Source organism: Melozone crissalis, unplaced genomic scaffold (assembly GCF_028551555.1).
Source record: "Melozone crissalis strain CALT ecotype California unplaced genomic scaffold, PUWL_Pcris_2 ptg000013l_1, whole genome shotgun sequence".
NCBI classification, from domain to species: Eukaryota; Metazoa; Chordata; class Aves; order Passeriformes; family Passerellidae; genus Melozone; species Melozone crissalis.
Genome location: NW_026535791.1, coordinates 29,301,153 through 29,373,241, shown reverse-complemented (window position 1 = coordinate 29,373,241; position 72,089 = coordinate 29,301,153).

The window sequence follows — 72,089 nt, the reverse complement described above, 5'->3', positions numbered from 1 at the left end:
GTGTGTGCAACAGTTTCTTCTGTATTTTTATTGTTACTTTCTGTTCCTTAGATAATTTGGACTGGTAAAACATTAACTGGTCTAGTATTCAAAGTTTTAGCTTTCAACATATGGTGTGTTCCCTTTTGCCTGTAAAATGATTCTGTATATAACATTTTGATGCTGCTCCTGCAGTAATAGAACCATTGCCACAGAGCATTAGCAAGGTTTGGTGGCCAACATCCTTCTTTAAAGCAAGTTACTGTATGAAGAAAGCCAGATAGATGCATGGAGTTAACTCAAGCCCACATTCATGTCAACATGGAGTTATCTTGAACTAACATGACAACACAGATGAAGCCTCTCCCTTTCTTTTCAGGAGCATTTGTTTATCTGGTATCTGATAAGACAGAAGTAGCACATTGCCAGCCCTCCCTCTGACATTTCACTTAATGGGCTGTTTTATTTAAGAGTAAGGAACAATTAAATTTGTTTTCTGAAATAGTTTTCCCACTCTTTATCTTCTTCCTCAAAATTATTGCTTCTCACAGTGAAATATGTCCCTTGCCATGGCAGAAGGATTGGCCTAGGTTGTGTTTAAAGATGTCTTTGGACCCAAACCTTTCTGTGACTTTATGATTCCAGGAATTTTTCAGGAAACAGAGCAAAGACAGCTGACCCCAAGTGACCAAATGAATGATCTATATCATATGCTATCAGGCTCAGTAAAAAAAAGCTGGAGAAGGAAGGAGGAAAGGGTTGGGACAAGTTATATTTGTCTTTTCAAGTAACTTTTACACATGATGGAGTCCTGCTTTCCTGGAAGTGGCAAAGTTTTGAATCAATTATTTTTATTGCATTGCTTGCATATGCTGCTTTTGCTCTTAAACCATCTTTACCACAACTCACGTCTTTTTTACTTTTATCTTGGGATTACCTCCCAGGTTCCACTGCAGAGGAATGAGTGAGTAGCTGTGTGAGGCTTAGTTTCCTGCCAAGGCCAATCCACAGGAACTGGAAGCTGTGGAGTATTGCATTTTACCTCTTTTCTTATTAGGAGAGAGCATGCCTCTTCAGATTGTAATCATAACTTCTGTTTAACTGTAATATTGACTGGCGCTTGCTCATGAACACTGGGCAGTCTGCTTTTTATTATATAGTTAGACTAACATAAGCAGCATCTTCTCAGAGGAATTCCAAACTAAACCAATTAAGACCTGCTACAGGAAAGTAGGAAAGACTGCTTGTATCTTTTTTCACATACTGGGATGACTGCAGATAAGTTATCCAGAAAATAGACTCAACTAATTTATCAGATCTTCCCAAGTTTGTATGTTTCTTTTTTATTTTTTTTTTTAGAGAAGCTGTTAAAAAAAAAAAAAAAATTTGCCAGTTTAATCTTTTAAAAATAATGAATAAAAGAAACACATTTTCTAGAGTCAACCCCAGAGTAATTCCTTCCTAAAGAGCTAGACACATCTTGCCACATTTATTTCATTATTAAATAAGAATTTCAGTTCTGCTTCTTCATTTTTCCTGTGGGGAACACAATTACACAAAATCTCTCACAGACTAACTATAAAAATTGGTTTTTTTGGTGGTTAATTTGAGTCTGCTCAAAGGTTTTGTAGATCTTGCTGGCAATTTATGTTTGACAAAAGGGATTAAATGACCAGGTTAAAAATCTCATAGCAAGTACACTGTATTATACATAAAATACCAACATTTAAAATATGAGACAAAACATAACATTGAATATTTCTTATCTTTGTTACCTAGTTACCTACCTACATGTTACCTAGTTCATGGACTTCTATAAATGCTATGAAATATGTAAAAATATGTTTTTATTCATACTCTGTCCCTTTAATAAGAGTCTGGAAATCTTGATACTGATTAAAAACTTTGTCAGGCAGGATTTTTGATTCTGCTTCTAATCTGCCTTATTTCCTTTTGTCTTGTTTTAGGGAAGTCACTTTCATCTCCTACTATTGCACCTTCCAATTCTTTGACAATAGTTCTGCTTATTGTAGAGAGAAACATAATCCCAATGAGTTGGTTTGTCAGAAGGTGAAACACGTTATTGGCATGAAAATGACAAGAGTTCTAGAATCCAGCTTCAGGGTTATGTTCTCTAGTTATCCTTCATATTGAAGGATAATATTTGAAAACAGAGGTTTAAGTATGTTGGTATTATGAGTTACAGCATCATCGGGAAATAGAAATATATTGGTTTTGTATCTACGTACAAGATGTCATTGGTAATTCAGACACAAAACCAGTTCACAAAATCAGAACATGTTCATATGTAGCATCAAATTCAGCATACACTGGACTGTGTTTACCAAAAGTCTTGGCATATTCTCTGGCACAGATTTGATCCATTTCAAGTAGTGCTTGCCTTACTATTTCCTGGACATAGTTTAGCTCTGAAACTCTACTTGCCCAGTATACAGTGCTTGGAAGCCTAGGGCACTTCGCTAGCATAGAAATAGGCTGGGTCATGGGGATGCCTTCAGTGCCTGGGAACAGTTCAGAGCAATTTTAGTGCCCTCTTAGAACCACTAGGATAGATAAAGCTTTAGGATCTTGCTTGAATGTTTCTTATTTCTGAGGAACTTCAAACTGAGATCAAAGAATTGTACTTAAAAATCAATATGTACACAAGACTAAGAAAAATAATTTTAAGTCCTGATAGCCTCCCAGATAATATTTACATTTCATATGAAATAAAATGAATGTATTTACTCCTAAGCATAGCATTCTCTTATGTCAAATATGGAAGAAAGGAAAAGTCATTTGCTTACATATTTCAATGATCAAGAGTCAGTCAATCAACTTTGCTGTGTTCACAAATTTTTCTACTCAAGCATATGAATTTCAATGTGTGCCTGTCCATCTATTATTTAACTTTCATCCTCATTTTTCATCCCTTTTTTTTCTATTTTCAAGTAGAGAGAAATTTGAAATTCATTACTTTTCTCTAAAAGATAGTCCAGGGTGAATATAAAAAACAGATGAATACTATCTGCTGCCAAAAGCCTTGAACCTTTAGATCCCATATCTTAGAACTGTCTTTTTATGTCTACACACCTTCTATTTCTGTGTGCTCTTTATAAGTACAAACACTGACATTTTCCTTAATACAATCACCATACACCAACTTTGTGCAAAATATGAAGTACATTTTGGTGAGATGATTAAATACAGGTTAAAGAAATCAAACAAACACATTTGAGTGACTTGCTTGAAGTCACCAAAGTAGTCAGCAGGAAGACTGGGTCTTCTCATTTAACTGAAATAGTTTTTGTTCTCTCTGTAATGAGCAAAACAGAATACTAGGTCTCTCTGCAGATAAACAGAAAGCAAAGATCACTTTCAAAACTTCAAAATTTTTTTTTTCTCTGTAATATGCCTGGAATATCATTCTTCATTTTATATACCACTGAGCTCTTTCAAATTTTCTTATTCAGTGGAGCATAGCTTTCATCACTATCCCCCCTTTCATCACTATCATCAGCTTTTTCTCTGACTTTTAGATAACGCTTTTCAAAAAGAACTTCCAAAATGAATACTTATTTCATGATCTTTTGATGCTGAAGACTTAACTATTCTTGGAAGCTCACTTATCTAACATTGTGTATTGTCATTGCTTGAAGTACCACATAGACAGGTACCGAGAACTTGTGCCTATAAATTTACACCTATCTGAAATATTGTAAGAAAGCAGCCAAGTATCAGTCCAGCACCTGTCTTTCTACTGTCTTTTTAAAGATGAAGTTGAAATAGAGTCAGTTTGCTGTTCAGTTATTCATCATTTAATCAGTAATATGGTTCTTGCTTTGGGCTATGCAATAAACCACTAACAATAATAACTTGTGTACAGACTGTGTATGTGCTTATGCACATGTTTTGCATTTTGCAGTATGTGTTTGGGCATGTACATGAAATAGCATAGTATAAATAATAAATATTTAAAGGACTGTCAGTGAGAGCCTTGTTCTGAGGGTTTTGATACTGGAGGAAACAAAGAATCCCATACAGGATTTAAAGAGACAGGAGCTACAGGACAAAGCTGATAGTGCCTTGTAATTATGTGTTAGGTTTTATTAAAAGTGTATATTTAGTGTCATATAATTTTTCATGGTCAAGAAGGGAGGGGATTGTCCCATTTTGCCCTGCACTGGTGCAGCCTGTTGTCAAGTTTTGTGTGCAGTTTTGGTCAGCTCAATATAAGAAAGATATTAAACTGTTAGGGAGAGTCCCAAGGAGGGCAACAAAGATAGTGATGGGGCTTGAGGGGAAGATGTATGAGGAGCAGCTGAGGTCACTTGGTCTGTTCAGCCTGGGGGAGACTGAGGGGAGACCTCATTGCAGTAAAAGGTATCAGTTGTTACTTATGAAAAACTTCCAGTGCTTTTTTCTTATTCTGGGACCACATTTTTTCAGTTTTGTTTTTTCCCACTAGAATTGTGTTTCATGAATCTATCAGTTAAAATCTTGATGCACAATAAACAGATGGGTCCTGAAAGTATTATTTCATTCTTTCTTTCAATCCTTTGCAAATGTTTAAGGCCTATAATACAAGTGTCATCAGATAAGGGTATTAATAAATGTGAAATCTATAAATGCAATAACTACACATGCAGAATTTTAATAATCTTACTTGAATTTCCATATTTAGAATATATGCATAGAAATAACCAATAAATACAGAAAATATAGGTGCTAATGTAGGTTTCTATCTAAAAGTCATATTATCGCTTTAGTGTCAGTGGTAATTTGGTGTGGGATTCAGTTGTCTAAGCAGATGCACCTAATGTCATTTAAAATATTGTATGGAATCCAGGGGGCCTACTTCCAGGGGTTGGAAGACATGTCAAAAGGTCTATAGTAGTCACATACATTTCTGGACATAAGGCCTAATTTCATTTTTACCCGTATGTAGGAAGCTAATGTCATGTCATATTCCCCTGGGGATCTTGCCTGGTCTTCAGTTGCTGCTCAGAAAAGACGTAGATCCGCCATCGGTGTTCAAGCTATTTACAAAGGTAATAGGTCTACTAGAGGTCCAAAAGAAGATCTATACCCAGGTTGGTAGCTGGACATCAGGAGAAATCCCAAATGGTTCAAGCCATCTAGCTGATGGCAGCTGTAGTGACCCTGTTTGTTTAGAGACCTAAATCGATATGCCTGGAATCTGGAGCTGAATGACACTCCAGAAACTGTGGATACCACCAGTCAACTTTAGAGGGTCTGGCCTGAAAAACATGAATCAGTTGACACAAATCACTCTGATGCAACTGCCCAGGGAGTCAGTGGAAGTGCCACCTGATATTCTCCATCATTATGCAACAAGTCTACAGGATTAACTCAACTGTATAAATGTGATTCATAGTTGCTCACCTTTGACTAGATGAATACAATTCAGAACAGTTTATGTGGCACTATTCATTCCATTCAGATGACAGTCCTGAAACTTCTATTTATTCCTTCCAGCATGTAATTTCCCATGCAGCTTTGTAAGTTTAAACAATCTCTTGAAAGGTCAGATGTCGACTACTTTGATCCATTTCAACATTTATAAAAGGTGATGTTTAACATGGCTTGCTGATAAAACAAACCCCATCATTTTTATAAGAAATGCTTGCTGTATCAACTTCTGAAACACTAGGATTTCTGAATAGAAGTGACTTAAAAAGGCCAGTTTTAAACATCTATACATATATATATGTGTGTGTGTGTGTGTGTGTTTGTGTGTATGTATTCTTCCCTAAATTATATATATCTGATGGAATATATTCTGTACACATAACTCAGTACTAAAAGGAAACAAACATACTTCCTACAACTAAGTGCACTTCTCAAAATAACTTCCGACACCTCTGTTCTATAAGAAAAAAAATCATGACAAAAAAATGCAAAGAAAATAGAAGTTGCAGGGACATTTCTATCAAAGCGGAAAGAGTAATTTGGCAATGTACATTTCAGAACTGGAGAAATCATCATAAAACAAATTTAGAAAGTAACATTCTGTTTTAAACTGTTCATCTTTATTCTTCAAACACAACATGAAATTTGTGAAATGTTAGGTAACAAAATATAACAGATTTCTCCACATTAATAGCTGTATTTTTTAAGTTGCAATTCTTACCTCAAGTAACCATCTCAAATGACACCAAATAAAAAAAAAAAGTAGTATTTTATCAGAATGTATTTTTGTTCCTTATATTGTGTCTTTCTATTGCCAGTTACCTTGTCTACATAATATTCAAAATGGTTTTTATCGTTCAAGTTTAATTGCACATATTTCTGATTTCTGAAAAATGCCAAAGACATTAAAGTATCAGTAATTGCATGAAACCCGTTTCTGCCTCCTTACTGACATGGTTCTTCAGTCATGGCAGGTTTGTTCACCAGGATGACTGTGTCTGTCTTGTGTGGTAACTCTGGGTGTAGGTGCCCAGGCGTTGGTAGCAGAGAGCCTTCGGCAGAGCCTCTGTGAGGAATGGCTGAGGCTGCCCTGTGCCAGACACAGAGTTTCCAGCTGGCTCCAACCAACCCACCTCAGGCCATGGCTGTGCCAAGTGATGATGGTGGCACCACCAGGAAAACATAATTAGGAATGGGCAAAATGCTGCACAGGCAGTGAGGACTGAGTGAGCAGAAAAGTGAAAACATAAGGAACAAGCCTGCAGAAACCAAAGTGAAGGTATGGGAGGAGGAGCTGTAGATGCTGAGCCATAGGTTCTTCTTCAGCTCCTGGAGAAGACAACACTGGAGCCAATACCTACGCTCCAGCCTGTGTCCGACTCCACGATACAAGAGTTGGAAACCTTTCTGGGATAAAGGCAGCCCGTGGAAGGAGCCACACTGGTATGGGGGAAATGTTTGAGGAGAAAGAAACATCAGTGAGAAGTTGTTATGGACTGAAAATAACCCCCACGGTTGATCTGTTTCTGGGTACATAGTAACAATCATAATGAACACCTAACTTTAAGTTAAAAATATTGTGTTTGTGAAGGACAGTGATACAAAGTTATTAAATGCACCTATGAATTGCATTAATTCTACGAAAATCAGAGTAGATAAGAGAATATAGAGCTTGGATAAATTTTTTTATATCTGCTTGTATGTGTAACTCTGGTTCTAGTTCTAGAAAACATGACAAAAAACACAGAAAATAATATGGTTCAGAATAAATTATGATGAGCTTTTATCATCCAAATAAATGTGATATTCTGGATATTCTCTTGAAGACAAATATTTGTTTTATTAATGTACCTGATAAAAGAAAATAAAGATTCAACATGTCTTCCTAACATCATGGCAGAGGTTCAAAATGTCACTTTCCACAGAAGATTTTTACTAAAAGTGTTTTCATTTAAATGGTGGTATGAGTAAACATTGGAGCACATCTTTGTATCTTTTTTCAGTCTTTTGTTGAATCTGAAGCTATATGATTCGTCTCGTGTTCCTTGTGTGCTACTTCCAGAAGCTGAGTAACCCTTACAGCTGAGGTTGGCTCATACTTTCTGTAAGACTTCTACAATCAAGCAGAATTCACTTTTACATATCACATTTTTGTTTGAGGTTTTTAACTGGGAGAAGTGATGACCAGGAAAAAGTGAATGCTAGAAGGGTTTTAGAAAGTGCTATTTTTCCCCATATTAATAAGTACTTGGAACAGTTGTTTCTGGTTTGTTTTTTTTTTTTTTTTTTTTTTTAATAGACAAAAAGAAGTAAATACTACCATTAGGTTTTGGACAAAAAGCTTTTAGTAAGCATCATGTTACTCTGGGATCAGAAATAAGCCTCAAAATATGCTCAAAAACCCCCCATTTCTACTAATGTTTTATATCTTTAAAACGATTCTTCATGAATTATCATTATAAAATTGCCGTGCATCATCAGATAAAAACCCTAGCAATTACTTCTGTGATTTGGTTGTGGGGGGATGAGTAGGATTTCTACTCTCACTTTCTCCAAATTTTTCAATGTCTGAGAGGGCACACAACAACATAATGAGGGTTGCTCTGAATGATTAAATTTTGGTCTGCTTCTGAATGAGAAGCATGAGGGGAAAAAAGGAAGGCTGTTTCATTCAGATTTGAAGTGGAAGTTTAAAATGCAATGATAAATATAATCCTGCAATCATTAAAAACAATAATTAAAAACAATGGAGAGTTTGCCTTTTGGCAATTTCCGGAGAAGTTCCTGCACAATTTGGTATGAGAACAATGAAGACCATTCTTTGGATATGAGTTTAACTAAAGGACTTCCCCAGAACCCATAGGGTCAAGTCTGGATGGCTATTACTCATTGTATCAAATTTCAGTGAGTGAGTTGGTATCTATAAAAACCAACCAAACCAAACAAAAAATACTGCTACAGAAGGAACAGAATCCCTCCCTCCAGCATTCGTTCACCATACTAACAAAGTGTTAACACAAAGCCACCTCTTGCTGCCTACAATTGCCTTACTTACTACAGCTGGTGTTTGTAGTGATTGCAAAGATCCAACCCTGAAAGCAATCATTGTAGAGGAGCTAAATGATTTCAAATAATGGTATGTTTATTCTTTGGTAGGAATAGTTTTAAACCTCTAGGAAGAAAAAAAAAATGAAGTTATATTGTTAATCTTGCCAAAGAAACATTAGAAACTGTGACAACACAAATGAAAATCCATTTTAGACTGTTGAAGCAGCATAGCTCAAAGTGCTATCAGTACCCAGTCTCTTTTCTTGTTGAAATTGCAAAGTGAATGAATACAACTCAGAAAGAAATGGCTGAGGCACTTGAATGTCAGCACTGAATGTTCAATTATTTCCTCAATTCCTCTGTAGATTTTTAATGTGATGCTGAACAAATTATTTCAATATAACTCTTCACAGGTGATCATTAACTGCGCATTTCTCATTCCCTGGTGCTTAAACTGAAAATCAAGGTTCCCACAAGCAAAACCACTAAGCATTTGAAATGCATTTTGAATGAGAAGTGTAATTGGAAAATATTGCAGCGTTAGAATGCTGAGGCTCAGAAACAAACAGAAAACCTCAAACAAAAAACTCCATAGTAAAACAGGGGCTAGGCTAACAAGTATTTTCTTAATCACTCTATTTCAATGTTTTCTCAGTAGCATGAAAATTTTTCTAGGTATAATTGTGGTGGGTTGACTATGAGGTGCCCACAAAGGCTTTTTATCATTTCTCTTCCTCAACTGGATAGGAGGCAGAAAGTATGTCAAAAAGCTTGTGGGTCAAGATAAGGACTGAGAGATTGCTTTCAAGTCACTGTCATGGGCAACACAGACTCAACTAGGGAAAATAATTTAATATTTCACCTTCAAATTGAAGTAGGAAAATAAGAAATAAGAACAAACATAAAAAGCTCCACATCATCCTCTCCCTGTCTTCCTGAGTTCAACTTTCGTGGCAAATTGGTGGCAAATTGTCAGACTTTCTATCGAGGGACATTAGGTTGATGAATGATTTGAAGAATTGGTAAAGGCTGGTTGAAAAGAGCATGAGTTGGTCCCCTGACTTGAGAAAGGTCCTAACAATTGAAGAGTGACTGGTGGGAAGTGGAAGCTCAAAGAAAAGCACCCACATATCTCTACTATCTTTTGGCCTTATTACTCTTTGACTGTCTGACAAAGGTCAGACAGTTTGTATTGCCATCTCAGTGGAGGTAGGAGGACCAAAAAATTTATTCCACCTCTTCAATCAACTGTAAATTCTGACTGAAAGTAACTGAGACCCGCTTTAAGTCCTATTTGCATATTGACTTTCACGTCCCTCAGAATGCAAATGAAGAGAAAAGACAACATACCTTATATATAAGACCACAATCCCCAAAATTCCATCTATAACATGGAATTATTTCACCCCTTTGGGAAGGGACAAAAATCATAGTACAGAAGGGGAGCAAAAAGAGAGAGAGGGAAACTCTTCTGATTGCTTAGGATCAGCCAACAGGCTTTTTCTCTCCTCCTCCCCTGAAGGGTCACTTTTAGGTGAGCTTTGTGCTATCTATCTATCTATCTATCTATCTATCTATCTATCTATATCTGTCCTTGTTATCAGATCTCTATTACTATACATTCTGTCATGACACATATTAATACTCTAGTTAGTGCATTTATCACCAGCAATGCTGAACCTGCCTTCCTGTCTCTTCCATAAACTCTGCTATTTGTGAATATGGACTGTGTAATTCTTATTGAACACTGCCAGACCAGTGGTATAGAGCTGGCAAACTTCACTATTTCTGATCTGTGATTGTGCAATTTCTTATTGAACTAAACCAGGCTGACAGTGCTAAATTGTCTTTAATCAGAAATTAAGGCACCCAGCTCCTCTGATCTCTGAGGACCAGCTGTAATGCTGAGGGCTTTATTTTCTCACAAATTTCTATACTGTTAATGCAACAACTTGACTCTCAAATTCTCTACACATCAGCAAATGGGCACAGGGAATGGGTGTTGCAAGCACTTTGCCAAAGTCTCTCTCTTCCAGTCTTCTCTCCTCATGTGCTTTCTCTTCTCCAGCATGGGATCCCACCCATGGCAGATAGTCTTTCATTAAAGACATTCATTCTCCAAAATGGGTCCTTCCAGCAGGCTGTATTTCTTCACAAATGGCTCCAGTTTGTGTCTTCTCCTATCCTTCACAGACTGCTCCATCATGGGTCACCCGTGGATACACAGCTCCGACCAACCTCCTCCAGCACTGGCTTCCTTCATGGGCCACAGTTTCTGTCATGAACCTTATCCAGCGGAGGGTCTCCAGGAGGTCACATCTTCTTTAAGGACACATCCAGAAAGAGAGCATCTCCATGATCTGCAGGTGGATCTCTGCTCCCCTATGGGTGTCCATGGACTGCAGGGGCAGAGCTGCCTCATGATCTTCATCACTGACTGCAGCTCCAGCACTTGGAGCACCTCCTCTCCCTCCTTCTTCACTGACCTTGGGTCTGCAGAGTTGTTGCTCTCACATATTCTGACTCTTCTGTCCCAGCTGCTGCTGTGTAGTAGTATTTCCACCTTCTTAAAACATCATCAGAAAGGTACTATTAATGAGTTTAATTCTGTGTAATACATATATTCTAAAGACAAATTCCTTAATATTTGTGAAGAACTTACCTCTAAGACCACATAAAAGCTGATGCCCTCTCTTAAATACATATTTTGAAGTAATCTTCATATATTAAAAAAAATATTTGTTGTATGTAGAAATGGTGAAGGAGGAGTGTGGAATTATTTTTATATGAGGTGATGCAATTAAATACTTTCCCACTTATATATACACAAACAAAATTAACTATTTATGGCTTAATTTTCCTTTGTTTTCTTTGTATTAGAGGCATATTTAAACGCATACTGTAATTCTTTCTAGGAAAGCTCAGCCTTACTCCTTTCAACTGATGAAATTTTAGAGCAATAATTGTTATCTGCAAGAAAATATTCTAGGTTTAGAAGTCCTATTAATTTTTTTTCATTTCACTTACAAGATCACTATATTGTACTACATCTCAAATGGAATATCAAATCGTGTACTTTGCTTGCTTCTTTTGTTCTTCTAATTAAAGCCTCAGTTAAGGAAGGGCAGCAGTCAGTTTGGCATGAGTTACAGTTCAGTAATTTGTGCTTAAGAGTACAATTCTTGGTCTCTTACTCTTGTTGCTTGCTGCCTTTCTTCTGTGGTACCTTTCAAACAATAAGTTTCTTTATGGATTAAAATTACATACAACATGAAAAAAAAAAAAAAAGAATGATTCAGTGAATTACTCACACTCTATACCACAAAGCAAGTGGCAACACTAAATTATGCTTTTATGTCCAAAGTTGGAAACAGAAAATTGTTATATTGCTCCAGCAGCAAAACTGAAAAGAGCAGAATTACAGATTCAGGGAACTGTAGAATATTTTGGGAAGGAATCATTAAAGATTGTCTAGTTCAAACATCCTGCTAAGACAAGGCACATTTTTAACTAGATCATGTTGTCAGAATCCCATTCAGCCTAACTTCGACTGCCCCATCTATCACCACTCCAGGCAAACTGTTCCAGTAAGAATTTTATCCCTATATCTTAATCTAACCTTTTTCAAATTAAAAGCATGCCCTCTTGTCTTGTCACTAGATACCCTTGCAACAAGTCCCTCTCAGCTCTTGTAGGTCCCTTTTAAGTGCTGGAAGGGCACAATGAAATCTCCCAGAAGTTTTTTCTTTGGGCAAAGTATCCTCAACTCACAACTTATCTTCGCAGGAAAGGTGTTTCAGCACTTGGGGGTGTTCATGACCCTCATCTGGACTTGCTCCAACATGTCTGTGTCTTTTTCATGCTGGAGAGCCCAGATCTGGACACATCACCCTAGGTGGGGTCTCACCAGAGACTCCACCTAGGGTGATGGGTAGAGTAGAGGGGCAGAATCACCTTCCTTGGTGTGCTGGCTGTGCTGCTCTAAATGTGAGTGCACATTGTTGGCTCATGTCCAGCCTCTCATCCACCAAAATCCCTAAGTCCTTCTCAGCAGGGCTGCTTTCAACCTGTTCATCCTCCAGCCATTATTAATACCAAGGGACATAACTTTTCCCTTGGATATATGAATCTCAAACCACAGCTGCAGTGATTTGCCACTCATTTCTACTTCATGGCATGAAATATGTATCAGTAGCCTTTAAAAGTCCATTCCATCTATTGTTTCTTTACACTCAGCAGTCCATCAACACGTTGGAGGGCTTGTGTGTGCCCAGTTCTACAATCGGAATTCCACACAATGAAAATTCCACACTACATCTAGCTTGTGACTTTAGATTACCCCACCTGGATAATTTAAAATCCACCAACATGTCACTGGACTGCTGAAGCTTTTTGACTACACATGGCAGGTAAATATGAAAATAATTGCTGTCCATAGTACTTGTTCATTGCCAACCAATTTCTAAGCTTTCTTACCACTTTGTTGTGATAGTGGGAAAGAAAGCATGGCTCAGCTACAGAACTCAGTTTTTAGTGTTTTCTTGCTAGCTGGTTCAGCCCTGACCAATACATTTTTGTGCAGTATTTTTAGAGTATCTAGATCTATCTTTTAGAAGCTCTTCCTACTTATATGGATACAAAGTAAAAGGGGATGGGAAGTTTTTAGTGAGATTTATTTTTTCCTTTTTCCCTAGGAAGGTGTTAATAAATGCATTTTGGAACAGAAAAAAACAGCCAAGAAAAAATAGAACATGGCAACAGAAAAAAAAAATAACCTGAAGTCCAAGTACTGACTGAAGTCAATATTGACATTAGAGCAAAGATATTCAATTTAACAGGATTTGGCTGCAATTGCCTCACTGAATTTGCTTGCTAAAATTATGGAAAAACTATATAGATTTAAAATACTTCCTGAAATGTCAGCATAAAAGCAAAATTTGATTCATACGTAATAATGCTCCATGCTATTGTGGCAAATTTTCATACAGTATTTTTGTTCTAGTATTCATGACACATATACCACTTTTTTTTTTTTTTTTTTTTTAATTCTTCCCCTTTTAAATATACTGGGGAACTGAATGGATAATAGGAGGTACATTTTAAATAAAAAATCCTCCCAAAAATGAAATTAGAGTGAAAAATATTGGTTTATCCCTTAAAGAAAACCTCCAGAATATAAAAACTGTCATACTTAATTGAGAAAGTGATCCATCTAGTCTAGTATCCAGTCACTGACTTTAGTAGTAATAGTTGCAATATGAATTTATATATTAATTTTCAACAGGAAAGTTTTCTTATAACTCCATTAGGTAGTTTTATATAATGGCCATATTTAAAGTAAAATAATAACACTCATAATTTTTGTTAAATGCTCAGAAATCTAGTTGTACCCCACCAACAATGCTGAGTGCCAGCTGATGGGGTGGAGGAATTCTGCCCCAATGCAACTGAAGAGAGAAAGGGCCCATGCTAAAGGGGCTGTAACTACAGGCACACCACTCCACTCCCAGCCCACGATTCAAGGTCCTGGGAAGGTGTGATCACATCCCCAAATCCTGCAACCTTGTAGATGACTGACACTGTCAACCTCCAGCCTAAAAGTCAGAGTAGAAGGATGATTTCAGCACTGGAGCAAAGATATACATATTCAGAGTTGCTGATGGGGGATTCTGTATAATTTTTATGTGTATTACCACAAAATATTTTCTATATTCATTACATAATTTGGATGGGTAACATCCAAATTAATTGGAATAAAATTTGAGTGATATAGTTTGTTCATTTTGCTGGTAATTAGATTTTGAGAGTATCATCAGCCATTTATTTTTGTGACATTCAGACTTTTAATCCCACTATCTGGACATCCTTCTCATGGAGAGGACAGAAACAATTTTTTTTTAAATACTTTTTCTTTTACACCTACATGTTTTTATAGAAGCAGTCTTTATATATTTGCAACTAATTTATTTACTGCCTGAACTTCCTATTCAATAGGGTTTTTTTGTGGTTTTTATTTTTTTGTGTGTGTTTTTTCGTTGGTTGGTTGGTTGGTTGGTTTTTTCAGTTGCATTAAACTGAGAAGAATAGCCCATATAGTACTGGACTGCATCATGGACAGATTAGAAGGAAATCTCAGAGGACATTTCATACTTTTCATCTCTGCTATGTTAAATAATATGAAAAACTGTAAAATTATGCAATTTTTCTTTGCTCTTGAATCATAGCTCTTATCATCTAGGGATTTTTGTCCTGAACAAACTGTACCACCAGACTGAGGGAATGTTTTCAGTTCACTCGCCATTGGTTCCTCCAGAATACAGGCAAGGGACCCAGTGCAATAAGGAAACAGCTTTTCTAGTATATGTATCTCACATTTAAAGCATTGACTCAGCAAGATGCACAGAGGGACACATCTCATCACCTCAGTTTAACTCAATGTGTATTAAAATTGAGCTATGTTATGCTTAGTCATAACATAAAGAAGTTGTGGATTGTATTTTCCACGTTCCCACAGGGTGTCTGAGATGTAATGTTCTTTCTCGGGTTGTGGCGCTGCTCCTGGTTGCAGATGGGCTAGGGCCACTTAGCCTATTGCCTCCTGCTACCACAGCACTTGCTCTTTGCAAGCCCTTTGTAAGCTCTGCCAGGGGCTGTACACAATTTAGGACTTCTTTCTGACCACAGACCTCGTGGCATCCACCACAGACCATCAGTGACAGATCATTCCCAAGCTCATGCCTTCAGCTGCATACAAGCTAAAGTAAAAGAAAAAAGTGGAATGGATGCAGGGGTCCAGGCAGTGCTAATAAGTTGCCATGTGAGTTATGAGGACACTATCCCACATATCTACATGTAGTAAGGCCAGATAAAAGATAAGAATTCTAAATCTCCTGTGACTTGGTTATTTATCATTCCCACATGTAGTTAATTCTGCTTCATTTTCTCACTACCTGAAACATACTGAAAACCAGCTGAGCTTGAATGTTACACTCAATTATTCTGAACACTTCATAAAAAATACAGTGCCTGTTTTCCTGGAGTTTTTGGGGTGATAAATGTACTTTGCTGGCCCTTTGAAACTGCGTTAGAAAATTCTGTTTAAGCACAGCCTTTCACATTTATCTTTGTCTAGAAATCTTCCCCTTGCTTCTGGTCAGTGCTGCAGACCATATTACTCAGTTTTCCTGCTCTTCTCATTTGGGGGAGAAATAAATTATGCTCTTCCCCTGAATAAAGGGAATCACCAACCAAGGTTACATTGCTACATTTTTGTTCCTGAAATATGAACAGAGAGAAAAACAGATTTCAAGATACATAAGCAGCAGATTATTAGAAGAATCTAATCAGTTATTTCTCATATAAAAAATGTTCATATACATACAATTTGCAAAATCCCACAGTACACATCTGTGTCATACTAGCTCTGCTTCTGCTTGGTAGAGGTTTGTTATGTTTTGGTTTTTTTCTTGTTTTTTCTTTTTTGTTTGTTTGTTTGTTTTTTAATACAATCTAATTATTATAGGATTTCACAGAATCACAGAACTGTTGGAACAGGAAGATACCTCTGGAGCTCATATTTCCTGATGCCCCTGCAGAAAACAGGGCCTAAGACCAGTAGGCTGATCAGCATCTTCTCCAAACAGGTTTTGAATATCTCCAAGGATGGAAAATATGCAGCCTTCTTGGGCAACCTGTGTTGGTGTTGGATCATCATCATAGCAAAAGTAATTTAAAAGTAATTTATGCTATTTCAGATTATGCCCATTGCATCTTTTCGTTTCACAGTCCAGCACTGAGAAAATAGCAGCTGACCTCACTCTGGGTAGGTAACAGATATCATTCAAATTTAGTTTGGACAAACAGCTGCTGAAATATTTGGAAAATCCAGTAACTGTTTTCCCACTGGGACTATTAACTGAGTAATAATTAATATGAAAAGTTAGAGAGGAAAATTGTGTGTTTTCAAAGATTTTAATTGAATTTCACTCCCCACTTCTTGCTTTTGAATTGAATTTCACAACACTTTTTGCTTTTTCTCCAGTGAACCAAGAACAGGTAAATAGATAGCAAATAATGCTATAGATAGCATATAGATATAGATAACTGCTTATATTTGCTAAAAGGTCAATCTTACAGTGTTATGATATCTTGCAAAATAAAAAATAAAATATATGATCTGTGCAGTGACATACGATCACAGTGAAATTCATTAGTCTCTGATGTACCCCAGTATTTAAAAAGGGATCTGTTTAAATGGGGATGGAGAGTTATATAATAAAAATTTCATGCTGAATAGCATACAGAATTATTCCATTGATTTTATTTCCTGTGTTTCTTGTAACCAATTTTTTCTTTTTTAAATATATCTACTGCTATATTAGCTGTTAGGGTTGTAATTGGTTTTTATTGAATACATATTGTTTCTTCATGAAAAAAAAAAAAAAAGGAAGGTGATACTAGGTGTGATAGTCTAAATATTTTCTGCCCAAACATAAAAACTGTATTTGCACTTACATCAGACTTGGGTTTGACTTTGTCGTAGTGACACAATGTCAACCTTACAATTCCATATCCTCTTCACCAACAGGGCTGTATGGCCTTCTGTTAAGATTCTCTAGTACCTGGTATGTATTTGTGAGCACTTAAAAACAAAACAACCCAAAAAATCCCCCCGTGCATTTATGAATGTGCTTGTGGGTTTGGAGAGAAGTGTATTGAGAGTGATGATCTGTACAGAAATTGCTCAGTTAGTCCATTATACAGTATTTACCCCTCATTTTCTAGAGCTATGAACACCAGCACGCTGTAGCCTCCTTCATCCTGACATCAAAGAAATTTTGGATTTTTGTGTTCATTACATGGTTGCCCCCAGCTGGTGAAAATCACTGGGGAGGAAAGATACTCTATGCAAGTACAGGTCTTTTGAGAAAACTGGGCTGCCAAATGCTTCAAAGAAAGGCAGTCTGGTCCAGAGAAGATACTGGCAATTTTGACAGTTCCGTTTTTCTCTTAAGATCCTAGTACTGAAGAGAGGCTTTGGAAGTCGTGCTCACAGTTTAATTAATTTGAAAAAAAAATAGTGGTCAACAAAAAAATTTTTAAATGGTCAATTGAAAATTAAAAAAAAGCCAGTTCCCAGCTTTCTTTAGTTGTATGAAGATATACATACAAGAAAGTACTATTGCAGACATGCAATGGAGTCAGGATCCATGAAATGATAGCCACAATTTATCTGTGACAGCAGTGATCCTTCCAGTAGCCTTAATACACAGGGCAACAAATTAATCGCACCCAAGTGTCTAATGTATTTACACAGAGGCAAAAGTCTAAATGAAAAGAAATGTTTAATCATTCTGATATAAAGTTGGGATTTATCTTCCTTTAACACAAACAGCTCATATCTGAAGTGAATGGAAAATATCCAGTTATTAAAAATATCCTCTTTGCTGCTTCTCTCCATGGTCTAATAATTCCAACACTGTAATAGGAGAATGAACTGAAAGACAATAATTTTCACTGATATTTTTCACCTTTAACTTTATGGTTAAAAGACTTCATGGACAAGTAGCAATTCCTCATTAAGTATATCTGATAAGGCAGGGTCCTTCAGTATCCCCACTTTTAGGATATTGTTTAAAATGCACCACAAGCAGAAACAAAGCATTCAACTTAGCACAATTGGATGATTTTCTACTGCTTCTCTCCACACTTCCTGCTGTTAAACACAGGCGCAAAGCTTTTGTCATAATTTTAGATGTGGTGAGACGCATATCTGAGCACCCTAGGATGTTAGTGGATCATTATTGTTCTTGATATTGGCATTGAAGAGTGACCTTGGTACCCTCAATTTTTTATGGGTGTATTATTCCTGTTGGCTTAAATCCATAAATTGTTCTCTAAGGTGTGCTGCAATTTACCTCTATGAAAAGCGAACAAACAAACAAAATAAAAACAACATGGGAAACAAGTCTGGAAAACATAATTTTACCTTAAAGTTGTTTAGAAATGAGGATAACTGGAGAATATGCATGGGCTTATTCATAATACACCCTTGAAAAAATTGGCTTCTGGCTCTGCTAGGCTTTCATTGCTTAAGGATGCAGTCACATTTTACCTGAGATTATCCTATAGAGATCACAAAGCATTTTAAAGATCTGTGTTTTGGACTACCCTTTGACACCCAGTAAGATTCATAAGTCTATAGTATAAAGAACTTTGAAGTGGTTCTTTCTGTACTTTTCCCTTGTTACTGCATTACTTTTTTCCACATCTTCCATCTTTGAAACTCCTTTTTGAACAGGATGGAGCTTATTATAATTACTGAATTATACCTGGGGAGCAGAAAGAGTATGACATTATAAAAAATGAGTCCTAAACTTCAGTAAACTGGATATGTATACTTTCTTACTTAGCGCCCTTTTTATAAGAGCTTGGCTGCAGAATTACTTTTTCTTTAATGCACCTGAATCTTTCCATTGCTTACTCTACTTTAAACTTCATGGAAAGAAATCACTTTAAATACATGCCTCAGTTCAGCGCAATTTCTTCCACTTTACTGAGCCTTTATTGGAATAGTTGATAATATTTTTTTAATTTTTAAATGGATTGAGCTTAAATATTGTCCCAGGCCCCATGGGTGTAGTTGAAGGCCCTGGGAGAACCCGGGCAAGATCATCAAGAGCCCATAATACAGAGACTTGTCAACATCTATGTTTATTTCAACGGGTATGTATATTTCCATCAATAGAATAATTTCATCATCTCCCAGCAGAAAAGGTCTTGGGGGTCCAAGTTGGCAGTCCCAGGGACATGATCCAGCAGTGACCCCAAGAGGCTAAGAGAACTGGTGGCATCCTGGCCTGGATATCAGCAACAGTGTGGCCAGCAAGGACCAGGACAACAACTGTTCCCCTGAACTGGACACTGGTGAGGCCACACCTCAGGTTTTGTGTTCGGTTTTGGGACCCTCACCACAGGAAAGACACTGAGGTGCTGGACCATGTCCAGATAAGGGCAACTAAACTGGTGAACCTTGTAAGTTGCAAATTGGATAATGGGAGTATGGGGGATCACACTCTTTCAGAGAGGGAGTTAGGTAGCAATTCCTGGAACAATGAAATACCCCAATTGGGTCTAGCATGTAGTTAAATGAAAGATTACACAGGAATTCAGTAACTGGAAGTTTAGAAATACTGCCCTAGCATCTTTTGCATGTAATAGATAGATAGATAGATAGATAGACAGACAGACAGATGGATAGATAGATGCATTCATACATACATACATAGGATTTGATACCTAATTAATACATGATCTGTTCCATCCTCTGAAAAACTGTATTTAACAGTAACCATAGCAGCAAAACTGATTAGGCATACTTGAAAGACCAAACGACATAATAGAATTTTTATTTAGGGTTTTAGTAAAGGAAACTTAATACTGCATACAAGTATATTCAGTTCTATTCTAAAATGTTTTGGTGGATGAAATGGCTGAAATAGTCACATTTTTAACAGAAGCAAAATTTTAAGTTTTTCATACAGTCTCAAGAAATTAGAGTCAGCATTGTGTGGCTGAACTCATGAAAGTAACCTTCAGTAGCGGTTGTATTTTTTTTTTTTTTAGATTTGTCTTATGGCCTACATCTTTGACATCTTTTCAAGCACTTTCTGCTTCTGCTGAGTCGTTTCTCAGATCAAGTGTTATTTCAAGACAGATGCGGAGCAGTTATTATGTTTCTATTGTTACTTGATGTACTGCTGTAAACCACTCAAAAGGAAGGAATAGCACACCCTGGGAATCTACAGATGAAGAATTTCTGGAATCCCTCTTTTCTTACCAGAAAAAAAGTTTTACCTTTACAATGGTAGGACTTCTCATACTGATCTCCATAAGGAAGATATTTAGTGGCTATTGAAGTGCAGAAGACATCATTAAAGTGAATTAAATACATGGAAATTTATATCGCACTTTTGCCCTCTAAGGAGTTATAAAGCAGATAGGATAATTTCTTTCTCAATATGACTTTTACAGTACTGCATATACGTTCCTGGAAGCAGGAACTGAAACATACTACTATTCACATCTTAAATTGGCCTTGCTACATTTAGAATATAATTTTCACCTGCTTCTTCCTGGGTCTTTATGTGAGTTACCATCATATTTAATCAAATAATCATTGTATGTTTGTGTTCCAGCTTGGTTTCAACTTTACTTCTTCAACTTTACCACTTCTATTAGGTATGAGCCCAAAGCTGAGAAGTAAGCATTAATATCTCAGTTCCTGGACTATTTCATTCACCTAACATGACAGGTTCTGGGAGTGTTTAAAATAGCAAAGAAAGGCAGTCATCCATATCCAAATATATGAGTTAGATAGGTTGAGTTGTAAGAATGGATTTCCTGAGACTCCTCATCTGACATAAGCTGTGCTTATTTAAAGAAGCACAAGGAAAATTCCTACTCTCTATTTCAGCTAACCAGACACAAGCCAGCAGAGATAAAACCAAGACACTATTTCATTTTACTTAAAGCAATAAGTTAGTCTTAGTGGGAGGACATACTGAAATTATGCTACTGACATGGGTGAACCTCACTCTCTCTGACTGAATTTCAGCCAAACTCTGGTCTACGATCTTGCTTGTAAATATATCCTTGGGTATCTAGGGCAATCTCCCTCTTCCTAATTTTGTCTGATTTAAGTAACCTGTTGTAGTGTGTTTTTAAGTTTCTTGTTTTGTTCCCCCATTTTATGTATTATTCCCTCCCTGTTCGTTGTAAGATGGTTCTTCCCCCTCCAGTTTTCCCGCCACAGAGTCTTTGGCAGTTATGTTACCACGGTTACCCCTGCCCCCGTTATTTGTCAATCTCCCAAGTTACATAACTGCTCCTCCCTTATCCCACCATATAAGTAAAATTTTCCTCCTCCCTGAGCCCAGTCAATCACCCCCCACTCCTCCCTGCTTTCTAGAACATTCTTCTCTCTGGGGATGGTGGTTGGCTGGCGTTCCGGGGCCCCTCCTTTATTCTATGTTTATTGGATAAGTTCTTGTGTCAGTTTTCTTATGTACCTCCCCACATGTTCCCCTATTGGTTAGCTGGGCTTCCCCTCCCGTCTCCACCCCTTCCCTGTAAAACTCTGTCTCCCCCCGTGTTCGGGGCCATTTTGCTGTGGGTTTTTCCACCTGTTGGTTTGCCCTGTGCTGCATGTGGGCTCTTCAATAAACCGACGTTTTACCCCCAGCAAGTGGTCGCCTCCTCTCTCGTCTCGTCCAGCGCGAATCCAAGTCCGCAATCCAGCCCAGCCCGAGGCCAGGACGCCAAGGGGGGCTGGCCTCAGATGCGCAGGGGCGTCGGCCACTTTACCCCTTCAGCTAGCCGGACTTAGGGCCGTTTACGCCCTCGCGCAGTAACCTAAGACAATTTGTCTCAGTTTTATTGCCCACACAAAGGCATGACAAAGCATTGGATGTTAAATTATTCTTCACTGCATTCACCTATTGCTTTAGAAAAAAAAAAAAAATCAGGTTTCTAAACCACAAAGTATTGTCTGCTTGTTTAGGAAGCTTCTAATCCATGGTTTCTGGAACGCAAAAGTCTTTGAGTTTCATGGTATGCTTTGACATCTGTTCTTTTTTATAGGTGAGGGTCTTAACATCATATAAAACTTCCCTGGGCACTTCAGGAATTTCTGTGCTTGCAAATTTTGCATGCTTAGCAGGTGTGATATATCAGCCTTACGGACAAAAAAGAAAAAGCATCTCAGAAATGCAACAATATCAGAAAAATGTATTAGGAAATCCTGTTCTAGGAAATCCTATCTACTAATAAATTAAACAGAACTCCAAAAGGGTTTTTGCAGTAATTTCACAGTTTTCATAGTTATTAATGAAACAAAGATTTGTCACATATATTTGTAAAATATGTATTAAATACAATGAATACTCTGGACTCATTTTAGATCAAGTGAAGCTGAAACTGAAACTGTAGACTGAAACAGTCTAAAATAAGAAATACTTTATGCTTTCTCTTTTTAAATTAGTCTATTATTAGAAAATAGCCTTTGTGAATATTTTTTTGAGAAGAGCTTTGAAATACATGGCAAAAAAAAAGGAGAAAGAATTTAATTCATAAATGGCTGCATAATCAGTCTACTTTCACATGTATAATCCACTACTTGATTAATGCATCCTATTTTAAAAGAAAAAATATTTTAAAATACATTCTCATATAATGAACACCCTCAAGTGACTCAAGCAAAATCAGAGGTAGTAACAGAAGTGGATCAAAAGCAGAGACGTCAGTAGTAGAAATAAAATTGTTTAAGAAAATGCATTGATACTTATTTATATGCATCTCAGGTGTGTGTGAGTTTAACTGTTGCTGAATTATGAAGATGAGGAATTATTAGAGTTTATATTCATTCAATTATACCAAAAAATTACTGTTTTGAACAATTGCACCTGTTTAATCTTAGAATGTGGAATTATAAGCTTTGGAGATGGTAATAAAAATATCTAAAATCAGAAACTAAATTGTAAATGAATTACGCCATGCTTTAACACATTTATAGAGTGACACCAACATTTCACCTAGCACAGATTAATCCTCCTTCCACAGGTGGCTTGAAGAGGTGCTTGTAGAAATGGAACTCTTCAAACCAGTATGCAGAGTCATCTCTTCACTGTTCAAGTAAAATTGATCATTCAGGGCTTTCTCCACTTGTGGAAATTAAAAGTCTTATTATTTTAGAGAGGTGCAAGCCACTCTTTAACCCTCTGCAGAGACAGAAGCCTTCCCACCCTAAAGAGCAGATGTTTCACTACCAGAAACAAAAGAAATTTAACGAACTTAAAAAATAAAATGTTATTAAAATGGGTTTTGATTCATGATAAAATAAGTCTAAAATTTTTCACAGGAAACATGCTCAAACCACACACTTTTAATGCATCTGTACATCAATGTTCCCAGAAAAAATTCCTTAAGAAGTATTTGAATGTGCAATAAAAATAGTTAGAAGAAATACAGCAAATATTTTATTAAAAAAAAAAAAAAAACAACTAGTTTTAAGAATCTCAAAAAATGACTGCAAAAAACTAGTTAGAAAACAACTTATAATTGACTATTGTGGTTTAACTCTGTTAGGCAGTTAAAACCAAAGCAGGTACTCTTTCAATGTCTTCCAGTACAATTGGGGAAGGAATTGGAAGACCAAAAGTAGGAAAACTCATGTACTGAGGCATAGACAGTTTAATAGGCAAAGCAAAACCTGAACTTTGAAGTAAATGAAAATAAGGAATTCATTCACTATTTCCCAACCACAGGCAGGTGTCCGGGCTTCTCCAAAAATAGGATTCCATCCCATGGTCAGTTGTGAAGACAAATGACGTTGTGACCTTCTTCTTCTCCTAGATTTTATTACTGAGCATGATTCCATATGGTGTGGAATACTCTTTTTGTCAGTTGGGGTCAACTGCCCTGGCTGTCTTCCCTCCCAGATTCCTGTGCACTCCCAGTCTCCTCACTGGTGCTGGGGTGTGAGGACTGGAAAATGCCCTGGCTCTGTCTGAGCACTGCTCAGCAACAGCTAAAACATCTCTCTGTCATCAAAAATATTTTCAGCAACTATTGTTTGTAATTGCTACAAATCACTATATTTTTATTATATATCTTCAAGAAATTATCTATATATTTATAATAATCATATGATATGTTTATGTTAACCTCTGATAATGAAGCCCTATAAATATTCCCTAAAATGTGTTAGTAAACTTTACCTATATCAAATTTTTTAACTGGTCTCTGGAAAAAAAGATGAGGTGATGTATATCTTGGTCTCTATCATGAATTTCATGTGAACTTGTGCCACTAGGATCTCAGGAGAAAATAATACAGTCTGCTATGTGAACATTTAATTTTTCATAAGCAGAAAAAAAAGAGTTAAATTCATTGTTCTCAAATGACTATAAAATAAAGAGGTATCAAATGTAATTTCTCTCCTTGAAAGAATTTGTAGAATAGTTCTTATTAGCAGTTTTTAAATATATGGTACTATTTGATGCTTTAATTAAAACAGAATTTTGAAAAATCTTTGCAATTGAGAATATGTTTGTCCAACTTGTTCTCTGGGATAAAATTTCTCTAAGAGGATAGAAATTAATAATATCTTAACATTCTTAAAATGCTATCTTTTTAAAATACAAAAATATTATCTGTGCATAAAACTGTCAAACTGGAATTATTAACTATTACAGTCAAGATGAGAAAGTTCTTTGACCTCGATTTAAGCCTCAATTTTCTATCTTTATTTTTCATAAGGAAATGGAAACAAAATCAGGCATTTATCAGTTTAGGTAAAGGACTATTTCAGAATTGACAAAGTGTCAATCTATTGGTGAAGAGTGAAAAACCTACTTTCCCTTAAGTGTTGTTTTTAACAAATCCATGTGTACTATTAAAGTCAAAATCCATATAATAAAGAGATAAGAAAGCCAAATACATTTTGGCATGTATGGCAGATTTGCGAATGCTTTAATATATTTTCTCATGGTTTTGAGAGTTATGAATTACTCTAATAGCTTAAGAATAAGAGAAAGATACATAAATATGCATAAGGGATGCAGAAAATAGTTATTCAACGTATTTTTTCCTCATGGAGCCCACCAGTTCCACAAAACAATAAACAAAAACCCACCTATATCTACAGCAAAGTAAATGTACAGAAAATTTCAACTCTTTATCCTATTCAACTTTTATTTTTCTGCACTGCCCTGGGGAAAATTCTTGCAAACAATCACAAGATACTAATTTTTGCATTAGAATATCTTCTTGCTTCTGCTCTTTCCCTTTTGTAGCAAATCTGGTCATTCTGGGTTGTGACGCTGGTAACCATGTGTATGAATTAAATATTTCCTATCTCTGGTTCAAGATTAGAAGAACATAAAGCAGGCTGAAAGCTGACAGCACAGACGTGAGTAGCAGTTCTTTTTCCTCAGAGAATCTTTCAGGAATGATGGAAAGCAACTGCTTCCCGCAAATCCCAGCAAAAGGGTTGGATCAATTCCAAAGTTATCTTTGGAAACTTGAAACTCTGGTTCCTCTTCTTTCATGTTGAGGAAGAGCTCAGGATATCACAGATAAACTGTTTGAGGGTGGTTTTAGGGTTTTGTCGCAGAGTGGGGTTTTTATTGGGGGGTGTACATCTAGGCTAGAATGGGTCTCATAACCATATAGTTAAAATCAAGATGTAATTTTTTCATCCTGTCCCATGATTTTTTCATAAGTATTAAACTATAAAGAAATCTTGAATACCTGAATATAGCAAAAAAACTGATGTCTGCCACTTTCCACGCACATTATAAGTGTGGCAATGGATACAAGACCCTCTTAAGCAAGAGATTGCACTGGGGCTTTTAAGGTCAGAAATTAGCTGACCTTAGAGTTACAGGAACATCCTCTCACCTCAGGTAAAGTTCTTTTCTAAATAAAATTCTAACACTACATCCTCTTTGAGCTTTAGTGCATGCTATATACTATAGAATATAAAACAAAATTGGAGGAATCTCATCTTTTTCATCCTCACATCTTTAACAGAAATATGTAAATAAGTTTGATATACTAACAGTGAACAAACTAACAGTCCTTAAACTGAAACAAAATTTTAGTGAAAGGACTCGTTTCACCAATTCTTGATTAAAAATATATATAACAATTAAAGTAAACTTGGACATTCTGAAAATATATTGTATTTGGGGGAAAATAGAAATTCTTATGTAAAAATTCCAGAATTTTTACATGTAATTTAGGTACTCACAACAGCCCACATAAGAAGATTTTTTATTAATTTATATAGATTTATAATTTTTAACTACCAAACAAATTAGATAATAAATTATCTCAAAAGGCAAAGTAAAACTATATCAGAAAGTGATGGCAAATAGTTTTCTCTGCTGAGGTTTTTTTATGATGGCACATAGTTTGCAATGATTTATGTCCTGAGTAAGTCTCTAGACATCTACCCTTCATTCTCTGGCTCACCAATGAGTAGCAGCTCCATCTCTTTGGCCTGCCCTCAGGCCATTAAAAACTCTGCAGCTCACTGGCCAAACTTGGGAATTAGGCATCTGTGTGCAACCCTCTACCATGACAGATATCCCTTGCTCTGAGACAGCCCAGAGACAGCTTCTGCTATGGCATCAGCTTCCGGATCCTCATGCTCACCCATCCCCATGTTACAGACACCTGATTAGTATAATGGCATTCCACTTCTGATATCGACATTTGTTCTTGTGGTTTCATACCAAATTGACTGTGCAGGGAGTCAGTGGACTTGAACACCAATGCAAACTCCCTTACAGATATGTTTAATGTTGGCAAGTGATATATGACCTCTTTTTCCATAGAGAAAAAAAAAATGTGGTCTCAGAGAAAGCTCATGCTGGCCAGTGCACAAGTCCTGCCTGTGCTGTGTGTGATACAGGTTTCTCTCTGAGTTACTCTAGATCCTGTCAAATAAAGGGTTGGGCAGACAATATCTATATCTGATCAGCCCATTCAGATTTTTGAAACACCTGAACAGGTTGTCACCATTTCAGGTCTTCTCAGTCAGCCCTTAAAGATTCTTTGTATCTCTCACAGGGACTGATGTGTCTCTTGACTTTAATTTAAAATCTCACTCCAGTCTCAACCCTTATGATTGAATTTCAGCCACTCCCACCCTATGTCATTTGCCACAGAGCCCCATTAAATATGGGTAGAAGCTGAGACGATTGGGTTTGTTCATTCTGAGGAAGAAAATTCTCCAGGGGACCTAATTGCTGTCCACACTGCCAAATGAGAGAGCATGGAGAAAATGGAGCCAGAACTCCTCCCTGGTGTGGAGAAAAGAATGAGAGATGGATTTTCTAGGTAAGAAACAGGGAAAAAGAAAGGACAACACATAGGAAAGGTAAAGAGAAAAAATGAAGACAACAAAATTTAGTAGCAATCAAAAAATCATAATATTTTTTGCATCTCGTGTTTGCAAATCCAGACTCTAAGGGCAGTTTGCATTTCCTTTAGAGGAGTGAAGTTACATGTTTACATTTAGTGGCCTGCAGTGGGGTGCAGTGTTTTCACTTTTAAGATGATTTGTCTCTGTTGTTATCTTCAACTTATGCATTAACTAAAACTTACGCTTTTGAAAAAAATGACTAAATTCTCCCCAGGTGCCAAACATTGATGTGGTTATCTGAGAATTAGTTTATAAGCATGAAGACTTAAGGGCCTGGCTCCATTTTTCTGTGATCATCATCTCAAGCAACAAGTGCAATGGGTTGGGTCATTTTAAGTAAACATAAGTGGCTACTTAATGCTTTTTAAAATTATAACGCATTAAATATGCTAACAAATCAATTTAGGAAATTAAATGAGTATAAAAGCCTATTGATATAGAAACTAAACTCTGAGTTCTGCATTGAAAAACATGAAAAGAGATAGAAATATGACTTACTTTCTTACCACCTCTAATAAATTAATAAATTGCTGGATTAAAGTTTTGATTAAACCTAATTACAAGGAGTAAAAAGCAATGGTATAAAATTATACTTTAATTTAAACTAATTAAAATAAATTTAATTTGAGTGAAGGTTCAGGATGCAACTGTATCTACAAAGTCATATGAATCAGACTTCTACTAGGTGTTATATTTTTCTCACCAGGAAAATACAGAAGTGGTGTATTGGAAATAATAACGTACTCTGGAAAGGCTCAAAGAATTCATCGAAAAAAATAAAAATAAGAAAAGTTCTTGGAAATACTACAGCCCTTAAGGGAGTTATTCTGTGTTTCTTTTTTTTATTTATTGGAATTCAGCTTATGTTAATCAGTGGTTTTGAGCGTGGAATGTTCAGGTACAGTAGGGTTCTACTTCGAATTGATATTCGTAACTTACTTTGAGTTTCATGAAGACTAATGGTGTCTTTCTCAGGTGGCATGTAAGATTTGTCCCAGAGAAATGTGTTTGGATCTGTGGGACTAAACATGAACTTCAGTTGTCCCATAAATGAAGTCACCACGAGCTCTCGATACAACTGTCATGTATGTGTGCATATCAGTAGTATAAGACCTAAATAGGTGTTAATATATGGCAAAACCAATATTCCTAAATAATCTGGAGACTAGGAGGATCCTGTGCACTTAGTTAAATTACATGGTCACTTCTGAGCAGGAATTTCAGCATCAGTTTAGCTGTTTGCAGACTGCATGCCAATATTGTATTTTCTTTGTTCTTGTCTGATTATTTTCAGGTTTTGAAAGATTTATGTTACATTTCTTTGTAGCAAATCACAGGGGTAGCTTTATTAGCAGTTCTTGGTGGGTGCTTTATCTCCTGACTTTTACGGATCTTCTGCAGACTGAGAACAAACAGCAAAAGAATACAGACTATCTCATCCTTTTCCAGTGAGATGCATGCTCTGGGGAAGCTATTGATAGAGAAAAAAGTAATTATTACATGATTTGTGATGACTTATTGTAAGAAATAATGTTATAAATTAAGCATCTATTATCTGCATAATACTTCCCAATTTTGTGAGATACCTGGTTTATCCAGACTTCTGAATGGCCCATTAAATTGTGGAAATATTTGCCAAAAATGTGTTGCAAATATAAAAAATATAATCGGTTTTAAGAATTTTCAGATGAACTAATGGCTTCCATAGTCGTTAATTAGTTTTTGTAGTAGGAAGTGCCTAAATAACTGGCCAGGGGAAAAAAAAGAAAACGAATAGGCAGTGAAGGATGGTTTTTAAACCTTCAGTTAACTTCTGGCAGAAATTTTCAATGAAGCCAGATTTGATTTTGGTCCATGCTTAACATTATTGGCCATGTGCTCTCTTTCGTCATAGGCAACTACGTGAAGAAGGTTTCTGTGCAAGTCAACTGCTGAGAGCAATGATTTTTACTGCTCCAACTGCTATTAGTAATTTGTTAAGGGTCTCACACCTATCACTTCTCTCCATATGGGTCTCATAGGCAAGATTTACTATGAAAAGTCTGGAAATAACTTCTGATCTTTAGAGGAAATTTTTAGAGTAACATTAATCTCCGCTGTAGCCTTTACACTTTTGTTAGTTTAGCTTACTAGGTAAAAGGACTAAAATATTGTCAAAAAAATAGAGATTTATTTTTCTATTGCTCTTTTTCTTTTTTCTTTGCGTTAGGAACTCCCTAACTCTATGAGCAGGGTCACCAATTTGTTGGACATTCTTAGATGATGCCACACCTCCCAGGTATAAACTAGATTCTTCAGTTGCCCTGAAATATCCATCTTCATTTTTTTTTATTATCATGATCCATTAAAAAAGGATTATGGAAAATATTCAAAGGTAAATTGCAATTCTTGTGTGAAATTTATTTTTATCATTACTGGGAAAGTAAATAATAACCATAGTATATTTCCATAAATAAATTCAAGGAAAATCAGCATTTGCCTTCAAGCATGTGAGAATATTTTCCTGTCAATACATTCATCAGAAGTTTTTTAATATAACTTCATGTAAATTAGGCATATTTAATTGTGGTTTGTATATATCCCAGTGTGACTCTATCTGTTTAAAATACAATTTTCATTTCAAAGCCTGTATAGCAAATTATTATATGTAGGGGGATAGAATATAAGAAAATAAAGATAGTGTAGAAAGTAATCTTACCCCTAAAGAGTTGCAGCTAGGCCAATTATCAAAGATTAGGAGCAGGCCTGACTTTAACAAACCACAGCTGTAGTCAATGAGAAGCAGAGTGCTATAAAAGAGTGGGGTGGCTGGGTGAGAAGGGAGCTGGAGTCAGTTGGCTGCTGTGAGAAGAAGAAAGAGGCAGTGCTCTGAGGAGCTGCCCAGGTGACCGGCAAGAAGGTATGAAACTTTTGTGATAAGGAGACAACAGTATGGAACCCCTGCAATATGATGACAACAATTATAAAGGTAGGAGGAAGAGGTAACTTTTATCTTCTATATGGCTATTTATTAGCTATAATTGAATGTGCAAGCTAATTAAATAAGTATTTTCCCATTTGTTTTAGATTCTGCTATAATTTCAGATCTATATTTTGTTCAAAGGTGTCTGAATGTGTATGTTTGAAAGCCTGTATGTGGTTTCCTAAAAATTAGTAAATATGGCAGTTCTTACTGCTCCCCATTTTTGGAACAATATGTTGCCAGAGGTCTGAGATTACAATACCAACTGTAAGAGAAGATCAGACAACCATCAGGTGGGGTTAATTTGCATAAATGAATTGCACTCTATGGAGCTGTGCTGATTGATGTTGACTAAGGATATGGTTTCACATTTGCAATTCTCTGTCTAATATTAATTTCTACTTAACAAAAATTAGGCTTTTCTGAACACAAAATTATGCATTCTGATTTTACTGTGTATTGGGTTTTCATGACCAGGTTTTGCTAGTGGGGCAAGTTGTGGGAGTTTGGCAGAGTGGCTTCTGTAAAAGAAGCTTTCACCATATCTGACAGCCAATGCAAGGTGCTTTAAGACCATCCCAAAGCAGGGCCAAGCCCACCAAAGATGGTAGTAATGCTGCTGTGATCACATATTTAAGAAGGAGAGAAAAAGGATTATGGCACTGAGATGATAGAAGTCAGAGAAGAGTGAGAATATGTGTGAGCACACAGACAACAAGGCCAGGGAGAAAGGAAGGGAAATAGGGGCTCCAGGCTCTGAGATTGTGCTGCAGTCTGTGAAGAAGGTCATGATGAGGCAGCTGTCCCCATGCAGCCCATGAAGGACTATGGTGAATGACTGAAAGTAGGCTGCGACCCTGTGGGGATGCCCACATTTTAGCAGGGTCCTGTCAAGACCCAGAGACCTATGAGAAGAGAATCCAACACTGGAGGAGGTGTCCTGGTAGGACTTGTGACCCCATGGGGGACCAATGCTGGAGCAGTTCATGAAGTACTGCAGTCTGTGGAAAGGACTCACGCTGGATAAGTACTTGGAGGACTGGATCCCGCACTGGAATAGGAACCCCTCCCCTTGAGAAGGAAGCAGCAAAAGAAACATGATCTGATTATAATGCCCATTCCCCATCTCCTGTGCCTCTCAGGAGGGTGCCTGGTAGAGCTTGTCAATGAGGGAGAAGCGGATGGATGATATTTTTAAGATCTGTTTTATTTCTCATTAGTCTACTCTGATTTGTTTGATTATTAATGAAACTAATTTCCAAAAGCTGAATTTGTTTTACCCATGACAGTAACGAGTGAGTGATCTCTCCCTGTCGTTACCTGAACTGTCAAGATTTCATTATATTTTTTCTCCCCTGTTCAGCTGTGGAGGGGAGTGATTGTGCACATTTGATGGGCATGTGGCACCCAGCCAGGGTCAACCCACCATACTCTTATTGATCTAAAACTAGAATAATGTGAATTACTTCAGTCCTTATGTAACTGAACAAAATCTACCCATATGCATTGAGCAGAATAACAAGACACATGAAATCATCCTCAGGAAATGATTATCAGTGTAATTTCTTTTTGTTTGTTTAAATAAAAGCTACTGACAGGATTGTATGTTCTGCAGCGTGGGTTTATTCAGCTTTTAGCAAGCCAGCTGCTTGGAGTCAAGAGCTCCTTCAGAGAGCCCAAAGGGAAGAAAAAAGCAGCAACCTCTCAGTGAACATGAGCGCCCTACGGCTAAAGTGTATATAAATTCTATTATCTGATATCTTTCTTTTTTAAAAATTTTAATTAAAACATGGACATAAAACAAATGTGACTTTTTACATCTGGTATCTGGGAAATTTTTCTGAAATTCTAAGTTTCTATATTTATCTCATGATCGAAGAAACATGCACTGTCCTTTTTGATGATAATGCCACGGGAAACAAAACCAAGCTGAGAACCAATATAAATGCACTGTTGGAGTCTTGTTCAACATTATGTGTTATTTTCTTAACTCTGAGAGTTGGAGAGCATGGAAATAAAAGCTTTCAGCAGAACAGCCCATATGGTGAATTCATAATGTGTGATCAGGACAAAACAATTACTATGACTAGTCCATGAGTGTACATTTCAGTGATTTTAATTAGAGATAAGAATATTTTCATACCCTCAGATGCATGTCATTATTTTTGTCTTGCTTTACCAAAATCTGCCCTACTATTTCTATCTAAGGGCAGCTACAGAATCACTCAATCACAGTAATGAAGAAGAATGGACTAGTAATAAGTAAAAAGCTGCATGCTTTGCATATTCTTTCATTAACGCTACCAGAGCTATTGCTCTTTTGATGTGAAACTCATGAAGTGACGTAATTACAGTCACAGACTTCTATTATATGAAATAATTCCTGCAAAAGTCAGAAAAAATTCCTTCAAGGTCTTTATATGTGGTTTTCAAATACCTTTGAACCTATTATCTGCAGAAACGCTGCAAAACAACCCAGAGGTCTTGACCATTAATTGAGAAGGTTAGATGCTTGTTGGAGCCTGAGTTTTTCTTTTTAAGGAAATGAGGTAAGATACATGGTAGTTGCATTCAGTCCTAACCATGCTGTGGAGGTTATAAATGGATAAGGCAAGATTAATTTTGAAAATGGATAAGGCTGGATTCAGAAGTGGCAAAAACACCTGCATTTTGGAAATGAGGTTTAGACAGAAAACAGAATCTGTGTTATAGAAAATGTTGTTGAAGGAGAGTTGTTCAGTCCAGCCCATCAGGAATAGTAATGAGAGATAGACTGCTGAGACAGACAGTTGCTACTTATTGCCAGCGATATATAGAGAGGTTATGTATCAAGTGAAATCCTGCAAGCCGTGTGTGTTGCTGTATAAGTTCCGAGTCTGTAGAGTATGCAAAGTCAAGGGTTTCTGACACTGCAAAATCCATCAAGCAGTCTGTGCAGAACTGTAGCCACAGAGATGCTCCAGAAGATCATCATTACCAGGAAAAGCAACCTTGTAGGGAGTAAAAACCAAAAAGACCTCAAACTCCAACAACCAAAAAAAACTCAACTTGTAGTAGGACATAAACACTGTTTTCCTTGACATGCTGCTTTACTGACCAGATTTTAAGTAATGTCTGTCCTGTGACTTGTAATAAAGTCGTAGTCAGTTATAAATGTGCAGCAATTTTTCAATGAGCTCTTGATCATTTGTCTCAGATAATGCATTTTTAAAGGTACTTAGTGTGGGCAGAAAGGATTGTAAATGAACACTTCACAATATAAATCTTGACTTACTATACAACAGCAATAAGAACTCAAGATGTCTGTACAAGATGGATACTAATAGCATGTTCCCAGTGCATATATTTAGCCCTGAAATAAAACCACATGAATTCACGTGTCTACTGATTGCTAAAACTTTGTCTTCTATTTTCATATTTCTTATTTTGTTTCTTTTTTTTAATGTTTCTCCTCTGATGACTCTCGCCATCACAAATTCCATATGCATGTGATCTCAACCTTTTTCTGATTTTGAGAAAACTACAGTCCCTATCTCACACAAGGAATGAGTTTGCAAAGAAAGCAAAAAAAAATTAGGCAATACCTTTGTTCCTACTGATTACTTTTTTATACATGGGTCCCCGTACTATTTGTTCTGCAGTGAGTGTGTTTCTGAAGGCCTGTAGAAAAACAGGGAAAAATTCTTTGCAGGGAAGCCAGCGAGTTTTTCCAGCTTAACATCTTGCTTGTTATGTGTGTAACTTCAGAGCTAGATGAGGTTGCTCTGGGTCTTGTACAGCTGTGCTTTGAGCAGCCTGAGGAATGAAGATTCCATAAAAATTTAGTTCCACAATCATTTTGTGAGATGATATCCCATCTGGGCTAACATGCTTATAATTTCTGTGGGAATTACATGTTGAAATTGTTTCTTAACAATCTATATGCTGTCGGGGCCTGCACCTGAAGGCACGGGATTACTGAAATTCTTGTTAATAGATCACTTGGGGAAAAATAGAGTGAAACAACACTGACAGACCTGTACTCTTATATATTTATATATATAATTTTTTTTTTTTATTTCAGAACAATTTGATTGAAATAGAAAGCAGGTATGTAACTTTTATTTATTATATAGCAACATAGAAGTATAAAAATATTGCTTAAGAAAATACGTAGGGGGAAAAAAGAAAGAGAAAGAAAGGGTAAAAGAATGTGGAAAGGAAGATGTCACCACCCATGGAAGCAGTGATGAGACTCGAATGTGACAGTTTTGATGCCCATTGATTGAATTGACGGGTGCAATCTTTATCTGTTGGGGATGGGGGAAGCCTATGAAACACAAAGCTCAATGCTTTGACCTACTTTCAGGTTTGGATGGGAATGCTCATGTACCTCCCCTGAGCAGATAAACTCTTACACTGCCTTTTACAACACCATGGATTGTGCAAAGTTCTGCAGTGGAAGGCCTCAGAAATAATCCTGGGGTGTTTCAGTGGTCTCTGGAGGTTTATAGCACTTTTCAATGGCATGACTGCTGTTTTGCTCTGCTTCTCTCACTTTAGTTGAATCAGCAGTGCGTATCAGAGGGGAAATGGCATGAGAGAAGCATCACACCATCTCTGAAGGATCTGCATCTTATTGATTATTTTTCTTATCTGGCCAGAAAACAGCTTGTTTAAGACATTAGTTGCAGACTATCAAGTATGCAATAATTCTGGGGCTCAATAGTTTTGTACATAAAAAATGAGTTCACCATGCTCATACTCTGACAGTGGGTGCTGACCCCCTTTGTTCCATGTGGATCAGAAATTTTTGCCAACCCACAGCCAAGCCTCTCCTCTTCCCTTCAGTTTGGGGGTACAAACCTGGCCTCAGCAAAGCAGCTGCTGCATTTGCAAATAGCCAGTTGTTTGAGTCATTAGCCTTTGGCATTTCAGCCTCTCATATAAGGTATGTAGCTGTGACTTTTAATCTGACATAACTATAGCTCACAGTTAAAAATTTTCACTCACCTGAATTGTATAAATTAGTTTCAATTTTAATTGCTTCATACTAGAAACAGCTTCTGAACACTGCAGAGATTTAACCTTTGCAATTTTGAAGATTTACTTCATTTGCCTCTATTCATGCCTGTTTATTCTTTGCTCAGTAATAATCATGAAAGCAAAGAGGGTAAAGATAGGACTATTTTTTTGTATTTCATGACAAATGATATAGAGTATACTCTAATTATTCTTTCAGCGTGCCACCTATGAGGGGTTCAACACTCTGGAAAAGGCATGAGGCCCTCCCATTGCTCTTCCTCCAAGGACCTTCTTTTTATAATTTCTGCTAGAGCATAGGAGATCTGGAATGTTCTCCTGCTGATACTGCAGGAGGAATGCTGTTACTTACAGAATCAATAGTCTGGGAAAATATTTTGGGTGCACTCTCTAGTTATTTTCTTCAGAAAATGGTCAAAGGAATCCCACGGTAGCAACAAATAGGTGCTCTGACTCACCATAACACACATGCAAATTGCAGATATAGTAGTACAACCTGTCACCTGCGGGCTAGCTTTATAAAATACAGCGTGTCAATTTAGCTCTACAGCTATTACAAAGATATCACTTTATCCTCATTTGAGAAACTGTTGATTACATCTTCCCCAATCCCCAGAAAGAAATCCGAGGTCCAATGCATTTTCCTGGGTCTTGGTAATCTTCTTAGATGATGTTAGGCCAGGATTGAGCAGTTTGTTAATTTCTTCTTCTTCTTTCATCATCCTTCCACAGCAGTATTCTTGTTGTAACCTGTGAGGGGATGTGCAAAACTGATTACATTTTCCAATCACAGATATCTGGTTGTCCACTACAGATTGAAGTAATTTCTTGCTTCACATTCCTTTTCACTTGTGATAACTTTCATGATATCCTAAATCTAGTTTAAGTTATTGTTAAACTGGGTTGGAGATAAACAGTGCGTTTGTGGGTGAGGGATCAACTATTCATCATTTCCTCCCTTTCAATTTTAACTGGCCAGATGGCTTTACAAGACCCTCAACACTACTTGAGTTACAATACCTCCCACTGCTTCTGTAAAGTGTTTGTAATTCAACATGTGTTGCAAAATAACTTTGGGTCTCTTCCTGTACAATCAATGCCCTAGATACCAAGGAAGCAGGCTCAAAAGTAACTCAAGAAATCTAAAAAAAATTTTTATGTGGGCTTTCAAACTAAATACAGATTCAGAATTAACCAAATTTCAGACAGCCCTAACTTCATATTTTAAAATAATTGTTTGATATTCATTTTTCCATTTCCCCTACAAATTATCAGCTGACGGTTTTTGTGGATTTTTCTCTTCATTCTTGAATCTGGTCTAGCTGATGCAGTGTCTGTTTTCAAAAATCTGCCAAACTTCAAAAAATGCTGATGTTATTAAAAAACCCTGCCCAGAAAATATTCCTCGTGCAAATATAAACCATAAAAGAAATACTAGGATCATTCTTACCAGTTTTTCTCCATTCTGGAACTAATGCTGCCTTTTATATTACAGCTTCCATTCTGTACAATAAAGCATAACATGTTAGCTCTTTGTTCTTTGGTTAGGGCTTTATTGTTTTTGTTTGCTTTTGGGTTTAATTTCTTAAAATCTGATCATAAATTAAACTCCATGCATCATTCTTTTTGAGTTTCTGTTATTTAGAATAGGAAATTCCTCTTTCCTGCACTATTTTCATTTGAAGTTGATACTACAATACATGATCACAAAAATTATCCAAATAATGAAGAGCAGTTTTTTTAAAATTAAATCTGAAGCTACATATTATGGCCTTAAATGCTTCTTTTAATGAATTCTTTTAAGTAATTAATTTGCATTAATCATTTAATATCTCAAAATAAAATTTATTAATAATTGAAATACCAAAAATATATCTCTCAAATTTCTTGCTATAATTTCCTCTATTTATGTAACATATAAATTGATGTATTGTAGTTGTAAAAGACTGTAAAAAGCTGCTCAACCTCTTAATATTTGGAGCAGGATTTGCTACAAGATAAAATTTCAGCAGTGGAGCAGTTTCATCCTTTAACATTTTCAGGAAGATGAAGCATATTTGCAGAAAGAGATTAGAGACAGCACAAGTACATTCAGGCAACCAGAAATGACTGAGGAGTGTCAAGATGCCACAAGCAGAAGATACCGAAGGTAGTACGACAGAGGTAAATTGTAGATGAACAGAAAATGAGAATGGGAGCATTTATCAAATCTCTAACCTCCTCAAGACTGCAGTTAAGAAATTAATATAAGGAAAAGTAGACATGGGGCAAATAGCAGAATAACAGCAAACAAGCAAACATAGGTTATACTGCTCTTCTTTCCTTGCAGCACTGGACCACAGAAATACATAAAAATACAGTAATACTTGTTATTGTTAAAGACAGTAAAAGCCCTTCTGCAATATAGCAGCTATATTTGGTGTTGATGAGATGGGTTCATGGAACTTAGAATTACATAACTCTTTTCCTCTCATCCATTCCCCTGCATGAGAATATGTGGTACTTTGAAGGAAAATAGAGAAACACTAAAAAACACAGCTTATCCTAGTAAATTTCCTTCTGATATTTCCATTGGTAATATAATCTTGTTCTAGTATTGTCTTTTGTTCACACAGTAGTAAATATAATTGTAATGAGGAATAGTAGGGAAAAGACTGTAGTTTTAAGAAACTACAAACACAGATAACAGCCTTCCTTCCATCTTATTTTGTGAATAATACTAATATCTGGTATAAATTTTTGTTTTCCAATACATTCTGTAGTACTGAAGTTTTGAACACCATGAGAACAGATTGGATTCAATTCCTTTCTCTTTAGGATTGCACACAACTTTTTTTTTTAAAGCATCAGCAAAAAAGATCTACATTATACTTGATAAATCTGGGCATCCAGTAGGTAGATGTGTGCATACTAAATAGGTGATTTAGGTGTGGACTTATTTCTCCATACTTATTAAAATTTGTCTTTACCATTGCTACTTCATATACATAATTTTTGACAAATACAATTTGAAATTTCAAGGAGTTTACAAGAATGAACAGTATATGAAGGCATAAATAAAAGAATCCACTATGAAAGAACTTAAAAAATTAATAACTGTGCGCTGCATATTTCAGGATACAAAAGAACTGAAATAAGAAAAGCAACAGCTGAACACAACACTATTTTCTCTCAATAACTTTTATTCTCGGTTTGTAAATGCTACAATGAAATATATAATATGCAAATATACCTTACATAAAATAAGATACAGGTCTCTCAAGATGGGCTTTATCCTGAGATTCTGATACTAGAATTAATTGTGTCTACAATATAGCTGTTAGTAACATTTTGTGAACTCTGCACTTTTGTTTTTAGATTACAAATTGAACTTCTATTTAATCTTACTTTTAAATGGGATTGGTCATGACCTTCAAAATGTCAATTGATGTTTGCACTGCAGTTTTAACAAAGGCCATTTGAGGACCAAGCTGAAGACATTTATCATTACTCTAGGAGGTGATGAAAGTGAATTGCCCTGAGTAGAAACACACTTAAATCACTTAAAAATGGAAAAATGGAAAAGAAAAAGAAGTCTCTGACCAAGGAAATATTTTGATGTAGGAGTTGTCTGTATATGATCATGCAGCCATGATCCTACAGATCATGGTCTTACATACAGATTCTGAGTCAGCATGCCTTTTCAGACATATATTTATACTACCCTGCTACCTCACATCTACCCAGATTATTCTTATTTTAAGGACCATAGTTCAAGATAAAATATGCATAATTTTTATGTATTTTACATATACACACATAAATACATTATGAGCTTGAAGCAATATTCTTTGGAGCCACATTACATATCAGGATGATTTTCACAGAAAAACTGCAACAATTTATCAGATATGGAGTATCCTGGTATATATCAAGAAAATGCTGAAACACTTTGTTTCAGCTGAGATCCTCATTTGTGTTTGACAATTTTGCACAGGTCTAAGGCTGCATTAGTTAGCATAAATTAGCCTAAACTAGCATAAGAACTTAAGTTAGATTAAGTAGTAATGCTATAAGGAAAACACATAAAATGGAAATAATGATAGGATAAGAACACTTAAGAGGTGCTGAATGTTCCACAGCTGACATTTAGATGTATTTAAACACAGAATGATCAAATTGGACTAGTTAGCACTAGTTTGACTTCAGATTATCAGAATGAAGAGCATTTTCTTGAAATATTTCTATTCAGGTAACTTCACATTAGTTAGTTTATGATAACAATATGTCTGACATAGAACAGTGAGATTTGGTATTTGTGTTCAGAACACGAGGCTGATCAAATTGGTTTTGCAAATATTGTTTAAATGTAATTTCACCAAGTTTTTTTAGTGAATGTGCATATTAAACAAACTTGTAATAGTTTATTTTTTTTTAATGCTATGCATCTCACAAACTGATTTATTTTAGCATTCCAGTTCCTTGAAATAAATCCAGCTGTTATTGTTCAAAATTCTGACTTTTTGTCACCTCTGCATGACCAAATTCCTTCCTTTTCCTTTTACCAGTTTATTCTCTCCTAGCACTCAATTTTCTGTTGTCAGATTTGCTGTTGTTATTACTCTCTGAGATTTAACAGGGAATTTGATGTCCCCAGTAGTGCATCTGATGCATCTTTTTCCCTAATAAAATCATCAGAATTGATATATTCCAATTCTTTTGCGCATGACTGATGAATTGAACCTTTGGTAGAATAACACTGTGTTTAACACTGCTGAGCAGACACCAAAAGGTAACATGGCCCACAAATTCAGCAACAGAAGGGCTTGAGTGGGAAGATGTAAGTAGAAATATTGTGAGTATTGTGTCTGAAATGAGCTGTAGACAAGATGTCTAATCAAGAGAGAAACTGGCTAAACTGTGAAAAAAGAGAAAGCAGACAACTAACCCAAATTCAGAGTTCTTACTACAAAAATGGTCTTTACACCCATACTTGCTTAAAACCCTTTACAGGTGTCATCTGACTACAGTCTTGTTCCTGTTCTGGAAAATTTAACTTATTTATGTGAGTTCTCATTAGTATCTCCATCAAATATCCTTTAAGTCACAGCTGACAATGGGGAAAAATGAGACTCAATTAGATATTTTTGTCTTGGCAGTGGGAGAGAAAGAGTAAAAATACAAATTGCACCTGAACCTCTTTTAAGTTTAGAGCTGCTGCATTTTTTAAAATATTTTTCCTCAACAATTTAGAGAAAGTAGTGAATAACAAAAGGACCCAGTGAAGTTTTCATGACAATTTTGCTTTTGGAAGAGCCAGAGCAAGAAGATCTGAGGTTGACTTCTGGGAGCTGGTAAACTTGGTGAATTTTGAATTTGTATCATGCAACCTTGAGAGAGAATGTAATAAATGGATTATTTGAGTTGGGAGTGGAAATCTCTAAGAGTATATAATTCACCTCCACTCTCTATACTTTTAGGTATGTCTGAATCAGAGGTATAAGTAGCCTTCAACACCAGTATTTTATTAACTTATGCAAGAGATATTGCAAAGGAACACAGCATCTTCAGGGGTGGCAGAACGTGTCTGTAGCAGTAATTTTGGTAACTATTCAAGTTGACTGCTGATTTTGTGGCACTGAAAATTACCAAATAAATCTATTTGATGTTGAAAGGCAGAACTATTAGTCCTAACCCATGCTGGCAATAATAGAGTAGGGAAGCATAGGTGGGGAATTTAGGGGTGAAATTCAGGTTGCTAGGGTTCTGACCAGCAGGGAGCCCAAATCTCATGTCTGCAAGGCATCTCTTGTGTAATACTGCTGGCTGCATATGCAAAACCTAAAGAAACTGCGTGGGACAGTTGTATTTCCCATTAACTAGAAGACAAACTAACCTGAATAAAAATAACATGTGGGATTATTTTCAATAAAAACAGAGGGAAAACCAACAGGCCTGAAGGAGTACTGACGTGATGTAGACAAAATCTCTTTACGTGAAGACGGGAAGCATATATATAGAAAAGCAGCTCTTTTACTCCAGGTACAAACCCCTGCTTTTGTCCCTGGGGCCTTTGGGCCAAAAACACAAGACCCCCTCAGTGCAAACTGTGGATGCTGTCCCTGAGCTTACAGTGGGGTGACAGCCTTAATAGAGGAATTGATTAAGGAATTGAAAAAAAAAAAAAAAAAACGTGATTTTTCATAACAGAGAAAGATCAACAGAAGATCTCTCAGGATGCCTGGTGTAATATTTTTTTTTTTTTCAGTATGTTCATTTTTAGCCTGGAAAAAGCTAAGAGCTGCATCTGTGAGTTTGTTTCTGTGTGATGGGAGAACATTGAATGCAATTTTTTTTTTTTTATTAAGGCTTGTCATAACGCAATATTAAAGTTATCTGATGAAGTACAGATTTGATAAGTAGAGAGTGAGGGGGATTCAAAATTTATGTGACTCATCTTGGGTTAGGTGGGTTGGACTATATAGTCCCCAGAGGACTCCTGACTTCCACAATCCTGTTGAATAATGACTAAGATTCTGTCAAGATATGGTAAATTCTGTTTACATAAAGACTAAGATTATGAAGATATTATGGTTTTTTCTGTTGACACAAGGCAATATAGAGTGATGTAACCTCAAGAAGAGATCTAGGCTGCTCTATGACATAAAAACAGAGGCGTGAGTGAGATGGCAATAGCAGGTTGTTAATTTCTCTATCTCCCCCATATACACATGGTCTGTAAATAAGACACTCATGACAGTAGAAGTGTTAGCAATAGGTCTTGGAAAATCAGATTATTCACTCCGGCTTGTTGATTTCTCCAAATACTGAGAGATGTGCAACAGTTTCAATGTCATTTTGGCCCTTTGGCATGATGGCAGTTGTGCATGGAGGTGTGTGGGCTGTGTGAATGCATGGAGATTTTAATTATTCATTACTTCTCAAGTTTAATAGCTGGTGTGAGCTGCCAATGATGACTTTAAAAAAGTTAGATTTTGCTTAGATTTTCTATTTTTTTTTTTTTTTTAGTTTCTACTCAGGTGATGTCTAAATATGATCAAAGACTGGGACAAGGTTCACATGAGCTGCTACCTTAGGGAAGTATCTTCCTTTATTTCATTTCCAATGAGCTTGACAAGCACTTGTCTAATGGTCATGTCCTCATGTGTAATTCACACATTGCAAAAATACATCTGAGACAGTAACTTCAATAGAATTGCTTTGAATATGTTTGAAGTTCAGTGTGATTAGGCTGGAAAATTACAGCATCATCAGTCTTGGGACTGCAGAATTACTGCTGTTAATATACTGATTCAAACTAGGACTGAAAAAGGTCATTTCCAGCTTTGTGGAGCAGCATACACAGAACTAACACATTAGCAGAAATTGGAAAAAATGAAACAAAAAAACCAAACAAAACCCTTCAGTCAAAGGATTATTTATTTATTTATTTATTTATTTTTATCTATTTCTTTGACCCATCTAGGAATCTGGGAATGGATTATAGCCCTCCATTGTGGCACAATTAGGCACATATTATACAGGACTTCTAGTTATTTGGGTTATTTGGTTTGTTGCATGATGGCAGAAATAGTGCAACATTTTCAATAATACATTTTTTCCCCCAAACAACCAAAACACTGTCTTTGACCATTTATGCTGAGCTTTTGTAACAGACACGTACTCAGAGGGACAACCTGACTCTTCTAAAACTTCTAGAAAAATTAAAGAACAAAGCAAGAGGGTTCTTATCTTAGTGCCACTGTCTCCGACATGAAAATGAGTATTCAGGTGATGATTGTAAGCTTATGATCATGGTCAAAGGAAAAAGAAAATACTAGCTATAATAAATCACAGACAGAATTACTTGATAATAAAAATAAACATTTTTGACTTAAAAATCAGTTCTGGATTTCTTATATATATTTCTTTTGTTTCACATGTGAAATTTCCAAAACATATGATGAATACAGAGGAGACATACAGCAAAATATCCTTTCATTACAAAAATTTTATTTTTTTTAGATTGGATTTTTACATGGTTATCAAACACAGATATCCTATGTGCTTTTCTCTCATTTTAAGCCTGTCCTGATGAGAATTAGCTAAACAAAGCACCTCAAATTGAGCTATGAAATTTACATGTTTGGAAGTGTGACTGCCAGAGCCTTGGGACTGGTCAATGGAAGTTTCCTTAACTCTTGAGAAAACTAAGGGTTTATCTACCTTTATAAGATCAAGGGGGGGATTTTTTTTCTTTTTTTTTTCTTTTTTTTTCTTTTTTTTTTTCTTTTTTTTGCAGCTAGCTAGTAGAACATCATAGTGGTGATAGGAAGACTTTTCTCCAAGGTGGAGAGAGGAAGGATGAGAGACAATAAACAAAAATCTAAGAAACAGGAGTAATTCTGTCTGTTCAGAAAATCTCTCTCACCATAGAAGTGATAAGTGTTAGCGGAAGTTTCTAGAGAAAGTGTGGAATTTGTGTCATTGGAGATTGTTAAGAGTCAACTAGAAGGCCTTAATGGTATTAGAGAATATTAAGGAACGCCTTGGTGCTATTACAACAGTTAAGTGATATTTAATGAGTATTGCATCACTGTGAAAGCAGTCCATGAATAAACACATTGATAAAACTATAGAATTTTATTCTTTTTTATCTTTTTTTTTTTTTTTTTTCAGTCAGGTAATTATCTGGGGGTTATTGGTTTTACATGTGACAAACAGAAAAAATCCAGGCTTTTCCTTTAATCTTGTTTTAGTGCTTCATTAAATACCAGAACTCACACTTAGATTTTTCAAAAAAAGATTTCAGAAAGAGAAAGGAGGTTTTATAGCTAAAGTTCAGGTTTACTTACACTTAACTTGGCAGATTAATTACTTTAAAAAACAAATTACTATGAATTTATACTAAAATATCAGAGAACAGAAAAAAAGGGGTAAAAACATTTTTAATGGTACATAAGATGATGAAAAGCATAGGAAAGTGAAACTGTTTTTTCCCATATGAAAGTTTCAGGTGGTCATGGTAACAAGAATATAAACCAAAAAGCAAACAGAAGAATAAAATCTCTATGTAGCTAGGCAAGATGAAATACATTCAGCATTTATTATCGAGATAGTATGTAAAAATTAGTCCACACTTACTGGAAAATCTGGAAAAGTATCATAGAACACTTAATTTCCTGTTTTAAGAGCCCTTGTATCTCACTCATGAGTAAACAACTTTCATCAGCATTTCTAGGACAGGAATGATTGTGAATATTTCAACTCAATGGCAATTGAACCTGACCTTAGTTTGCTCAATTAATGGTAGTGATAAGACATAACTTTTATGGGAGCAGTGACCTGCTGCAGCAATAGCACAGCTCAGTGTAATGCTAGGCTAAGTATGTTACCCCACCAACTCACTGTTCATACTCTGATTTGAAATGTGAGGTGCAATTTATCTTTGAGAATATGGAAGAAGGAAAGAAATCTTTGCTGTTTCTACCACAAATGAGAATTCTTTCTAAGTTTCATCAACTGTATCAATTAATTACTAATAAATTATAAAGATTAGACTATATTTTCATATCTTAATGCTTAAACTTGTCCTGTGCAGCTCACAGTGAGAATTGAAAAAAAACCCCTTTTAGTTGCACATTTGGTCACATCTGTTGGTCTCACTGTCTGACTACATGCAAAGAATACGAAGAAGTTGCTCACATTTGAAGCTATTTCATCAAGGAATTGAAGATTGTATGAATCCGCAATAGAAAATGTGTTTTTAAAAGCAAAAAATATTTGGAAACTCTGAATTTAATCATGTGTGAAAATAAAAATGTACACTGTGTGGAATACCTGACACTGATGACAGTCAGTCTATATTAACCATCCCCTGGTTCAAAAATACGTTTACAAACTCTAAGTAAATGTCAATTATTTCAATAACATGGCACATGGCATCCACAATCTCTAGCCTTAAGAAATATGCTAAATGGAGATATGAAGGCAGAAAGAGGGTTTATACTTGAAGAAACTGCACCTGTATTATGTAAAACACATCATCTGTGATACTCCAGGATGTGTTCTATTTTCTGTCCAGCTTGTGTAGCGTGCTGAAACAGATACGTAAATGAGTACACACACACACACAGAGAAAGATGTTTCAGGAAAGATCTAGAAATGTTTTTCAAACCCATTCCCTGCCATTATGTGGTTACTCAGGTTAATATAACCTGTCAGAAAGAAGAGGTGCTACCATTAGGCTGTCATAGCCATGGAATCATCAAACTAGTATGTGGCTGGTGCTCTGCTCTGTGGTATCTCAGTCAGTGCGTTTGACATTTCTCAAAAAGCATTCTTACTGAGAACTTTATTGCTCTCTAGGTGCTTAGCTAAAGCAGAGAACCAATCTGCTACAAGACTTTCAAAGTGTTTTTGAAGGGAGATTAATATTTAATTTATTAATGTGTATTAATATTAATATATCAATATTAATTTATCTTTTGAATGGGTTTTGTTCTGCACAATTTACAGGCAGGTAATTATCACGTTAGCGATCAGCTAGGATGTAGCTATAGCTAGACTTAGGAAGTTGGTTAGGCTTTTTCCTGTTTGGTGGATTTTAGGGGGTTTTTTGTGTGCATATGTGATTTTTTGTGTTTTATTGTGCCTTTTTTGTTTGTCTTTCTTTTTCTTTTCTGAATCTTTCAATGTAACTTAAGTCCATTTTGCAAGTTATTTACAAGAGACTTGGAAAACAATTTATCCTCCTTACATTCCCAGCAGCCTTTCATCTACTTGAATACTATTATCATAACTACTTCTCTGCTATAGAATAGGCAGATAGAATGCTCAAATATTCCTTTGTATTGTTTTAGTATACTATTGTCTTATTTTAGTATGCTATGCACTCTTAAAAAAATAATATTCCTATCCAGTAATTCAATATACCACGTTCTGGAAATTCTGTTGCCTTCTTTTATTCCCCTAATTACTTGTTTCCTTCTTCTATACATGCCACTTTAATTTCAGTTCTTCCTATTGCTGCCAATCTTTACAGCCAAAATTAGTAAAACAGAAATTAAGTGAATAAATAAAGAGGAGGGAAGACTGCTGCTTGGCAGTTCAATATTCAGTCTGGCAGGGCTCTTCATTGCTTCTTTACTGTTTATTTTGGCTTACAAATTCTGCACTTCAAACAAAATCTACACATTACTTGACAGGATACAGTAGTGCAGCAGTCGTGGAGCTGTCTCAGATTTGTGTGACAGAAACAGTGTAAAGTTACTTATAGATTAGTAGACCTTGTTTTTTGTGGCATAACATAGCCTATGCTTAGCACAAAACAGTTGCATCAGTTCCTGTGAGACTCCTCTATGTGTAGGGAAACATTCAACTGTAGGAAACGTGACAAAGATCAATGTATTACCTTTGAAGCTTAAAGAGGAACAGTACTCTTATTTCTCCAATTCATATCAAGAACTGAAAAAAAAAATAATCCTGAAAAAAAAAAAAGATTCTGAAGTTAAAATTTTTTCAAATATATTTTTACGACAGTTGGACAAATTCAATGACTTTACTGTTATTTATATATATTTCATAGACAATGTGAAGATGTAAAAGTCATTCTGCAGTTAAGTTTTAGCATATGTAATTACATATGTCTTAAAAACACTATTAAAAAGTATCTATAGGTAAAAACATGTATACGATATACCAGTAAATGGGTATGAAAGCTTGTGTTTTTATTGTATGTAGAAAAATATTAAATGGCCTGATATGTCCAGTTTGTGTTTTTCTGTGGATCTTAAAGACCATCCTATTTTCAAATAGGAGACACCATGAGTGATGGAAATGGAGTGCTGAAAGGAAATTAACACCATTTACTTCCTTTTCTATCAAATCCTTATTTCAACCTGCCAACTTCCATTTTCTTTTTACTCTCAGGATAAATGAAATACATGTAATTCAATTGCAATAGTAACACAATTGTAATAGCAATGCAACAGTAGCAGTATATTTCTTTGCTCACAGGAAGCTGTGGTTAATGCATGGTACACTCACATATGTATGCCCAAACTGCCAACTTTGTAGCCAGATATGAATTTATTTAGTAGATAAAAAATTAGAAATTTTTTACTATATAATAAATGGACAATTAACAACTAGACTCATCAATCCTGTGTCCAGGTTGCAAACAGCAAATTAGAGGCTGCCCCCTTCTTTTCCTCAACCATTCATTCATTCGTTCGTTCATTCATTCATTCATTCATTCACTCATTCATTCATTCATGTTGTGACACTGCCACCTTTGATGGAGTATTGGGTTCATGTGTCAAGTCCTGTGTGTTGGGGGCTGCAGGGGTAGCCTTGGGGAGAAGGAGGCAGGAACTGGTGCCAGCCTGCTTTGCAAAGGAGCCACAAATGTGAGGAGGAGGGAGATGCAGAAAAGGTCCTGTTATGGACTGACCACAGCCACCCATTTTCAGCTGGAGGTGAGGGTTGGGGAGATGGAAGAGTCGGGAAGCAAGGAATGAAGAAAGGAGGAGGGTGTTTTCAGTTTTTACTTTGGTCATCACTATCAAACTCTACATTTAACTGGCAATAAATTAAGCTGATTTTCCCCAGGCTTGGTCTGTTTTGCCAATGATGGTAAGTTTCAACAATGAATTATTGTGTCCCGAATGCTTTTGCGTCTTATTTCCCACCACCACCCTCCTAGAAGAAGGGGACTAGAAAAGAAAGTGGCTGGTCTGTCAGCCAGTCAAATTCAACTCACCAAACTGTACTAGTTAATAATTTTTAAAAATTAAATAATTAAAATAAATTAAATTAATATGTATGCTTTTATAAATAGCATTATACTATTCAAATGTTTTATTAGTCAATTGTAGAATTATAATTATGTTAAATTAAATAATGCAGCATTGTTCTGGGAAAATCCTACTGCATTTTCTTATCCCTTTCCATATTTACATTCTCCTCTAGCTTCTGGTTATTATTTATTCATAAAACCTTCATGATTTTCTGTCTGTATATGCTGAAGGCCTCTATGTTGGGGGAAAGAGGTGTCATTTATATTTTATAGCCTCTTTCCATTTGCTTCACAGGAAGTATAGATTTTTTGCTTGTATGTTTTCACTATTTATTTTTACATTAAAGTTTGCAATTCCAGATATTACCTCGGAAATGTCTTAAATATTTACCAATTGTTGTGGTACATTTCTGCTCATATCTTTTGTGTCTGAACTTTCATAGTTTTCAAATTCACAAGATTCACTTTTGTAAAGCTGGCCTTTTCCTTTCACCATAAAACTGAGATCTACCAGAGTGCTCTCCCATATGGGATAAAGGCCTTACAGAGGAAAACAAATTTTTCTCTGCAAACTGTAAATTTTGTAAGTATTTTATATTTGAAGTTTGAGCATCAGAGTATATCACAGATTTGAACACTGCAGGTTTTATTTTCCAGATGAAAATCCTTAAGCTATTGCTTCATGCACTGGCTAACCTCCTCCTAGTGTGTTTTGGGGACTTACTGTGATATATCTTGGTAATGGAGTCCAAACAATAAAACCTTCCTTGACAAAACGCGTTCTCATTTCCCTTGTCCCAGTTCAGTTTTAATTGCAAATGCTATAAATAACATTCCTGGTTTTAATATTTCAGTCATGAGAGTGTTCCTAACACAGAGATGTATTTACATACTAAAATGGTACTTCCATTTATTTTGATTTAATCCTTGATTTTTACAGGCACTCAAATAATTGTTGAAACACAAGTTCAAAATCATAAAAGTGTCTCTCTTGTAATTAATGAGATAAAAAATTATTTTAGATCAAAATAATTTTTCTAATACTATCCATAATATAATTAAAAACTGAATTAGAGAATGGAAGGAATTTATTCATATGCTCAACCTAAAGCTTTCCTTTTAGCAATTCTTTTCACAATTCTAGGGATTGCTTGACAGCTGACTTCCAGAGTCAGCTACATCTTTCCTCCGTGATCAAAGAGGTGATGGGCATTTCCATGATTGTAACATTTTAGTGAGGGCAAACTGAGATGTTCTTCACCTAAAGAATATTCCACAGCCATAACAAAGAACAGTAACAGAAACCTTTATACCAAATGTGATCACAGGGTTCGACCTCTGCAATCTATATCTGTGTCTCCTGAATTACTGATCCAACTATTTTGTATGCCTCTGACTGGTGCTCATATTAATGTGCTAGTTGAATATACGTGAACAACCATTTCAAGCTAATCAAGAAGGGCTATCAAAACTATGCAAGAACAGTTTTTAAAGAATGATGTTGACATGTGAGACATGAATGTTTTACTAACACAGATATTAGTTAAGTCTGATTAAATGGAAAAAATTCAGGGAAATACTGGGCAAATCCTCCAAAGATTATTGCAACATATATTTGTCATGACCTTTGACAAGAATTATTTCATGAAGATTCTCATGTGTGAAAATTATATTTCTCAGTTTAAACCATGCTTTCACGGTAGAATGAAGAGTACTGGTATATGCTTCAGAGGAAGGTGAGCCAGACTCCCTTAGATAGTCATTGCACATGTTTGCATATGATCAAATGAATCCCACACAGCGTAAATAAACAGAGTTAATCAAGTTGACCAAAGAATTCAAGCTATACAGACTGAATACATGCTTTCTTTAACAGCTCTTATCTCAAATTATATTGCATCAATATTTATATATCCTAATAGAATAGGGACAGAATTAATTTCGTTTAACTTTGAGGAGGAATTTCCAACACACAACCTAAGATGGATATGTAGCATTCAGGATTATTAAGCATCTAAAATTTATGAAGTGGTCATAGACTTTATAGACCCTACTTTAGATTAGGTGCTTAACTCTTAGTGGGATACATTTAGGAAGAGATTTCCCATGGTTATTAATCACTATCCACCTTTAAAGGATAACATAATTGAAATACTTTTACAAATATAAATATAAATACAGAACAATATATTTAACTCCTTCCTCTCATCTTCCTTGCAACTGCTGTTCATTTGGGAAGCCAAAAAAAAATTAAATTCATATTGATGAAATATTTGTCAAATAAAAAATAATAAATCTGAAAATTCAGAAAAATTAAGAAAATTATAACAATGTTTTTCATATTTTTTCATATTAGACATTCCTCAGTGACTTCCCTCAAAATCTGTTTGTAGCAAAATTTGGAAATAACGAAATGTAAATAAAATCTTATTGTAGTTGCTGTTATTATTAGTGTCAAATGTTAGGACACGTTATTACATTTCATATGAAATATTCAGTTTAATGTATTGTGATTGACAAGTATTAACTGCAGCATTGCTGCAGTCAGTGAAAAAATTAGTCATTCCAATAGAGATTTTGATGCTAATTTTCTATGAATTTACCTATGCTTGCAAAAGTTATCATCATATATGTAAATTAATACATTTTATGCATTTAAATTATCATATATTATTTATTGAGACAGCTGTCAAGATTAACCCATTTAGAATGTCACCTTAAAGGTGCTGTTGGTTTTGGCTTGACATAGCTGTTGTGACAGCAAGGAAAACATGCTGGGAGCTTCTAAGTAGTCTTTTTTTAGCTTTTATCCAATTTTATCTTGTAGTTTTTAGTTGTATTTGATGCCCGAGCAAAAAAAAAAACTGAGACAAATCCGTAAACCGAGATAAATCCAGTAGAATTTTCAGAAGTATCTCAATGGGTGGTACTGCATGCTAAGGTAAACAAAATACCAGGATGTTTGAATGTGTTAGGAACCTTCTTGGTCCTCAAGGTCTTCAAACAATTCTTACAGATGTGTATATAGGCAATGAATTCAGAATTCAAACATTAGAAACTTAAAACGGTACATCTTCCCAAACTGCCACAAATTGTCTTTCTAAATAAATACTAACCCTCAAATCACATTTACTTCAACATTTTTATCCTCCAAGCTATTTAGTAATGTTCTCTAGAAGAAAATTTTTAGATTGTGTTAGCAGTGTCCCAGCCTAAAAAATTTTCTTTAGAATTGCTAGTCAAAAACTTTTCAAGTTAGTTACTCCATGTATGTCATAGTGAAGAAAGCTAAGGAAAATGCAAACAGCTTGAATACAATTATTTTAAATAACAATTAAGATTCTGGAGAACAGTAAAAAAATAATGAAGAAAAATAAAATAAATGGAAAGTATTTCTGAAGAATTTAAAACTTTTTGCACTTAGTGTAGATACACATCTGTACATATGTATTTTCATAGTGATTCTGACTGATACGTAGATGTTTACATTTAGTTTACACATGAAAGTAATTGTTTTGGGAAAAGAAGTGTTTTAAAATATGCCAATTTATACTGTCCACGCTTTTTTATGTTTCTATGAGGTCACATAGGTATTGAAAAATGAAATTTAATGATTTCTGAACAAATGAAAAGAAATTAGCATCAACATTTTACTAAAATAGGAAAAACTTTCCCAACTTTTGACCTGAATAGCAAAAATCTGACAAATTATATAGAATTTTTATAATTTGGTTTTAAAAATAATATTTTTCCAGTCTTTTTGACATAATTGAATCAAATTTTTCTAGGAAATATATATATTTAGATTTTTTTATGTTTTTATATATTTATATATATGTACAAACCATTGTATGTATATATGAACTATTAATATATATTCACCATGTGTTTTATATGTACTTAATTTTTGGGAGGTTGGGGAGTTGTTTGGGTTATTTTTTGTGATTTATAGTCTGGTCTTACTTAACAAGAAATATATTGCAAAGGATTTGAAAAAAATCACTAATAATAACAATAATAATGAAGGGCAAGACATGAAACACTTTCCTTCCACATTCCTGATTTTGTAAATTAATGAAAAAACAAATGAAAGAAGCTGTGCATGTTTCCACTATGCTGGGTGTCAATCCATATTCTGAGATAAATAAATGAAGACAGCAGCTTTCCTAAATATGCAAAACTGGGTTTCTAAATTTTACCAGTAGTTAATTTTACAACCAATGGGCTAAATCAGCTGATGTGTATTGTCAGACTTAACTCTTCAGTGATTTACACTTCTTGTTTCTGAAAAGAGGTCTTTCCATATCTCTCAAACAACAAAATCAGATGACAAATCTGGAAAGTATTTCCCCTCAATGTCATGTGGCTTTATGCTTTCCTGGCTGATCTCTGTCATGGTCTTGTAGCTGATTCCACTTTCAGCCATGATTATTGAACAGAAATGTAGTGCTAGCTCAAGATCTAGCCTAAGGATTGAATTTTACACATTCCCATTTGAATTGCTGTTGGCTTCACAGACAATATTTTGTTTATCACAGGTCCTAGAACTCTGCACATTGCTTTAAAGACATTTGAAGTTGATCCACTTTCAAATGCTAGAATTCTACTGCATGTAGAAATAAAGCACACCTCATAAATGTTAGGTATTGCTCTGAATTTTCCCTATGCAAATGATTGTAAGTGGAATCTAGGCATAAAAATGGTATGATGCTTTAGGTGGAAGTGCTCCCTTATGCTTTATACAACTTCTTTGTGTTATCATCACAGAAATAGATGTCTCAATGTGGTCCATATAAATGTATACAAATAAAGATCAGGATTAATTTGTTCTGGCTTTGTACATTGTCATTGGCAAAATGACTAGCTGCTATTTTGGTAAGTTGTTCTTGTTTAGAAAAAGACTTTGTGGTTTGTTTTTGTTGTTGGTTTTGCTGTTGTTGCTGTTTTTCGGGGAGGGGGGGTTTCTTGCTTTTATTTGGTTGCTTTTAGTTTTGGTTTCTTCTAGTGAAAGTTCTTAACATTCAGTACAAGAAGACTACACATAGAATAAATATGCTTTTCGCATACATACGCTCCGGATTTTTATTGGAACTGGGTAAATATTGAATATCTCAAATCATCAATGAGAAAAAAAAATCAATTTGAAAAATAAAAAGTTCAGGGGAAGAAGATAAAAGTAATGTCTGGCCTAAAAATAAGCAAAAAAGCACTGTCTATACTTGACCGTCAAAGATCTCAGATCTGAGATTCCTTCTCTCTTAGTTGAAAGAAAAGGGAAAACATTCACTTTCATAATTTAAAATGCTTTGGGATATGCAGACCAAAGAGTCATTGATAGGAAGCAAGAAAGCAGGGACTTTAACTTGCCTCATGTATATTATAAATAAATCAAATAAACATTGCATGACTTCAGAGCTCTCAAAATCTGTCCTTGGTCTGTGCAACTGTCTAATAAATCCTAACATGCTACAAGAAGCCTCATGCTCTGAAATATAAAAGTAAACAAAAAATAGAGAAATTGCTTGTTTGTTTCTTTTTCTTTAAGCCTCAGGGAGCATGCTAGTTCATCATGTCCTAAGTATTTACAGTCTACCTCACCAAAAGGATTCTGAAATTTACGTAGAGATGGATCCAAGAGAATTTAAAGCTATGTTATAGTATAATGCTATAAAATAATATTTTCTGCCTATCTGTGGTTCCCATTTCTTTCAAATTTGTATTCATATGATTCTCATACACCTTCCCAAATAAAGTTCTTCTGAAGATTAAACAGCTAAAAAACCCAAAACAACCAAACAAAAAACTTTGTAAATAAGCTGGAAGAAGACATTCTTTAATCTGTTCATCAACAGAAAAATTCAATGCGGTAATATCTGTAACTATTCTCAGACCACAGGGCTCATGCCCATTATTCTGGTTTATCTGAGTGAAAATCAAGGTCTAGGCTTACAAAAACCCATAATATTATGGGTTTTCTTTCTTGGCAAGTACAGTATTTCAGGGGTTTTTTTTATTCAACTCTGCCATGACTCCCTTTCTCATTTCAATTTTCTGTTCCATGAAAGGCCTCTCATGCCCTTTTAATATCTCATGCTCTTTGTAGGTAAATTCAGATATATTTTAGCTTTTTTTTTCCCCTCATATTCCCTAATATTTTCAACATTCACCTTGATCCTGTAGCCTTGGCAAGATTCTCTTTCCTCCAATGAGCCATATATCAGTTATTACTTTTATCCATGTTTTCTCTTACCATAAGGCACTTGGCCATGCTGAATAACCAAACTAATTGAAAACATCGTAATGTTATTTTTTTAATAGAAAATAATATGACATGTAACTACTCTAATTGAGTCAATATTGTGTAGGGTTTTTTTTTCTGGAGGATTACTAGGAACAATGGTTTTCAGTACTTCACCTCCCATAAACCCCAAACCCTATATTTTTTACTGAAAAGCAGAGAAATTCTTAATATTTTTCACTTTAAAAGCAAAAACAAACCACAATTGACTTATTGTTCTCATAAAACTCTTTTAAAATAAAGAATCCAGTAGTGGATTATATAACTAATCTTTTTTTATTTTAAATTGTTCTAATTAGATTTTTATTAACAATAACGTAAATTAAAATCTGAATGAGTGCCTACCTGCATTTTTACATTAATCCCATAATGAAAAGTACAAAATTTATTAGTGTTGCACCCCGAGAGCAACATTTAGTTAATTAATACATTGAAAGCATTATTTCTGTATAAGCAGATTCACTCAATCAAAGATTACTTAATTTCTTCAAAGATGATTGTTAAAGAAATCATCTTTTACTTTGTCAATAGAAATTTTAAATATTAATAGATTCTGACTTGACTGCCTTATCTTGGGAGCCAGAAGTTATTAAGAGGATTTTTAAAGGATAAGACTATTCCCGTGATAATCCTTTCTCAGTGGGAAAACTATCACAATACCACATTTGCATTCTCAGAGTAAGGTAAAATGGAGAGTCAGTATTTTTTATTAGGCCAACTCTCACATTTGGGGAAAAAAGTAAAAAATAAGTCTTGCAAGTTTTTTAGTTTTTTTTTTTTTCTGTTTTTTATTTTTAATTTGTACCATACATTCAGCTGTATAATAACTGCTGATCTTACATTTTATGACTACATATACTCTGGGATCTCCAGGAAGAAATTGGGGCAGTTTAAATCCGGTGCTCAGTGTTTGCAAATCTTCAAGTACAGCCACTGCTGTCCATCGACTACATACGGAACCTATGCACCTTCTTCAGGGATTGCTTCAACATGTGCTGAAGATATAGAGGCAATTTTGACAGCTAAGCTGGTTAAAATAATTCTAATATTAGAGTTTACAGTTTTATGTATGTAAAAGAGCAATTTCTACAGCAATTTCAGTGACCTTAAAGCTTGGGATAAGATAAAATCTAATCAGTATGGCTGTGTGATTAAAATAATGTGACACTTGGGACTGTGATTTTTGAGGAATTAGATTTTTACTATGTCTGGAGTTGACCAAAGGATTGTGAGCAGCTACAAGAGGGTGTTGTGAGAGCCTTTTGGTGAGCAGAATTCACTTGAAAAAGAAATGTGCTTGAAGATTATTTTGGCCAACTGTTATAAAATACATGCTTCTTGTGCCTCTTGCACAACTTCAAAAATGAACATATAAGCATGTGTAAGCCTGTGTGTATTTTTTGGTCATATAAAAATTCTTTGAAAATTAAGGTAGCTGACAGCAAATAAACGTACCAAACCACCAGAAAAATGTACCATTCCATGGAAACTGTAAATCAGGTAGAGTTTCAGATTAGGAGTAATTTTTACCTTACCTCAGAAGGAATAAATAGATGACATTCAAAACAGGATTTCTTTTCGTCTCCAGAAGAGCAGAATGCTCGCTGGAAGAGTACTGCAGGATTATTGCCTTCATGCATTTGCAGATACAACTTTTGCTTTTTCTCAGGTAAGAAAGGATAGAAGAGAGCAGAAGGATTCTGCTGAAGGGCAAGAAATTCATAATGCCATTGGTGGAACAGAGCATTTAATTGATATTCTACTTGCATGGTGTCGACCCTGAACAGATTGAGTTACAGTGTTGCCAGAACCTAGGAAGTCGCACAGCATTCATTTGAACAGACCTCCGAGGGTCTCATAACTTTTCATCCAAAAAATATTGAAGAATTACAGAAATCAAATTGATTTTTATTTTCAAGTAACACAGCCAAACAGCTCTTAAAGTTAATTAAAATATTTAATGCACTGAAAGAAAAAAGTACCACTTACATACTGATACAAGAAAGGCAGACAAGGAGGCACATAATTTTTGCGTACTGTCACATTTGACATAAGACTTTGACTTCTCACTAATGCTGACATTTAAAAGATTTATTTTCTGTAAATCTTCCTCACAAAATGCTAACAAATACATGAGTATTGAAAGGCTGTTTTATACATTTAGTACAAATATCTGGAATACTGACTTTGGAAGGTAAATGAGATAAGACAAGAGAAAGCTAGCAGTGTGGAGCCTTTTTGCCCTGCACAGTATTTTAAGTCAATACAAAAATCCCACAACTTCTAAATTGTTGTGGTGCTTTTATCTGAGGGAAAATTAATTTTCTTCGGAGTGACTTGGATGGGGCTGTGTTTTGGATTTGTGCTGAACACAGGGTTGATAATATTGAGGTGTTTTCATTATTGTTCATCACAACTTACCCAGAGCCAAGGCCTTTTCTGCTTTTCTGCCACACTGGTGAAGGCATTGAGGTGTCATGGGAGGTTGGGAGGAGATACAGCCAGGACAGGTGACCCCAACTGACCAAAGGGACATTCCAGACCCTGTGGCATCATGCTCAGTATATAAAGTGGGGGAAGAGGGAGGAAGAGAAGGATTTGTGGAGTGATAGTGTTTTGTCTTCCCAGGCCACCATCATGTATGACCCAGCTCTCCTGGAAATGCCTGAATACCTGCCTGCTCCTAGGAAGCAGTGAATTTTTTATTTTTTTTTTCTTGCTTTGCTTGTGTTCTTTCTCTATTAAATTTCCTTTATCTCAGCCAACAGTTTTCAAGCTTGTACCCTTTAAATTATCTCCCTGATCTGCTAGGAGAGAGTGGGTGTGAGAGAACAGCTGCCTGGGGCTGGCTGGGGTTAAACCATGGCAATAGCAGGTTTTCAAAACGTTGTGCCTTTCATTAATCAATTAGCTAGACAAAACTTTTCCTAGTGAAACTGTGCACACTCTATTTAAAGGTTTTTTTTATCCTAAAATGCGGAAAAGATTTATTTAGTTAGGGCATTAAAATATAAATATCTTTTCCATAAGTTGAATGCCACGATAGAGAACATAGGATTTCTTAAGAAATTGAATGTGTACAGTTCATTACATTTAATTTATTGCTAGAATAAGTTTTATTAATGCAGAAAATAAATTACTGATAATGGGGCAGGCTTATATTCCACTCTTTCCTAGATTAATTTTGTGTAGTATGCTTTGTCTTTGTTTTCTTTCTGGTGGTATCTGAAAAACTATATAAGAATGAAAGTGTTTTCATCAGAAAATTTCTAAAAATTTTTTCTCTTGTTTGATCATTATTTCTTTTTATATTATTTCTGGCTGCAAATTTATAGCTGTCAGGACTTCTCTGTGTAATTAGCATGATGGAAAGTCCAATATTTGGTCAGATAAAGCAGTGTGTATTTAAATAATGAGACAAGTTGATAAGTTTAACGAAATGATGTGTGACATTATTCAGCAAAGTTTTCAGTTAGAGAAAAGGTCTTCCATGTAATACTGTGAGATTTAAAGTTTTCTTCTGTTATCTCTAAAGGAATTAATATATTGTTTGTCTTTGTTACAATTTTACATATAAAATCACTGAAAAATATAGATCTAAAAATGAGAAATGAATGAAAAAGTTTCTGGAATTACACTGACTATTCAGAACTGAGGTTTGAACCTTTGTCTTCCATTTCTTATGTAAATTGCCTAATGCTAGAGTCCTTTCTGATGTCTGTTAATACATCAGTAGAATTTGCTTGTTTTACAGTGACTATCATAATCCACTATAATACAGATATGAAATGACATATATTTTAAAATAAAAGTAGACTTGTTCTATAACAGTTAGGCTCGGTTCTTTCTAGTTCAAGCATTAACAGTGGCGATAAAAATTTCACATTTCTGTAATAAAAGCGTTGATGATACATGGACTAAAAACGAAAATCTGCTCTCATTCACTTATAGGAAGGTTTAAATTGAATCAAATTTACTGAGTGGAGTAGTATTGATAAAATTTGTTTTCCAAATTCCCTCTCTGTCCTGAATTGGTCTTTAAAATATACCCATAGGGAAATTCCATTATCTATTTAAAACTAAGAACAGAAGAGAGAATTTCAAGGTCATACAATCTTCCAAAAACTAAATTCTCAGCAAAGCTTTTGTAGACTTTCTAATAAAAAGTTGTAATACTACAGCTGACAAGGATTTCATTCTGTTGGCAGTGTACCATATAGAGCAATATGAAAGTTATTTTAAGAGCAATCTCTTAGCAAGGATCACAATCTGTTGAATCGGTATGAACTAATTTCTTTTTTAAACATACATGGAAACCAGCAATAAATAAATTGTTTTTCTAGTTCTGAATTTCATTTACTCTTGGATATATACCTCATGATTTCTGATTGCATCTCCTAAGTTCCTAAAATACACATTAACTAGGAAATAAATAGTTTCACTCAGAAGCATCAAAATGTGTTCTCTCTCAAGCACTGGAAGTTTTCACTTGTCCTTCAAATGTTTCATAACTACCTCTTCTTTTTGCAGATAAGTTGCTTCTTTCTAGGTGGAAACACAAGATTTTGAAGACAAGGACGTTCTTACTGAGCATCAATAGATCATTGATACTATTTTCTTTTTGATGATAAAAAAGGTTAATATCTTATTTCCATCTCACTTATGATTACTTACTGTTACTGGTAAAAATATTTATTCTGGTTATTTATTTTTCATGTTTCAGTTTTTGGGATATTATATCTTCTTTTTTATTTCTCTCTTCAATGGAATTTATCCCTCTTAATCTTTTAAATTAAATCTGCAAAGTCTGAGAAGACTACAACAAATATAGTGGAACTAGATAAGTATATCTTTCCCAGATGGTTCTTAAACCCTGAGATAAATTTGATCCGTTCTTTGAAATCTTTCCAACTTTTAAATTAATTTTATTTTCTTTTTAGGAATACTGATCACAGCATTTTATTAGTAGTTTCACCAATAATATCTTCAAAAACTTACATCATCAATGTACCCTTGTCTAAAACTTAGTTTTAAATATTTTAATTTTGGAGGGTTTTTTTTGCTACATACAAAAAAAATAATTAAGTTTTTGATGGTGTCATCATAGAAGATAATTATGTGTGTTCCACATCTCTAGGAGTGCAAGATGAACTTAATACTCCAGGAAATACTTATAGCCAAACGAAGGAAGAAGCTCCATGAACAAGTAAGAGACACCCTAAAGAAGGTTTATGGAGGATATCTAAATGGGTCAAATAGTAAAATAAAACCAAAAGAAAAAAAAAAAAAAAAAAGCTGCTGACAGAAAAGAATTATTTTCTCATATTATGCTTTCCTCTAGAAGGCTCACATTTAGGAATTTTCAATTTAATCTTTTTCTTGTTTCATCTTGAAACAGAATATTTCTGGTAGTTAAGCTGAGGGAAACCATTTTGTTTTACATTGACTAAACATTAAGGTGAGTTTCTCTGGATTGTTACTGTGACTGGAATAAATTATCCTGCATAATACAAAACACAACTCTCTGTGTCTTTCAGGGAATGGACTCTGTACTCAGGCATCACCTATAAACCACATATACATGTTAATTTCTGCTTGTATGTTTGGGGCTTATTTTGAAAAACAAATAACCAATGCATAATGAGAAGAGTTGTAAATTTTTTTACCTTAGGCTGAACAAATTCAGTAGAAAAACTACAAGACTCATGAAGTACTAGGGCAAGTATAGTGTACATACAGATTTATAGAGGAAAGTTAAGAAATGAATTCTGACTTGCCTTGATAAACCAAATTAATTGCTTTCATAGTCTATGAAGGAGTACGATTTTTTTTTAATTCTCATTCTGACAACTTTGAGCCTTCCTTACTGTGTGGTTTTTTCCTTCATATGTGTTTTTCATGTTTTGTTTACCTGTGATTACTTCATATATTTCTTCTCTCCTCTGTCCTATTTCCAGATAATATTTGGGAAATTTTGTGGCTGAGTTAGGTTGTAAAAACTATTAAGATGTATCTTCAGATTCTTACTGTGGATGATCAGAACACATCTATCAAAATTTTGGGAAAACAATTTCTACTCAGAGTTAGATGGAAAATAATAATATATTTTTCCAAATATTTTCCTTTGAAATACAAGTAAATATTCATTTTTTAAATATATTATTAGTAATTAGGTATACTTTTTTCATCTTGGTATTTCCTAGAAAGCTGCGTGCTCACACTTTTACGTCTATACGAAAATGGCCTTTAAAAATTAAGGATTTAAAGACAGGTATTAAGAGGAAGAGAAAGCCTACCCATGATAAAAATGATATCTTATAAGACACTGAGAAATTCCTGATATTACTTTCTGACTTTTGTGTAGCATATTATTTTAATATGCTTATCTAGCTTGGAAGTTTTCAAATTTACAGATGCCAGTTCCTTAATTACCTCTAACTAGTCTATTTAATAAAAAAAAAGGAAGTTGTTTTAGTTTCATTAAAAAGATCCTTTGTCAACCCTCTATTCTCCTTTAATTGTTCTTCAGTACATTTGAGCTTTCAAAGTGTACTAATCACTGCAGTCTCTACAAAGGGGAATTGTAACAGTTTGTGAGAATTCATAGAAACTGCAAACAAAAAACCTAAGTAGAGGTACAACAGTCCACATAATTTTAGTAGACTTTCAAACACCTTGTGACAAGGTGCCACACAAGAAAGTACTACAAAAAATGGATAACTGTAGATAAAGATGGCATATTTAATCATCTGTCCAGAAGCATATAAAATATATAAATGAAAAATAGATTATCATCATATCAGTATACCAAAAAAATAATAATAAGGGATTTTGAGGTTATATGCTAGTTTTGTATAGTGAAATACTTCCAATAGTAGTTTAGAAATTAAGTTAATGGTGAGGAAAATATTCCAGAAAACAGATTTTTTTATTGATCAGTTCTAGACATATTGAAGAGTGAGAATGTTTCTACTTGAGAGAAGACACAATCAATAAAAAGAAAAGGTTTATTACCCTACAACACTTGAACTTTTCCTTAACAAGCAAATACCTCCAATATTTGAATTCCCATATTTGTATGTATAATCCTGGGTTTAAGGATTTGGATTTGAACTAGTGCAGTTATGGTGGTAATGTACTTCCTGATATTTGGAAAGTAGAATACTGAGAAGAAATATTAACTTTAACATATGAAAGTAAATTTAATCATCATCAGTCAAACAGCAAAAAACTGACCTCTTAGATCAAACTGGAGCTGACTTCATATTCAAGCTCTAATCCCATCAACAGCTGGTTTTGCTGATGTAACATACAATTTTTTAAAATTACGGTTTAGAATAAGTTTCCATCAATGTGGAGCATTTCCTTCAGTTCAATTCACCAAAAAGTAACCATAAAATTTTCATCAAATCCTGTATTTCTACTCAGCAAAAAACCATGCAAAAATTAAGTCAATGATCCTGTATTGCCAAAATCAAAGCAATTTATGTCTATATAGACTCAGAATAGAACAGGAAAGATCAGCTTTGACTTGCGTGCCTGTGCAGTGGAAAGGGATAGCACGGTATACGAATTCTGTCTCAGGAAATGTCAAGTGAGCATTCTTATTTATATCCTAGCCTACCTTGCTGTATCATTTAACACATGATTTTCCAAGTCTACACTTGATTACGATGTTTGAATATTTAATTCTGGAGATTTTTTGAGGAACTCCTTTACCCTTATGTTAATCATCTATGCATTTTTCATTATAATTGCAACAAAGCAACCTTACAAGTGATTTGTCAAAATGCCTGACAAAAAAACATGTCTAATGTATAGCTGCAGTACTATATAGCTAATATAGCATTCCTCAATTAACTACAAGTGTGTATTAGTAAGAAGTTGTGTTTCTCACTCATTGCTTATCCCAAATCTTCCTCTGTACCTCAGTGAGAAATGGAAAGAAATCTGTTTGAAACGGCAGCATTCAAAGTGGGTTTCATAATACTATGTGGGGACAGTTCAGCAATGAATACCAAAGCCCTAGTTTTATTTAGGTTTTGATTGCAGGAAGGAAGAGGAATATTCTAAGAAAAAGTGCAGATTTAAATGAGAAATAAGGCCTTTTTTTTCCAGGAAAAAGGAAAATGTAGGTTTCTTCTCATGCACTTTGAAATGTTCACCACTCAGAGAAGTAATGCATTTATAGGAGAATCCCAACTTTTATCCAGTTCTAGAAGTGTCTTAAACACAGTTTGAAAAACACGAAGAGCGAGGTATTATTTCACAGAGAGTAAAAGTTATTGCTTCCCTGGAACCAAATGTCAGGTTCATACAAGGCCAATACCCTGAAAGAATTCCCTTATTGCAGGATACTTCTTATTACCCTAAGCCACTAAAAAGGAGCTAAGTATTCTTCCAGTATTCCTGTGAGTGAAAGGAATGAATTTGAAAACAAATCCTGAATTTTTATGCAATGTACATGAAGAGATGTGGCTTCAAACATTTGAGATATGTCAGTAAAAGATTCTTCTAGAGACAGAAAATTTCAAGCAGGTGACACAGAATGCTGCCAGTTCTAGCTGTTCATCACCACAGAGGAAAAAAAATCACCATAAAGAGGACAAGCTGGGTAAAAAAAGCCTGTAAATTGAACTTAGAGTCAGGGTGTTTTCATTTTTATTGTTCTAACTGTGCTGACCAATAGATTTTATTTAATTATTCTGAAAAAAAAATTGTACGTGAACAATTTCTATGTGTCCTAGTTTCTCTGAACGAAATTAGAAAAAGGAAAATTTGTTTGTATCAGCACACTTCTGACTTTAATTTAAATTCTGGTGCAAATCACATTTCTACTAAAATGAGCTGAGAATGATTTTCTTTGTTATTGATTTTAGATTCTGTGGTTTAATGCTCTATGCTTACCCTGCTTGATTAAACAAATCAGCATTTTTCAAGACCAGAAAATATGTACACCTTTATAGGACTTTGTATCTCTTTTGAGCTAACACTCTGTTAGGGGTAATACAGTATTTTGCTTCTTGAATGTGTAATTTTCTTTAGAGTGGTGTTTAGAAATAATTATATATTAAAGTTAAACTGTATTGCAGGTTGGTTTTTTTTCTGAAGTAGCTAATTCTTGAAAAAAACCTGCTTTCCATTGATGTGTCTGGCTATGACCTATTTTGAGGGAAAAAACCCCTCAAACAACAGTATAGTTTTATGTGCACATTAAAAACAAAACAAAAAAAAAACACAAAAACACCCAAAAAACAAACAGATAACAAAAACCCACAACTCAAAGCTCCCTCAAACCCCCTAGAATGTCAATGACCATGTAGTCAGGAAGCAAAGTGAGAATGCCAGAATATTGTGCTGAAGATAAGGCCTGTAGGACAAGTTTAATTTAGAAGTTGCCATTTTAAAGGTGCTATAACCAGTAACATTCCCTGAAGGTTTCCTCAGCTGTTGCAAGCGTGTCTTGATGATATGCTGATTTCATTTCAGTATTTCATAAATACTGTGTTTGTTAAACTCTCTTAAAAGGCAGTATGAGTTTTTATGTGCTGTGTAGTATGGGTAACTTTCTGTATTAGCTCCAAAGGCACAAGGGCAGGAAGTTTTCATTGAGCACAGAGCAATGACATTCAAACAACTTCCAATAATTCTGGCACTGGATCCTTCTGTGAGTATCAGAAATGGGTGATATTTAGAGGCAGGTCAATGAGCACAAGTACAGGGGATTCTTACCTATTTTACTTTTGGAGGTCTCTGGCATCCACAGAGTTAAAGACTGTAATTTTTGTTCAAATTCAGGTTCTTTACTAGAAAACTGTTCAGACTTAGTATATTGCCTTCTAAGTATATAAACATAAATTGCCAAGTTTATTTTCCAATAGTACCAAGCATTTTAAAGACCCTCAAATGTTTCTTCTCAATAGTTATCATATTTTCACAAGCACCTAGTTTCATTCACTAGCTATAAAAGGTTCTTATCTTAATTTCTTACTACTGTACCTGTGAATTCAATGTAAGTATCATAATATTGTGATATGAAATAACATGAGAAATAAAAAAGGAAAATCTGAAGCACTGCTCCTAATTTTGCAGAAACCATAGCACAGACAAAAAAATCCCAGAAAAGCATTATGAGTCATTTACATATTGCTAGAAACCTTACTTTTTAAACTTCTCTATATCAGACTTAAATTTAACTGCATTTCCCAAGGTTCAGGGTATGACCTGTTTAAAAGGGTTTGTGCCTGTAATCCCTATTCTTATTTTCTGCTATCAAGGCATACAGGAAGTGTGCATGACCTGGAATGCCTATTTTTGGCTCACCAATACATTCAAGCCAGTACATTTAGAGGTTTTCCAGTGTTAAAATAACTGCAGATCCACCCTTCCCCTCTCTGCTTAAGATCTGCTTCAAGATTAAATCCTTGCACTTTAAAATACAGGAAAACTTATGACAGAAAAGTACCTAACAAATTGAGAGCTGTTTTAGTAGAGGTGGAGAAAGTAAGCATATTTTGAGAATTTGCTCCAAAGTAACAGAGGAAATTTGATTTATAACACTTTCAATACTCAGTCCTTTTTGATCAATGCATTCTGCATTGTGAAAAATTATCCATACAAACTAGCTCCTAGAAAGAATTGCAATAAATCCTCCCTTTTGACCCTTCCAGAAGAAATGACTAGCATTTATGGAATACCTATCTGAATGTCAGACAAAATACTATTTCTCCCTATTTTTATTTTTTCCAATGTGAGTTTCATGTATATCTTATGTTCGTTTCCTACAGATCTGCACAAAATACAACCTACATACATCCACAGCATTTTGCCATCAGACACCTAAATAGTCTAAATCAATTTTAAACTGATATCCGAGACAATAATCTGAATGTTAATGCCAATAAATCTGCAATAACAACTTTTAGAGCAATAAAAAATATCAACCATTTCCATTTTTATAGAACTGTAAATAGGGAAAAATCATTATTAGTATTTAAAATACCCTGGTGAAAGATTAATTTTTTTAATTTAGATGTATATTTTATAGCTTTAGAGACAGATTTTTTTATACTGAATTTCTCATAATAGTGTAACCTGCTTTTTAATTTTGACTCCAAATCTGTTTCTAGATGCATCCTTCATGTAAAAGCCCCCATTTTAACTATGAAACTATCAATATGAATTTCTCTAAATATTTTTCCACAGTATTAATACTGCTGAATAAAATGGGACTTATTTTAAAGAATTTTAAAATCCAAAGATGCGAGATAAAATTCAAGTTGACATATATGGGTCAGCTGTTAAACATGTATTAGCACTCAGATCGTAGTAAAGACTACCAGTTGGCTAGTGTCAGTCAAGGTTCTTTTGTGCTGTCAGTTTGGTCTTAAAATTAGGACTTCCACTCTTAAATAAACATAGTCTGAGGAAAATTCTTAGACATGTCACTTCATAATACCTAAATTTACAAACTACTTCAACTAAAAAAATAACAAATGTTATAATCAATCTCATCTATTTACTTCTGTAGATCTCTGTTCTCTGCAGACTTGGCAAACCATGTGATTCAATGGCGCTGCTGTTTTTTAAGCCTTTGTAAGGTACAGAATATGTGTGTATTTAAATGTGAACATGCTGATATCTCAAAAGATCTTGAACTGTGGGTAGAGATCTAGATACCAAGCAATAACCCAGTTATCTACCAACACCTTTATGAACCTTCTTAGGTATATATAGTGACATTTATGCTAGTAAAATAAATATGATAGGGACTGTAATGTGGCTGGCATTAAAAACTTCCTTATTATTAAACACTATTATTCTCCAAACCAAGGTACTACTTGCAAACAATATGTTGTAAGTGCTACTTGATGCCTGCCAGCTCCCAAATCAAATCCAGGAATTGTTTGGTTAAATACTGGCTGGAAGGGTCCAGAGTCATGCCTGCAGATCATTTAAATAGCTTAATATTTCATAGGAGTGTGATCCATTGCATAAGAATATTTGCAGGGAGTGTCTGATTTTCTGGCATAGATATAGCCTAGTTAGAACAGCACATCTATAAACAGAGGGTACTTAAATTCTTAGTATAAGGAATATAAAATAAGTAGGTTGTTCCAAAGATGTTGGAGAGGCAAGATCAATCTCCCTCAATTATCAAAATCATATGGACTTGCTCCATCTATTCATCTGACAATTCATGGACTTTATATTATTATAAATAAGGAAAAAGAGTAATGAATGCATGGGTACATATGCAGAACATGTTGAAAACAAAACAGGATACCACAAAATACTGCTCATCAAAATAAAATAATTCATTACTACAAATACATTATTCCAGTAATTAGGTCATAAAGTGAAAGGCGTGGAAAGATAAGTGCAACTCCCTCTTTGTAAAATGCTTCTTGAAGTTAATCCACAGAACTACCAGAATGACTCTGGTTCATCAACATATTCTGTTAACACTGTGGTCTTTTAACCACACGAAATTTTACATAAGAACATGGTAAAGTCAGTAAATTCTCAAAAATTATTGCAGAGCTTAGAAGAAGAGTAGTTTATATATTATCTTTATCTTATAGCTCCAATAGCAATAATGAAGAAGCTTGGAAAAAAAATGCCCACTTTGTAAAAACATGTGTTTGTACCTGTCTACCTTAGTATTGTTCAGTCTCATCTCCTCAGAATCTCCGCTGGGTTTGAAATGTCACAGATTTTGTTCTGCTTGACTCAGGCAGACACTGAAAAGAGTAATTTAATGCGGCAATGAAGTACAATAAAGCATTCAATTCACAACCAGATGCTTTTAACAATGTGCTTCAGTCATCACAACCCTGTGGACCAGTCTTCCAGTGTCAATATTTCTGTTATGTTTGTTTCTTTTTCTTTTCACATTGAACACTTATTTTAAAAAATTGTGGTTCTTTTAAACAATTGGACTTCATAATATGAGTTGAACTCCAGTTGCCTTTGGTAGCTAACTTCAAAATTTTAGTTTCCAAGTTTATTTAATGAGCTTTACTAAAAGTGTAGAAACAGCTGAAACAATATTGATATAATATAATATAATATAATATAATATAATATAATATAATATAATATAGTATAATATATAATAATAATACAGACTTGATACGTGTTATGGTGTTGTGACCTGCCACTTGGTTATTCGTGTTCTTTTCAACATTCTTTCTTTATTTTTTTGGGTTTTTTTCTCCTATGCTTATTATGAGGAACGCCCAATTTACCTTTTCTTTGGTGAAAGCCAGCCATATAGAAATATTATAAAACTAGATGAATGTAGTGGCTTGCAGAAAGACACTCAACTTTTTGTGATATAAACATATTTGGGTGTTCACAGTGTTAGACTTTAAAATTAATCTTATTTCCTTTGACAAGATGGAAAATTAAATACTAAATTTAAAAAAGCACCCTTAAATTGTCTGTACAAACCCACATATTTTACAGAAGTATGAGAAAGGAAAAGCACTAAGACTGAGATTTTTTGTTTAACTTCAGCATAAGAAAGTGAATAAGTATCTAGGCATAACTCACATTTTAGTAGTTGTCAATAATCAGTGCAGCTGTACCCTGGGGGTAATTAACATTATTTATCTGCTTTAAAACAGAATGAGTCACTAGCTGGAAATGTCTCTCATTAACTTGAAAAAGAGCTTTGATATGACTCCTTGACTACATTTTTCGGAGTCCAAGAGTCTCTGAAGCTTCACTTTGAGTTACTAGATCTGTGAAAAAATATAAATCAGAACTTCAATTTTCATATTGAAGTTGTATCAAACACATCATATCTTCTGATTTCAGATTAAGTAGACTTGAATTGTACTTTATATTTACTTACTTATTTGTTTATTCTGAGAGAAGCTTGGACCATGGGAAGGAAAAGGAAAAAAAAAATCTTGGACTCTGTTTTTTGATTCACATTTTTAACCTTACACAGTTTATAATATTTTGTGTGAGCATGGGTCTTACACGAATTTTTTGCTATTGGTCTATGCTCCATGACAGCAAGGCACAGATTCCAGGCCATTACCCCCCAGCCTACCTCTAGTATACATTCTTTGTGGCACAGCCTGTAACACTGTCACATTAGTTATGCACATTTAACTTACAAGGATATTAAACTGCTTTTAACTGCACCCCAGGCAGATTTTTAACCTTGTCCAGTACACAGCTGTATCCTTTATTCTTTGGCTCCCTTCAAGAACTTCTGTAGTTCTTTCAACCAAAACGAAGAAAAGGAAATGGAAGAAGACAGAGAGGTAGAAGCAAGACTTCTTTCCTATAGAATTCCTGTCTGTTGGAGATATAAGGTTCCTGGAATATATCAGACTCTTATTTAACTTTTCAACTCCTATACAATGTATGTGATTGAATTATGGATACTTTCTTAATGCATACCTAGTGTAGAAGAGATTAGAAAATATACAGCATCATTTAATAAGCTTGAGTCAGTTAAATCTTTAATATATCTAAAGGCAAGGAAATGTGCCAAATTATTGATTTAATGTAAGAAAACTAAAGAATTAAAGAGCACAAAGCCTGTGAAAACAATTCTATAAATGTGAATTTATTGCATTGGATTATTTTTTTTTGTATTTTTTATTTAATTTGATCCATTGTAAGCATAACTTCAAATACCCTGAGAAAATAAAAACTGTAAAAAGTAAAGGAAAAGCCCTGACATGGTTGTGTTATAAGACATATTATCTCTCATAATCTAGAGTTTCAACACCCATTGACACACATAAATGTCATAAAAACTATTGTAACAATATTTGTGTTCACTCAGACTATAACTTCTCAATCAATACTTTTTCAGATGGTTTCACAAATTTTAAATGGCTTTTTCATACTCTGCAAATTCTGACAAGCAAGCCAGATTTCTTGCTATCACAAAGTATAGGGCTATAAAGTCATGTTTGTCTTCATTTTTCCATCCAGTAAATAACTTCAGTGTCTCCACTGAGCAAATGGGGTGTCAGTCAGAAGAAGTGACTCATTTAATGAAATGTGAGCTCACACACAGCAGAGTGTCTAAAATGCTGCTGTGTACTCCAACCAGTTTAGTACCTAGCATTTAAAGTGGCAACATTTTATTGAAGTACTGTAATAGTAACTTTTTTAACTACCCACAACTGTCACAAATATTTTCAATCAACATTTTAGTTCATGAAGCAAAGCTGTGTAAAACTTTCATTACAGAAAGCAAGCCCATGCAAAACAAGATTGTGTCGTGTTTCATTTGTGAATGCAAAACTCATCTCAGTTTTCTGGCAATATCTGAAGCACAGGAAAGATTCTGGTAATGTATGACTGTCCCTTCTTGTGAATTTATTTATTTTCTTCCACGTTCTTGAAGATAAAACCACAGTGCCCACAAAGACTGCTGTTATCTTCTTGCTTATCTTATGCTCTTGGCAAATATATTTTACTTTATTATATGATTTCCTTTCCAAAGCTTTCTGTCATAAGGAATGCACCTAAATAAAGGTGAAAGGGGCACACACAACTGCCAAAAATATCTAGTCATTTAGGAGGAGTTTTTCCAGCCTCTTCCATTTTTTAAAGATTGCTTTCTGACTTCATTATCTGCTTGTTTTTAACTATTTTTTTATCAGTTGTTCTTTTGGAGAAAAAAGAAAAAATGGAAAGGCTGCAAATTTCCTGCCAGTCAAATAAATCCTTATATAAACCCTCTAGCATTTGGAGGTGACTTTTCTAGTTTGTTTCTTTAGAAAGAGACTGATGACAAACTCTGTAGATCCTCTTTAAGAAACACAATATGGAAAAATAAGGAAAGGCATCCAAAGAAATCATGTATTGCCATTCATTTCCAGAAGGACAGGAATGTTTTCTAGGTAAAAAATTTATGGCACATGCTCTCTTATAAGGGGTGGAATAAGTTAGGATGATTAAGAAAAGCTTGTCAGTTTTTGAGTTTCAGGGGGTTTTTTATTATTATTACTGATTTGTTGTGAGTTCTGTGGCATTCCACAGACTCTAGTATTTGCACTTTTCAGTGCATATATCTTTACTATTATTTGTGTGCATAAGTCATGTAAAGTGAGGGATGTCACTGTACAATTTTTGCCTAAGAGCTTGAAAATTAAAATTATTCTGTTCAATATTCTTTTCAGTGTGTTTCTTTATAGTTGAACAAAATCCCCATGAATTAAAAATAGACTGGAACAATAGTATTTACTAAGAAAACTCATTAATAATCTTTATTAGAACAAGGAAAAAGACTAAGAAAGGGTTGGATTTGCGAAATGTTTTGTAGAAAAACCTTACTTAATGGAAGAATTTATCAACAAGAAGATATTTGGTCTACTTTAAAATATGAGGAGTGGTAAAAAATACATGGTCCTTGACAAACATTTGTAAATCTTGATTGAATTTAGCCACTGCTAAAGCACTCTGTAGGAAGCATTACTGAGGTGCAAATTGCCTTATCTGCATCTTCTTAATTTTTTCCTCTATCCTCCCTGGCTGTTGCTCCTAACTTAAATGCTCCTGACAGAAACTAGAAATTTCTTTGTCCTAATAATAAAACAAGTAATGAAAAAAATTAGTACGTGACTATTTGCATACTCTTACTTAACATGGTTTGGATTTTTAAAATGAAATAATTGGAAATTCTTTTTTAAAAATCAGCATCTTCTTAAAACTACTTTTAGGTGACTCTGGGTTTTGAGTTTGGGTTTGATTTGGTCTGGGTTTTTTTTTTTGCAGGGCCTAGGAGAATAAGCAGAAAATACATCCATTGAGAAATTATGCAAGCAAAAGTTTCATAGAAATAATCTACTAGTAAATTTTAATGGCTTTATTTCTTATTTCTTACAGAATAAATTGGGTTTTTTTGTTTTGTTTTGTTGTTTTTTAAATCCAGCAACAAACAATGAGCTCTACTTATGTAAATGGATCCATACAGTATCACACTAAAATTTTAATGAAGGAAAATTTGATTTGGAGGGGGGCAGGGCAGGGATATTGGTGAATCCAATGGGGTTGGAATGAGAATAGACTTTTATGCTTCCCATTTCCTTCAAGTTTTTCTGAAATATGGATATATGAAAGGGACTTTCTTTCCATCGCCTTTTATTTCATTGTCAAAAACATTACCAAGAATATTTCATTCATATAACAGAAGTATTTAATCTTCCAGCGTACTAGCACTATAATTCATATGTAAAATCCCCAGAAATACCCCCCATAGTTTTTCTATATTTAATAATTTTCTCTGGATAATTTATTTCTGTTGATTTATCCTAATGATATGACCAGCCAATGGACATAAGGACACTGGTAGATACTACCTCTGTGCAGTCTTTCCTGCTTCAATCAAGAATGAACATCTGTTAGTCCAAAAATGCAGGTGCGCCATAACCATTATCACACTTGGAAACAACCTCAAGAGAAGCAGAAGAGATATCCTCTGCTTTTGCTAACTTAATCCTCATAAATATATTAAATTCCAGAAATCTAATATCTTGAGTTATTTCATACCAAAATCAATGGCAATGTCGTAGATTTCCTTTAACTGTGGTTCTTTGTG